General features: G+C 44.6%; 1 protein-coding gene across 1 annotated transcript; it reads left to right on the forward strand.

The window, feature by feature from the left end:
• The first annotated feature begins 5937 nt into the window (after positions 1 to 5937).
• On the forward strand, positions 5938 to 54567 carry LOC149452250 (SH2 domain-containing adapter protein D-like). The gene is made up of 7 exons (XM_089689560.1): positions 5938 to 6103; positions 31016 to 31320; positions 31564 to 31684; positions 44477 to 44659; positions 49169 to 49370; positions 50776 to 50889; positions 53515 to 54567. The coding sequence occupies exons 2-7, from the start codon at positions 31027 to 31029 to the stop codon at positions 53699 to 53701; spliced, it is 1101 nt and encodes a 366-aa protein (XP_089545686.1). The 5' UTR covers positions 5938 to 6103; positions 31016 to 31026; the 3' UTR covers positions 53702 to 54567.
• The last annotated feature ends 17522 nt before the right edge of the window (positions 54568 to 72089 follow it).

Consider the following 72089-nt stretch of genomic DNA (forward strand, 5'->3'; position numbering starts at 1 on the left):
TCGAAAAGGACGTTACCTCCAACTACATCTAGGACCATGGACACAATTGTCCAACTTCTGAGAGTGGTGATGGCTCCAGGGCAGAGACCTCACTGTTCATGATGGTGCTGAGGTTCAGGCTGCCCTGGACCTAGAAACATTCTGATTGCTGGGCACCAACAGCAGAGAAAAGGACCCTAGGATGGGACAAGTGACAACCACATTGAAAAGATCCACCAAAGAGTAATACTTTGCTTCTCCTCTGGTAGGTGAGTCACCCACTGATCTCAATGAGTTCACATAGTAGTTAGAAGAGAGAGCACCTAGTACCAGTATGAATCAAGATTTTAAAAAATTAGACATTTAGATTTTTTTTAATCAATCTGGTTGGCAATAATGAAAAACAAGAACATTGTTTCAGCCAATCAAAGTTGGTGACTTTCCCTATACTCACCGGCCGCTTTATTAGGTATGTCTTGCTAGTACCAGGTTGGACACCCGTTTGCTTTCAGAACTGCCTTGATTCTTTGTGACATAGATTCCACAAGGTGTTGAAAACATTCCTCTAAGATTTTGGTCCATATTCACATGAGTTACTGATGCCTTTCTATCATCTTGAACCAGTCTACCCATTCTCCTCTAACACCAACAAGGCATTTTTGTCCACACAACTGCCACTCAGTGGATATTTTCTCTTTTTTGGACCATTCTCCATAACCCTAGCGATGGTCGTGCGCAGGGGCGGACTGACAACTCATGGGGCCCCCGGGCAATAGGGGATCATGGGGCCCCTGTGTCCTCAACCACACTCAAACCACACCCAAAAAAGCCAATGAAAGGTACTAGGGGCATCTCATGGGGCCCCCTACTGACCCTGGGCGCTCGGGCATTGCCCGAGTGCCCAAATGGTCAGTCCGCCCCTGGTCGTGCGTAAAAATCCCAGCAGATCAGCAGTTTTTGAAATGCTCAGACCAGCCCATTTGGCTCCAACAATCATGCCCTGTTCAAAGTCATTTAAATCCTCTTTCTTCCCCATTCTGATCCTTGGTTTGAACTTCAGCAAGTTGTCTTCTCCACATTTAGATGCCAAAATGCATTGAGTTGCTGCCATGTGATTGGCTGATTAGCAATTTGTGGTAACAAGCAATCAGGTATACCTAATAAAGTGGCTGGTGAGTGTATATCAATATCTACACAAAATTACAGAGACTGTTTCCAGCATACTAGTACTCCCGAACACAATCCGGGGACTTATGGATCCCCCTTAGATCACCACTGATGGTTTAATACAAAAAATATGGCAATGTATTTCCCAGCATACCACAGCCAGCCACTGGATATCTAGAAAAGGTATTCTGTAGTGTTTTGGCTACTTCTCTGCTCTAAATCAACCAAGTGCTCAACCCTCAGGCCACCTTATGGTGGGACTTATGGTTCCACTATTGCTCTTCAAAAGGCTGCTTTATTTTAGAAATCTGGCCTATATAAGTATGCTGGGACTTATGGTTCCACTACTTCTCAGTCACAGACCAGATCCCCATACAGTCTGTGTTATGTACATAGTTCTACTACTGCTCTTCAGTAGATGATGGTATATAAGAAAGCTGGGATTTTCCTTCCCAACAAACCACAGCTGGCAACAGGCTACCCCGCTGAGACTTATGGTCTTCTTTACAGCTGAGCTTAGATGGCTTTACATAAGAAAGCTGAGACTTTGGTTCTCAGGAAAACAGAGCTGGCAGCTAACTGCTCTACAGTATTATGCTGGGACTTATGGTTCATCTGGTTCTCTGCCACAGACCAGGCTGCCATATTATGTGGTTTTATTTCTGTTCTCCCATGGACTGCTTTATATAAGAAATCTGGAACTTCTGTTCCTATCAGGTGAGAACAAGACCATGGTTTCCCTGGGACTTATGGTTCAACAGCTTCTGTGGTACAGACCAGAGCTCAGCCACCAGTTGCCTTATATATCCATACTGTGACTTGTGGTTCACCGCTGCTTTCCCATAGATTGCTTTCTATCCGTAAGCTGTGACTTTACTTCCCACAGCAGATGCCCTACTAATATGCTGAGACTTATGGTTCCACTTCTTGTATGCCACACAGCTCACCCACTGGCTGCCTTATAGAAGCATGCTGGGAGTTATGGTTCACTATTGCTATCCTACTGATTGCTTTATATAAGACAGCTGAAACTTTAGACTGGCCATACATTGTACAATTTCCTTTATATTAACCAAAACTATGTAATGCACAGTCACACCTAAACATTCCATTCAATTTGTATGAAATCAGGCAGAACCTTATACTGCATACAGTAGATGATAGTAGATCTCAAAGAGGTTGTACAATTAGATTGTATAATGTACAGTGAGCCTTAGATCCCGCCAGACCATTGATCACCTTCTGGTTTCCATATATAAAGTATGCTGGGATCTATGGTTCCACTAGATTTCTTCCAGAGACCAGAGTTTACCCACTACCTTTCTATATATGTAAGCTGGGACTTATGGTTCCACTGCTTCTATACCACAGACCAGAGCTCAACCAATGCCTTCCGATAGAAGTATGCTGGGACTTATGGTTATGCTACTTTTTTTAACCACAGACCAGAGCTCATGCACTGTCTTCCTATAGAAGTATGCTGGGACTTATGGTTCCACTGCTTCTATACCACAGACCAGCGCTTATGCACTGTCTTCCTATAGAAGTATGCTGGGACTTATGGTTCCACTGCTTCTATACGACAAACCAGAGCTCACCCAATGCCTTCCTATCAAAGTATGCTGGGACTTATGGTTCCTCTGCTTCTATACCACAGACCGGAACTCACCCAGTACCTTCCTATATAAGTATGCTGGGACTTATGGTTCCACTGCTTCTATACCACAGACCAGAGCACACCCACTGTCTTCCTATATAAGTATGCTGGGACATATGGATCCACTGCTTCTATACCACAGACCAGAGTACACCCAATGCCTTCCTATACAAGTATGCTGGGACTTATGGTTCTACTACTTTTGTACCACAGACCAGAGCTCATGCCCTGTCTTCCTATAGAAGTATGCTGGGACTTATGGTTCCACTGCTTCTATACCACAGACCAGCGCTTATGCACTGTCTTCCTATAGAAGTATGCTGGGACTTATGGTTCCACTGCTTCTATACGACAAACCGGAGCTCACCCAATGCCTTCCTATAGAAGTATGCTGGGACTTATGGTTCTACTACTTTTGTACCACAGACCAGAACTCATGCACTGTCTTCCTATAGAAGTATGCTGGGACTTATTGTTCTACTACTTTTGTACCACAGACCAGATCTCCCTATATACTGTAGGCACATTGGAACGTATGCTTCTACTACTCCTGTACAAGAGACCATAGCTCATCCACTACCTTCCCATATAAGTAAGCTGAGACTTCTGGCTCAATTGCTTTTATCCTACAGATCAGAGCCCACCACTACCTTCCTATATAAATATACTGGGACTTATAGTTCCACTACTTGTATACCATAGACCAGAGATCACTTACTGCTTTTATATATAAGATGCTGGTACTTACTCGACTTATGGTTCTAACCAGGGCATTTTTTCAGCAGAAACGTGGGGAACACAGTTCCCTCACCTCCAGCACTGAGTATGTAATAACAAGGGGTGATGGGGTGTGCTGAAGAGTCTATTGATGGGGGCTGCTGGAGGATCTATTGTAGTTGGAGGGGATCTGTATTTGTGTGGGGTCTATTATTGCTGGTGGGGAAATCTATAGTTACTGGGGTGAAGAGATCTTATGTTGCTTGGGGTTAATTGTTGCTGGGAGGGATCTACTGTTGAGGGAGAGGTCTGTTAATGCTGGCTGCTGGGAGATCTGCGGTTGCTGCTGGGGGGTCTGTTGTTGCAGGGGTGGTATTTTGATTATCTAAATGAGATTGTACAATCAGATTGTTTAATGTATAGTGAGCCTTATATCGCACCCGACCATTGATCAGCTACTGCCTTCCTTAGATAAAGTATGCTGGGATTTGTGGTTCCACTTCGTCCATGCAGCAGATCAATCTTCACCCACTACCTTCCTTACATAAGTATGCTGGGACTTATGGTTCTACTTCTTTGTACCAAAAACAAGACCTCACCCACTGCCCTCCTTATATAACTATGCTGGGATTTGTGGTTCCACTTCATCCATGCAGCAGACCAGACCACAGCCACTGAGTACCTTATATAAGTATATTGGGACTTATGGTTCTACTTCTTTGTACCACCGGTCAGATCATACCCACCTCCTTCCTTATCTATGTATGCTGGGACTTTTGGTTCCACTGCTTCTGTGCAACAGACCATATCACACCCACTGCCCTCCTTATATAAGCATGCTGGGATTTGTGGTGCCACTGCTTCTGCGCAGCAGATCAGAGCTCACCCACTGAGTACCTTATATAAGTATTCTGGGACTTTTGGTTCCACTGCTTCTCTGCAACAGACCAGATCTCACCCAATGCCTTCCTTATCTAAGTATTCTGGGGTTTATGGTACCACTTCTTTTGTACCACAGACCAGAATTTGTCTGCTCCCTTCCTGTATAAGTATGCTGGGATTTGTGGTTCTACAGCTTCTGTGCAGCAGATCAGAGCTCACTCATTGCCTTCCTTATCTAAGCATGCTGGGAATTATAGTTCTACGGCTTCTGTGCAGCAGATTATAGCTCAGCCACTGCCTTCCTTATATAAGCATGCTGGGATTTGTGGTTCCACTTTGTCCATGCAGCAGATCAGAACTCACCCACTGCCTTCCTTTTATAAGTATTCTTGGACTTATGCTTCTGCTTATTTGTATCACAAACCAGATCTCACCCACGGACTTCATCATTAAGTATGCTGGGACTTTTGGTTCTACTGCTTCTGAGCAGATCAGATCTCACCCACTGCCTTCCTTATCTAGATATGCTGGGACTTTGGTACCACTACTTCTGTACCACAGACTAGAACTCATCTACTCCCTTCCTGTATAAGTATGCTGGGACTTTGGTACCGCTTCTTCTGTACCACAGACCAGAACTCATCAGTTCCCTTTCTGTATAAGCATGCTGGGATATGTGGTCTGTGCGGCAGACCAGAGCTCACCCATTGCTTTCCTTATCTAAGCATGCTGGGAATTATAGTGCTGCTGCTTCTGCACAGCAGACCAGATCACACCCACTGCCCTCCTTTTATAAGCATGCTGGGATTTGTGGTTCCACTACTTCTGTGCAGCAGATCAGAGCTCACCCATTGGCTTCTATATCTAAGCATGCTGGGAATTATAGTGCTACTGCTTCTGTGCAGCAGATCAAAGCTCACCCACTGTGGTTCCACTGCTGCTCTGCCCCTGTTTATTCAGACTTGTGGATCCGCCACCTAGAAGGACCCATCATTGATGTAGAAGCTGATAAAGACCTCAGTCCCCCAGCCTCCCCTGATGGTGCATTGTCCTCTCCAGCCTCTATACAATTGTTCCCTTACTCCCCCCATGGAAGAGCCCCACAGCTCCTTCAATCAGTGAGTTGAGTCTCTCCCCCCCCTGGGCGAGTTTCGCAGGACAGCCCCTCCTATCCTCATCTGCCCCCTCCTCCTCCATCCTCTCCCAGCCACAATAATAGCCCACTTTCCTTGGCTGGCTGTGCTGCTCGCGGAGCCCGGGGTGGTCAGGTCAGTGTGCTGGGCATGGTTGGGGTTTGGCTTGGCTTAGATCTGGTGGCTGGTGATGGCTGGCCAAGTTTTCCAGAGTTCCCCTAGCCCATGGTGTCCATTGGAGGTAGTCTCCCCCTCCACTCCCTTCATCCTTTGTGTGATGCCTACAATGCTGGTCTACTCCTACTTCTCATCTTACAGCCTCTCCGCTCTGACCTGTAGCTCTCCATCAGTTGACGAACTACAACCCCCAGCCTGCCCAGCCCTTCCTTGCGTCCCTCACTGAAAATCGCAGTTCCAAAACTACTTTTGTCTGAATGAGGACTTTCATCTTTATTATTTTTTTTTGTTTATTCAACAGACCGGTACTCTTCTTCATGCTGCTTTGAGCTAGACGTGAACAAAAAAAAAAAGAGATCGGAAGTACAGAGTAAGCGTCAGAGGTTGCACGGTAAGTTTTGTGTGATTTTCTTTTACAAGAGTTTTTTTTCTAATACTTTATAAAGCTGATCTCCAGGCAAACTGCTATCTCTGTAGATGAAAAAAATGACAAGGGATCTGTTTTTAGGATATGTGTTTGTGTCCATCCAGTCCTGAGATTTATACAGCTCTGCCACACAGATCTGCTTTTTGTCTGCTGCAGTTAAAGAGGAACTTCTCTCCCTGTGTTATATTTTATTTCTTTCCTTTATACCTGGTTTGCTTGGTTATTTTCAAATTTTATACTTGTATGTTCAGCAAATCCAGCATGATCCTGATCACCATAATCTGGCAAAGGTACCACATCACCATGCTTCCTACCTGAAGCCTCCCACGTTATGCATCATAGGGGCTATGTACAACACACTGCGCATGCGCAGAGGTACGTCATCATGGGGCAAGCTGCGAGAACACAGAAGAAAAGCTGGCTACTGCTGTAATCTGGTGAAGGTACAATCCTATCATCCTTCCCACCTCAAGCCTCCCACATCTCAATTCACAGGGACTTCAGGACTATGTCGAACACACTGCGCATGCGCAGAGGCACGTTATCAGGGGGCCAATTGGGAGAACCCAGAAGAAAGAGCTGGCTCCTGCTGTAATCTGGTGAAGGTACAACCCTATCATATTCCCCACCTGAAGCCTTCCACGTCTCGAATCACAGGGACTTAAGGACTATGTACAACACACTGCGCATGCGCGGTGGGACATCATCATGGGGCAAGCTGCGAGAACCCAGAAGAAAAAGCTGGCTCCTGCTGTAATCTGGTGAAGGTACAACCCTATCATATTCCCCACCTTAAACCTTCCCCGTCTCGAATCACAGGGACTTAAGGACTATGTACAATATACTGCGCATGTGTGAAGGCACGTCATCAGGGGGCAAGCTGCGAGAACACAGAAGAAAAAGAAGGCTCCTGCTGTAATCTGGCGATGGTACATCCCTGTCATATTCCCCACTTGAAGACTCCCAGTTCTCGATTCACAGGGACTTCAGGACTATGTACAACACACTGCGCATGCGCGGAGGCACATCATCATGGGGCAAGCTGCGAGAACACAGAAGAAAAAGCTGGCTCCTGCTGTAATCTGATGAACGTTCTACACCATATCTTTCCCCACCCGAAGCCTTCCACGTTAAGTACCACAGGGACTTCAGGACTATGTAGAGCACACTGCGCATGCACGGAGGCGCGTTAATAGGTCCTAAAGAGACAGCTGGTTCCTGGTGATGTCAGCAAAGAGCATGTAATTTGAATATTGCAAGTATGTAATTTGAAGATAACCCAGCAAACCAGGTAAAAGAAAGCACAGTTCCGTTAAACTGCAGCAGAAAAAAAAACAAGTCTTCTGCCATGCCAGACAGCTGTGTGGCAGAGCTGAATAAATATTGGAACTGCATGGACACAAACCCTTTGGCAGGTAAAAAGATCCCTTTATATATAGTTCATCTGTGTACACGGGCGGACTGACCATTCGAGCACTCAGGCACTGCCCGAGGGCCCGGGGTTAGTAGGGGGCCCCATGAAATGCCCCTTTTTTTGAGTGTGGGCAAGGACGCAGGGGCCCCACGATCCCCTATTGCCCAGGGGCCCCATGAGTTGTCAGTCCGCCCCTGTCTGTGCAGTTAGCTGATGTGATTGGAAATGAGCTGTCTCTTTTGGGTCCTAGCAATCCTACAATGTTCTACATAGCCTCTATATCAGTGCCGGGACGAGGTCATCTAGCACCCGTGGCGAACATGCCAAATTGCACCCCCCCTTCAAGATGTGTGAGCATTACATGTCAGCAAAAATCCCCTCCCCCCACAAAAAAAAAATCAAGCATTAATCTGCATGCCTTTAAAACAAATTCCTCCCCCTCCCACCACAAATCGTTGCCCCCCATCCCCTCCCCAGCTCAAATCCTCTCTCTCCCTATATGCCCCAGCCCCCCCAAAAAAATTCTTCCTTTTAGCATAAATCCTCTACCCCTCAAACTTCCCTTCCAAGCACAAATCCTCACCTCCCACTCTAAATCTCCCACCTCCTCCCCTTTCAGCACAAATTCCCCTCCCCCAATCCCCTATCCTAGCACAAGTCCCCCCCCCCCACAAATTTCCCCCAGTCCTTGCACAAATACCCCCCAATCATCGCTACTAGCACAAATTCCCTCCCTCCCACCATATTATGTTTATAGCACAACCCCCCAAATCTCCGTTTCTAGCACAGATCCTCTTACTCCATCCCCCCAGCTAACACAAATCCCCCCCCAAATCACCATTCTTAGCACATCTCCCTAAATTTCCCCTCCTAGAACAATTCTTACCCCCTGCTGCCCCCCAAACTCCCCTCTCTTGAATCTGATTGTGTTGCCCCCCACCTCACATGATACCACGGTGCCCAGTGCAGCCGCCCCTCCTGCCCACCCCGTCCTGGTCCCTGTGATACATGATGCGGAGACTTGGGGTGGGAAGTTGGGGGAAGAATGTCATCCTTGCCCAGGCTGCACTCCCCAGAAAAGGTATTTCCCCCTAAAAAAAATTGGCCTTTCCTACTGCATCTAAATCTCACCAAAGAAGTCCATGACCCTTTTAAAATCACACTGTTCCAAAATACATGGTACTTTGTTGTGACGCATTTTGGCAGGGTGCATTGGGGTGCAAAGAGTGTGAATGGAGTGTAAAGTAGAAAATGGGAGCAAAGTTCCACTTTAAGTAACACCTATGGGCCTTGTCCCTCCCTTCCCCCTGTGACCAGGGAGTGAATGGAGGAGCAGCAGACTGATAAGCTCATCTGTCACTCTGCTCTCTCCTCCTGTCAGCATGGTTCTAGTTAGCATTGTGATACAGCCTACTGGGGATTGAAAAACGGACATGTAGAAATGTCTGTATTGCCTGTAAACCATCTGATCTGCCTCAGATCGCTTTTCAGAGGACAATAAAGTCTAAGGGTCACCGTACATATTACGTAGTTTTGGTAAATCTAAAATTGATTGTAAGGAGATTGTATCAGCAAATTGTATTACAAGGATCTACCCAATCAATTGTTATCCAATCAGGCAGGTTCTTGCACTACGTAGTTGTTGATGGATCTAAAGTAGATTGTACAATCAGATTGTAATGTGTGTGGTGAGGACTACATGAACCCTCTGTGTAGTTGGTGTCCCTAGTGGGACTTGAACTGGGAAGCAAGGCAAGAGTTCTAAGCCTCACCTGAGTTCTAAATCCTGGATCACTAATTCTCATCGTATCCTACATTGGAAAATGTCATTAACCACTTCCTGACCGCCCTATAGCAGAACTACTGCTACAGGACGGCAGAGCTGAGCAAAATCTCGTGTATATATACTGTACAGGATTTGCATTTCTGTGGGAGACCAGATATAGTGAATGCAGGGTCCGGGAGACGGGATATAGTGAATGCAGGGTCCGGGGAGACCAGATATAGTGAATGCAGGGTCCGGGAAGACCAGATATAGTGAATGCAGGGTCTGAGGGGAGACCGGATATAGTGAATGCAGGGTCCGGGGAGACCAGATATAGGGAATGCAGGGTCTGAGGGGAGACCAGATATAGGGAATGCAGGGTCTGAGGGGAGACCGGATATAGTGAATGCAGGGTCCGGGGAGACCAGATATAGGGAATGCAGGGTCCGGGGAGACCAGATATAGTGAATGCAGGGTCCGGGAAGACCAGATATAGTGAATGCAGGGTCCGGGGAGACCAGATATAGTGAATGCAGGGTCCGGGGAGACCAGATATAGTGAATGCAGGGTCCAGGGAGAGCGAACATAGTGAATGCAGGGTCTGGGGAAACCAGATAGTGAATGTAGGGTCCGGGGAGACCAGATATAGTGAATGCAAGGTCCGGGGAGACCAGATATAGTGAATTTAGGGTCCGGGGAGACCAGATATAGTGAATGCAGGGCCCGGGGAGACCAGATATAGTGAATGCAGGGTCCGGGGAGACCAGATATAGTGAATGCAGGGTCCAGGGAGAGCGAACATAGTGAATGCAGGGTCCGGGGAAACCAGATAGTGAATGTAGGGTCCGGGGAGACCAGATATAGTGAATGCAAGGTCCGGGGAGACCAGATATAGTGAATTTAGGGTCCGGGGAGACCAGATATAGTGAATGCAGGGCCCGGGGAGACCAGATATAGTGAATGCAGGGTCCGGGGAGAGCAAATATAGTGAATGCAGGGTCCTGGGAGACCAGATATAGTGAATGCAGGGTCAGGGGAAACCAGATAGTGAATGTAGGGTCCGGGGAGACCAGATATAGTGAATGCAGGGTCCGGGGAGACCGGATATAGTGAATTTAGGGTCCGGGGAGACCAGATATAGTGAATGCAAGGGTCCGGGGAGACCAGATATAGTGACTGCAGGATCCGGGAAGACCAGATATAGTGAATGCAGGGACCGGGAAGACCAGATATAGTGAATGCAGGGACCGGGGAGACCAGATATAGTGAATTTAGGGTCCGGGGAGACCAGATATAGTGAATGCAGGGTCCGGGGAGACCGGATATAGTGAATTTAGGGTCCGGGGAGACCAGATATAGTGACTGCAGGATCCAGGAAGACCAGATATAGTGAATGCAGGGACCGGGGAGACCAGATATAGTGAATGCAGGGTCCGGGGAGACCAGATATAGTGAATGCAGGGACCGGGGAGACCAGATATAGTGAATGCAGGGTCCGGGGAGACCAGATATAGTGAATGCAGGGTCCGGGGAGACCAGATATAGTGAATGCAGGGTCCGGAGAGACCGGATATAGTGAATGCAGGGTCCGGGGAGACCGGATATAGTGACTGCAGGATCCGGGAAGACCAGATATAGTGAATGCAGGGACCGGGGAGACCAGATATAGTGAATGCAGGGTCAGGGGAGACCAGATATAGTGAATGCAAGGTCTGGGGAGACCGGATATAGTGAATGCAGGGTCTGGGGAGAGCAGATATAGTGAATGCAGGTTCCGGGGAGACCAGATATAGTGAGTGCAGGGTCCAGGGAGACCAGATATAGTGAATGCAGGGTCCGGGGAGACCAGATATAGTGAATGCAGGGTCCGGGGAGACCAGATATAGTGAATGCAGGGTCCGGGGAGACCAGATATAGTGAATGCAGGGTCCGGGGAGACCAGATATAGTGAATGCAGGGTCTGGGGAGAGCGGATATAGTGAATGCAGGGTCCGGAGTTTAGTAACACGTTAACCCTAGGTTCACACCTATGCGTTTTCTGCAGCATTTTGCGGAAACACAGTACAGTCCATTTAACATGATTACCGATGGGACAGGTTCACATCTGTGCGTTTTCACCCGGTGCAATTTTTGGAAATGGTCAGGGACTTTTTTTAACGCAAAACGTTGCATTTTTGGTTCTATAGACTTCAATGGTAATGCCTAGCAACAAGAAAAATTATAAAAAATTAATATTGTGAAGCAAAGCATCATGGCTGCAGCATGTGTTCACTTCTGTCCAGCTTCCTTTGCAGTTTACAGAGGAAGGTGGTCGGGGGGGGGGGGGGAATGTGGCTCTACCACCTATTCCTACTGCCCCCCAACTGCAAGTGTGAACTAAGCCTAATCTCTTTTGGAACATTTTGTAAATACCAGACGATCCTGCCAGTAGAACCATTGCTTCAAAGGGTGACAACGCTCTTCCTACTGCAGTATAAGTAATGCAGCGTTGTCACCCTTGCTGCTGCTGTAGTTGCCTAGATTGTGGTGACTTTGGCTCTAGCAGTGAATAGGAATACCTGGTTCTGCCCACAGCTCTTTAGATAGACAGCAGAATGCTCTGCCTGTGGGAGCTTAGAGAAAGGCTGTCCAAGATGTGCTCAGTTGCTCCTATTCTCTCCAGCACTCTGTAGCTTCCCAGCTACATTTTCAGTAAAATAGATAAATCCATTTCTTTTTAGGCATTTATTATAGGACTTTGTATAATGCTGGTTTCTTCCTCAGTGGACCAAACTAGCCTTTAGGTGAAAATAATGCGAATATCCGCAACTCCACCTTCCAGCGATGTGGCGGTTACATCCTTCGCCAGCAGCTGTCATCTTCCCAGGTACCAGGTTTTTGAACTTTCGATTGGCTGGCAGGAGATGACATCATCCTGTGCATGCGCAACTCAGTGTACATTTAAAATTTGAGGACAAGGGGGCACTCTTTACGTCTGGAGGAAAAGAAATGTAATCTCCAAACACGGAAAGGTTTCTTCACAGTGAGAGCTGTGAAAATGTGGAATAGACTCCCTCAAGAGTTGGTTCTGGCCAGCTCAGTGGATTGCGTTAAAAAAAGCCTGGATTCCTTCCTAGATACACAGAATATAACTGGATACTAACATTTATAGGTAAAGCTGATCCAGGGAATATCTGATTGACTCTCAGGGGGGTCAGGAAGGAATTGTTTTCCCTGCAGGAGCAAATTGGATCATGCTTTGCTGGTTTTTTGCCTTCCTCTGGATCAACTGTGGGTATAGGATTATACATTTTTAATAGTTGAACTGGATGGACTTTTATCTTATTTCAGCCAGACTAACTATGTAAGAATAGAAAACTGCAAGCAGGCAGATAAAACAACTAGCCAGGCATGGTATGTCTCTTCTGCAATAAAGAGCTGCCTGCTGACCGACTTCTGTAGAATGTACACTGAGCTGTGCATGCGCAGCTCGATTTCCATTCTGGCACATTGCCTGTATGTCAGGATGACTGAACTACTGCACATGCGTTGGCCAATCAAGATGGGAAGAAGGTGATGAAAAGATGCCAGCACCATTGAGGGAGTTTGTGGGCACTGGACTGTTGGAGAAGTATTGCAGACTTTAGTTCCATTTTATCCTTTAACCTCTTCATGCCAGCACCTCCCGTACCCTTAAGGGCTTTCAGACGCCAGGTTTTAGGGTCAAGTGACTGCGGTGATTTGCTGTCACGGCGGTCACATGATCAGAAAAGGTCCCGATCGCAAGGGGAGATCAGGACCTTTCTGTGAGATACCGTCATATGTGCTGGGAGCGTGCAGGGAGCGCTCTCAGCACATATGTGTTTTTAAATGGTATGCAAATATGCGGCCGCTCGGCGTCAAGGCCCAGCCGCCGTGAGGCCGCATATTTGCGTACGGTCGGTGTCAAGGGGTTAAGTTGCCAGCCCAGTGTAGATCATGAGTTTGGCATTACAGAGGTGTTCTGGTGCTAGAATTATTTCTCTCACTCCGGCATGCGCGGCAATATGTAACCTGTGTATTACAATCAATGTTTTCATGTGTAGGCACCCCCAACGTGTACTTTTACATTCATACAAGCATATATATATGTAAAGCGCTGCGTAAATTGGCAGCGCTATAGAAGTACATGAAATGAAATGTGGGGGTCTCAAACATTTTTGGGGGCTGATTTTATGTGCTTGGGTGTAATTTTATTTTTTTACCCTTCAGAGGATTTACCCCCCTTCCTGACCAGGCCATTCTTTGCAATATGGCACTGCATTACTCTGACAATTGCGCAGTCATGCAACTCTGCACCCAAATGAAATTTACGTCCTCTTTTCCCCACAAATGGAGCTTTCTTTTGGTGGTATTTGATCACCTCTGCGTTTTTTATTTTTTGCGCTATAACCAAAAAAAGACAGATGATTTTGAAAGAAAAACAACATATTTGACTTTTTGCTAATAAACATTTTCAGTAAAAAATGTCAAATCAAATTTCGGCAAAAATGTACGGCCTTTTTTTGCCACAAATTTTGCTTTCTTTCAGTGGTATTTGATTGCCTGTGCGTTTTTTTTTTTTTTTGCGCTATAAACAAAAAAAGACAGACGTTTTTGAAACAAAAAAAAATATTTTTGACTTTTTGCTATAAAACATTCCGTAAAAAAAAAAAAAAATTAAATTTCGTCATAAATATAGGTCAAAATGTATTCTGCTCCATGTCTTTGCTAAAGAAAAATCCCAATACGTGTAAAGTAATTGGTTTACGTGAAAGTTATAGCAATTAAAAATGGCGGTATATATACTGGAATTTTTTTTTTTTATACTAGTAATGACAGCGATCAGCGATTTATCAGGGACTGCAGCGGGCACTCTGACACTGGGGGGGATACTGACTTGGTGTCACTAACATCCCCAGTGACACCAATACAGTGATCAGTGCTAATAAAAAGCACTGACACTGTACTAATGGCACTGGGCAGGAAGGGGTTAACATCTGGGGTGAGCAAAGGGTTAACTGAGTGCTGTGTTTTACTATGTAAGCATGCTGCTTTCTATTGATCTTTGCAGAGCCACACAAAGCAGCGTGCTGGTACTGACAGGGAAGAGATCTGTATTGATTACATACAGACAGGGGCGGACTGAAAACTCATGGGGCCCCCGGGCAATAGGGGATCATGGGGCACCTGTGTCCTTGCCCAAACTCAAAAAAGCCTATGAAAAAGGTACCGTGGACATCTCATGGGGCCCCCTACTGACCCCGGGCTCTCAGGCAGTGCCCGAGTTTCCAAATGGTCAGTCCGCCCCTGCATACAGACATCTCCCCTGTCACAGTTCTTCAGCGATCGTTGGGTGGCTGCAGGGAATCTCCGGCCAAGATCCGGGGTGATCAACAGCTGTAGCCACCAATGGGGGTACAGGTAGGACGCATGCTCCCCCTACCCAGAAATACAAAATCACACACATATATATATATATATATATATATATATATATATATATATATATATAGTAGTTCTGCTATAGGGCGGTCGGGAAGCGGTTAAAACTTTTTTCATTTTTATGTAAAGGATAGGTTCACCCATTTATAGACTAGCTTCACACCTAAGCGTTTTGCAGAAACGCAGTACGGTTCATTTAACATGATTTCCTATGGGACAGGGTCAGATCTCCACGTTTTCACTGGGTGCGTTTTTTGGAAAGGGTCAGGGCCTTTTTTAATTATTGTAAAATTTTGTTAATGGAAAATGACAATTATAATGGTACAGATAAACGACAACAACATGGGTATGGATGTTGTATGTAACATAGACAACTTATAAAACAATAGAAAATTGACAGACAGCATGATAAGACTGTGTATATTAACCCCTTGACGCCGACGCCAACCCCTTGACATAACACAAATATGCAGCCTCACAGAACTGGACTTTTTTCCGTGGGGCTGCATATTTGCGTACCTGTCTTTCTGCTGGGAGCACGACGCACTGCGCGCTCCCAGTACAAAGACCGCAGTGTCACTGAGAGCCCCAGGTCCCGTTCTAACGATCGCGACCCAGGACTCCTGATTCCGGGTCACATGATCGCTGTGATAGCCTCTGATTGGCTATCACAGCGATCAGTCACTGTATAGCCCGGCCTTTTTGTTTTTTTGGGGTTTTTTTCTCTCTATGAATGCAGGGGAGAGAGATACATTGTATCTCTCTAACTCCTGGCATAGAGGGGTGAAAAAAATGTTTGTTTAAAAAAACAAAAAAAACAAAAAAAAAAACTAAATATTAAAAAATAAAATAACAAATAAATAAAAAAATACTTAGATCAAGGTTTTATCTAGTTCAGTGCCAGGGTAAGTGTTTGGGTCAATTGGTATTAGTGTCAGTTAGTGTCAGTGTGTTTTAGGTAAACAAAAAATAAAATGCGCACTATTGTTCCTGGGCTGTACTACAGGTACAAACAACAAATAACATACACATTTATGGTATCGCTGCGATCGTCAAGAGCTGGAAAATTTATTTTGGGTTGTTCTTTGGATGGTAGTAACAAGAAACACACAGCTAAATTAAAAAAAAAGTTTTTTTTTTTTTACTATTTTGGGCCAGTTTTCCTTTGATAATAAAAAAAAAAAAAATCAGGAGATATCCATTACCATTTATGACCAAATGAAAGCCCAATGTGTCCTGAACAAAACGCGGTATAATTCACCTGGATGTAGTTGTGAAGATATGTTCGGTTTTACTAACAGTTCAACGTTGCAAAATTGTGCTTAGGCATTTAGATTTGTTTTACCCTTAGGCGTGAAGGGGTTAACAACATAGGATAACACAGCCCTGCAGAGGGGATATGTGTAGAACGGATTAGTGATTTATGATATGTCAGGGGTAAATGGGGAGGTATTTCCAAAATGAGACTGATCCCATATTTCCCAAGTGGCAGTAAAATGGCCTTGGTAGTCGCCAGTTAAAGCTGTAAGGTATTCCATATCTCTACTTTCAGAGATCAGTTGCAATAGCTGGCTTAGCGTAGGGATATCCACTGATCTAGGTATCAATCTTCTGATGGCAGTCAGTATATGAACCCCTAGTTTTTTAGAGTGTTTAGAAATTATTAGGGAATTTTTTAAATGCAAAACGTTACATTTTTGGTTCTATAAACTTCAATGGAGACACTGCAGAACAGCATATTGTGCAGTTTTGACACGTTTTGAGTTTTAATCTGCCCAGCAACAAGTTGGAAGAAAAAACAAACACAAAATGCATCAAAAACATGGCAAAAACGCATGTGCAAAGACGCAAAAAGCACTGCAGAAACGGATCAAATGCAAACTGCATAGGTTTGAACCTAGCCTTACCCCTGGTTCATATCTGTGCGGATGGTGCCGCTGCGGGACCCGCACATATACCTGCAGCTGCACCACCCACACAGAGGAATGTGGGACCCATGGGTGGGTGACATTAGTTCTAATGGCACGCTGCACGCACTGGAAATCGCAAACGTACTGGAAACCTCAGTTCCCGTGCGGGCTGCAATTTCCAAAGTAGTGCAGGGACTTTTTCCCTGCGTGTTCCGGGGGACCTGGAGTGCATTCAAATGAAGGGGTTCTTGTGCCCGCGCAAATCACGGACCGCACAGATGTGAACCAGGGCTTAGGGTGGAACATGTAACCTGTTCCCATAGTCGCAGTCCCCTCCTCCCACTGACAGATTGTAAGGGGAGAAGTTCCCCCATACTATCTGTCAGATTTGAAAACAGCGCGCCGTGCGGGGTTGTGCCCACATGGCCACGTCATTCATTCACGGACTTCCGTGAATTAATGAATGAAATGCAAGTCCCAACAGCCTTAGTGGCTGTCGGCTTGTAGTTTTCAATGAACTACCATAGCACTGTGGAGCTCATTGAAGCTTCCTGTCAGTATATCTGCTTGGCTGTACATCCTGTACGGCAAGCAGATAATCTGACAGGTCTGCAGTAGACCTGCATAGCATCAGTAATATACTGATCGCTGGTGCAATGCTTTCCAGGCTCCTGTAGTCAAAAATATTAAATGCACATTTTTTACCTACAAAACTTATCCTTTTAACACATAGGGAACAAAAAGCCCCCTATATGATGATTGTTAAAAGACCCCGGATGTCTCCCCTGAGTTCCACTGAATGTAATGCAGTGCATTTCGCACTGCATTGGATTCTTTCTCGGCTGTACTGGCTGGGAACACTGACATGGGGGACCTGGATGAGACATTATTAGACACCAATTCTGGGTCACCAACAAGAAGGGGAGGAGAGCGGATGTTTATCCACTCTGCTCTCTCCAGCAGTACCTGCTATGCCAGTCCCGGACCCGCAGATGGGCATGGAGAGCCTGGGATAATTGGCGGAGGCATGCCAGTATTGGGGGTGTGTGCAAGCAATCATGCAGGCCGCCAGAATGACAGGCAGGGACGGACTGACAACACATGGGGCCCCGGGCAATAGGGGATCATGGGGCCCGTGTCCTTGGCCAAACTCAAAAAAGCCTATGAAAAAGGTACCAGGGGCATCTCATGGGGCCCCCTACTGACCCTGGGCCCTCGGGCAGCGCCCGAGTTTCCAAATGGTCAGTCTGCCCCTGGGCAGGAGTCTGCTTGTCAAAAGTACACACAATCCCGGGGGCTGCAGCCATCGGAAGTGTATAAAACACCCCCCGCCCGCCCACCTTGTCAGGTCTGTGGCAGCAAAAGGGTTAAAGGTGAATTAAATCCATCAATTTAAAAGAGACGTTTGGGATTTAAAAAAAAAATAAAAATTTAATTCCCCTAGGTGGATACAGGATCGGTTCAATGCTGCATCTGACCCTTGCCACCCATAAGACCGAGAACTGAGCAGCCAAAGACCACTGATCACTCAGTTCTCAGCCTTCAGTCTGCAGAGAGCCAGTGGCTGTCAGTCCCCAGCTCTCCTCTCTGCCCCTCCAACGTTCACTGGAGTGCCGGACTGTGGTGGGGCGGGAGCGGCTGGCTCAGGCTCTCAGCTGCATGCTAAGAGGCTGATCCAGCAGCCGGTCAGACATCTGGGCAGATCCCAACAATATGGGTCAGGATCCTTGCAGAGCTGTTGGCTGAAAACAGGTAGCAGTTGTGCAGAACGAAGTGCATTCCTGTGACCCACAGGAGAAGTAGGGCCAAAAGAGCTTTGAATCTACTTTGTCCCTTAAAGCCTAGTATACACTAGAATTGTTTTTTTTTTCATTCAACCCAAGTGGGACATTCTTGTTACTTGAGTGCCATAGAGCCTAAAAGTCGCATGAAAGTCACACTGCAAAGTTGCACCGTAAATTGTGAAAAAAATGTGAACCGAGCCATAACTGCCTCTCAAAACAGTTGAATTTAGGCATGTCATGAATGATAATGGTCACAGCTGCTTGTGCTCTCAACTGAACTGTCAAGTCATCAAATGGCTGGTGTTATAACTGATCACATGTGCAACACCATTGCAACTACAGATCAAACAGAGGCCAAGATAGCAGCTTTCCTGGTTGTAGAGGTTAGGAGCAGGGGCGTCCCTAGGGTTGGTGCCAGCCGGTGCAGGAACACTTGGTGACACCCCCTCTCTCTGCCCTCTTTCTCTCCCCCCTCTCCCTCTCTGCCCTCTTTCTCTCCCCCCTCTCTCTGCCCTCTTTCTCTCCCCCCTCTCTCTGTCCTCTTTCTCACCCCCCCTTCTCTCCCTGCCCTCTTTCTCTCCCCCCCTTCTCTCCCTGCCCTCTTTCTCTCCCCCCCTTCTCTACCTGCCCTCTTTCTCTCCCCCCCTTCCCTCCCTGCCCTCTTTCTCTCCCCCCCCTTCTCTCCCCCCCTTTTCTCCCTGCCCTCTTTCTCTCCCCCCCTTCTCTCCCTGCCCTCTCTCTCCCCCTCTTCTCTCCCTGCCCTCTCTCTCCCCCCCTCTCTGCCCTCTCTCTCTCTCTGCCCTCTCTCTCTCTCTGCCCTCTCTCTCTCTGCCCTCTCTCTCTCTGCCCCCTCTCTCTCTGCCCTCTCTCTCTCCCCCCTCTCTCTCTGCCCTCTCTCTCTCCCACCCCCCTCTCTCTGTGCTCTCTCCTCCCTCTCTCTCTCTGCCCTCTCTCTCTCCCCCCTCTCTCTCTGCCCTCTCTCTCTCCCACCCCCCTCTCTCTGTGCTCTCTCCTCCCTCTCTCTCTGTTCTCTCTGCTCTCTCTCTCCCCCCTCTCTCTCTATGCCCTCTCCCCCCCTCTCTGCCCTCTCTCCCCCCCCTCTCTCTCTGCGCTCTCTCCCCCCTCTCTCTGCTCTCTCCCCCCCCCCTCTCTCTCTGCCCTCTCCCCCCTCTCGCTCTGCCCTCTCTCCCCCCCGCTCTCTCTCTGCCCTCTCCCCCCTCTCTCTCTGCCCTCTCTCCCCCCCGCTCTCTCTCTGCCCTCCCCCCCTCCTCTCTCTCTGCCCTCTCTCTCCCCCCTCTCTCCCCCCCTACTACATGAAGCAGTGCTGTCACCAGGGTCGGGGGATTACATACTTACCTGCTGCATACTCTGCCCGCCCCTCCAGCTCTCCGACTTCAGCACCCGTGGCAGGGATGTGGACCCGCCCCTCTGCTGAAACTCCGAGGAGGAGAGGTGTCCGAAGTGCCTACCTCACTGTCCGTCCCCTCAATGCCTGATTCTTCCATCCATGCTAAACAGCGCAGATGGACAAATCTCCCACATTGCCCATTGTATTACGACAGCCAGCGGCAGCAGTTTTATTTTATTTTTATTTATTTCAGGTACTTATATAGCGCCGTCAATTTACGCAGCACTTTACATATATATTGTATATTCACATCAGTCCCTAACCCTCAAGGGGTGTACAATCTAAGGTCCCTAACTCACATTCATACATATATAGTACATACTAGGGACAATTTAGATAGGAGCCAATTAACCTACCAGCATGTCTTTGAAGTGTGGGAGGAAACCCACGCAGGCACAGGGAGAACATGCAAACTCCAGGCAGGTGGTGCCGTGGTTGGGATTCGAACTGACGACCCAAGTACTGCCAGGCGGAAGTGCTAACCATTTAGCCACTGTGCTGCCCAGTGCCTGCACATTTGATTGGATGCCAGAGTTTTTCAAACAATAATTTACAAAAATCCTCAGTACATATGACAAAATGTTGTTCAAAAGTACTTCAACATTTTATTTGCTTTTTACATTTGATTTTGGAATGAATTAAAGTGTTACTAAACCCACAACAATAAAATCAGTCTGTATATGCAGTAAAGCATGCTTGTTATACTCACTGTGGAACCTAAGGGGTTAATCTTCTGCATTGTGTAAAAAGGATGTTTGATCCTGACTTCTCTGATCCTCCCCTTCTTCCACATTCCCCATTTAATCTCCTGATAGAACACAGCCTAGAGGACACTCTGCACATGCTCAGTTTGGTGTGTTTTGCTAAAGAGTTTTTTTTTTTACTAGGGAGAGTGCATGTGATCAGCACAGGGCCAATCAGCAATGCCCAGACAGAGGTCAGAGGTTCTGCTTCCTTCTACACCAGAAAGAAAACTCCTTGAAAAAACACTGATAGAAGTCACAAGACTTCTCTAACTACTGATAAGAAAAGCTATTTAGCAGTTTACTAATTTACTAAAATAATTGTATTTCCATGTTGTGTGTACTGTGGGAGACCAGATATAGTGAATGCAGGGTACGGGGTTTAGTAACACTAACATTTTAAAAACCACCATCACTGTTAGAAATTTGTTTGTTCAAGAAAAATTTTCCATCCTGCTCCTTTGAATTTTCTCGCAGGCAAAAATGAACAATAATTGGACTCCACTAACGATTTAAAAATCGAACCAACATTCTTAAAACAATTTCACACAAAATTCAACTAATGTATGGCCAGCTTTAGATTTTTGCAATGAAAGGCTATTGGGCTGGGGAGGCAACAAATGAGCGAATTTCAGTTGGGTTATCACCAATTTGGGAAACTGGACAAAATGTGCTCCATGTACAGCCAGCTTGAGTAGATTCTGCCAAAGTAATTCTGTACAAGCATTGATAGCACTTGTTCCTCATTTGATATGACCCAACACTATAGCAAGGGTGAGTCTTACGCCTTTTATGCATTTTTTTTTCATGTTATATTATCCACTTGCCGATTGTGCATTGTAGCTTTACTGCTACAGTGCGGAGCAGCTGTGCAAAGTCACGTATACAGGGGCAGACTGACAACTCATGGGGCCCCCGGGCAATAGGGGATCATGGGGCCCCTGTGTCCTTGCCAAAACTCAAAAAAGCCTATGAAAAAGGTACCAGGGGCATCTCATGGGGCCCCCTACTGACCCCGGGCCCTCGGGCAGTGCCCGAGTTTCCAAATGGCCCCTTCACATATACTGTATATATACGTGATTTACCTTTTCCGGGTAGGGATATGTACCTGCCTACCCATGCTGTCATTGGCTCCCTGACATGCCGATCAGCAGGTCTTGGCCAATGATTCACAGCCAGGACCTGCCAATCATTGGAGCTACTGACAGGAGAGAGACCTGTGTTGGTATCCAACACAGATCTCTCTACTGACAGCAAGGATGTGCCGATTTTTGACTCCCTGCAAAGCATAGAAACAAAAACTTTCACATCCCCTAATAAAACAGCACAAAGTACACACATCACATATAGTTAGGCACACAGTAAACCCTTTGATTTCCGCAGATATTAACTCCTTCTTGCCCAGTGTCATTGATACAGTGTCAGTGAATTTTATTAGCACTGATATTAATGGTCATGTCAGTGTGAGTTAGCCAATGTCAGAACGCCCACCGTACTGTTGCAGTCCCGCTATAAATTGCTAATCGCCACCATTACTGGTTTATAAAAAAATTTGTATATGTTATAATTTTCACACAAACCAATCCATGAACACTTATTGGGATTTTTTTTACCAAAGACATGTAGCAGAATACATTTCTTTTGTTGTTGTATGGGATATGTTTTACAGCAAAAAGTAAACAATATTGTGTTTTTTTTTTCTCAAACTTATCTGTTTTGTGTTTATAGCGCAAAACATTTAGAAAAATACCAATTGATTGGTAATAAAAAAAAAATTGATCAAATACCACCAAAAGAAAATTCTATTTGTGTGAAAAATGATATAAATTTTATTTGTGTACAGCGTTGCATGACCACAAAATTGTCAGTTAAAGTAGTAGCAAAAAAAATGGTCTAATCATGAAGGGGGGTAAATCTTCTGGAGGGCAAGTGGTTAATGTATATGCATTTTATCGTTGTATATATTGTATGTGTTATTCTATATTTCAATAAAAATGTATAATCAATTTTATAAAGAATGTTTTGATGCTTTGGGAAAATGTGACAAAAGTGATTTTTGTAGAAATCCCAGGTCTGGATTGGCATGTGTCAGTGATTAAACGGTCCTGAATCGCTCTATTATGAACCTATAACCCCTGACTGGTAATAGGAATTCATGTAATGGTTGACATATGTGAACCCAGCTTTGCACCTTCCGCTTAGAGTGGCCTGATCCGCCATGATTAGCAGACCAAATTGCGCATCTCTAGAATAAAGACTTCTTCTATCTGAAGGATCTCTTGATCATGCCACTGTGTGACCAAGAATTCCCTGTCCCATCATTTCATTATCCCAGCTTCTGTAACTAAGAAATGTGGCTGGGATTTCCAAACAAAACTAATCGAGGTCTGATTTTAGGGCTAGATACAAGCATCTGTTAGGAATATAGTTGTCTCTCTTTTGTATTATTAATAAATAAATCTAGGGTTCGACTCCCAGCCTTGGTAGCTTAGACCACATGGTTTCCTACTGGCAATCATTAGGCCTCATTCAGATGAGTAAATGAGGGCAGTTAGATTGCTGCAGCGGCACACTGATTAGCTGACCCTTGAAAAGCCATCCTTGGACGTAAGGTGTCTATGTCCAGGACACGTCAGAGACTCTATTCCCATGTAACTGCTCAAATTAGCATTTTTTTCTCAAGTGTATAGGCTGCCTTTATGCAACGCACAAAAATTCGCCAGGATCTGAAAGGGGCCTTACACATTGTCAAAGTACTCAAAGACAAAATTGGGGCCATAACACAAGAAAATATTCTTTGTAAAAAAGTGAACCAGTTGTGGGCGGGGCCTTCTTATCCTGTACATGGGGCCTCCTCTCTCCCTCCAGTAAGACAGCACCTTGTAATAGAAGGGAGCCGGACACTCGTTGCAACTATACCACAACTTAAGGCCCATGATACGTACAGCTTTATGAATGTGGCATTGCGAAGGGAACACCACTGAGTTTGCATTCTGTTCCACCAATGCAGCTTTCCTATCACCTCCATCCCAGTCATGGTGTATGGTTCTGCCATATGCCTGTGTGAAACCTTTCTGTACCCACAACTTGACTTGGTTAACTTTTTCCGTACCTGCAGCTGGGTCCCTAGGGTCTCCACCATGCGGATTCAGTTCTGGCTGAATCAGGCACCGACTACTAGGTAGGGAAACAGCAAACACCTCCCCTCACTATGCAGAGAACCCATCATACTTGCCATTAACATCATTCCACTGTCTGGCTGCCATATCATTCTATTGCGCTTGTTAAACTTAGCAACAACATGTTCTCCTCTTCACCCCGTGTGTGTGTGTAACAGGCCCAGTTCTTTGCTACAGTATATGTCATGTACCACCGTGCACCACTTTGTAGTGACTTCAGACCAGGCCATGAATGGTTAAAGAAACTTTAGTGAATGTATTCAACAGTACAGTCCAAAAGTGCAACAACAGTCTTTTCCCTAACTAACTAGTTATAGGCTGCCCAGTTCATACCTTCCCGAGGTAGTTGTTAAAAGCATGGAAGAAACCTGGCCCAGGTGGATTTCACTAAAAGGTGCTTCATTCATTGCTGGTGGCTACATCTTCATGCTATGCATCTTGTCTTCTTCCCATTCAGGCTATGGCAGAGCGAACCTGAGCAGAGCCTTCCCCCCTTTTATTTGCAGCACACGGTGGGGAGCAGAGCCCAGAAAAGCATGGGAAACAGCAGAACCTTGGTTTAGAGGCAGGGCAGTTGCTCTCAACCCCTGGTGTTGGGGGCAATTGTGGAAGATATGGACTCTGGAAGGGGGTGGAGGTCTCTCCAGTAGACTGGGGGATTTCCAGGGGCACGATTGGAGTGCACTACAGGGACTGGGGGGCACCTTCGGACACTCTTGGAGGCTGGGGGCACTATGAGAGTCTGGAGGATCTGCAGAAAGCTAGGAGTCATTTCAGGGCACTGGGGGCACTGTGGGGGCAATGAGCTCTAAGGGGGCCTTGGGGCACTGTAAGCCACTATGGGAACTAGGAGGCACTATGGGAGTTTATGGGATCATCAGCTGGCTAGAGGCCTAGGAGGATGAAGGCTAAAAACCATTGGCTCAGGGCACCAAATGCTGTGTGCCTACAGGCTCTGGAGATGGAACCCTATCCTACTAACCAGTGAAATGTTCTGGAACCATCATGACTCCAATTTTGGTGTTACTTCAACCCCTTATCTGCGACAGAGTGTACATATGTACTACTATGGCCAGTGCTTCTTACTATCTTTTTCTGCTGAGCAACCAGCCATTATCACTGGTTGCTTACATATCCCCCTTGCTCTGCATTATAACCAAAAGGGGAAAAGTCAGAGCAGCTGTCAAGTAAGTATTACAAGGATGATAGATAGGCATATTAGATCAGACAGAGGAGAGGGATGAAAATAGGTTAGGTTGTATATTCAGTATGGATCTGCTTTAATGAGCTAAATCTGTTTTATTCCAGAGTCCTGGGAAAATACTTAATTAGATTTGCAGCGTCTTATTGTTGTACCTTATTTGTCTCTGACATGTTCTGATACAGCAGGCAGCTCCCAAGACAGTGACTGTCTTCTGTTCAGGGATATTTTAGCATAATAGTTGGCCCAGGGTAAATATTTCATAATTAAGGCCCCATAATCCTTTGCAAACTCAAGCAGCTATTTTGTCAATGCTATGTCAAGCAATTTTTTTGTTTACTTTTCACCTCCTTTACATCCTTTTTATGGCATTTTAAAAATGTTTAGTACAATTTTTTTTTTGCTTCCTCCAAGTTGAAGTGTGAAAGAGGAGACTCTACACTCAACAAGTGATCTATTGTCTTTTCCGGTCTTCAGGGGGGCCCTCTGCTTTCCAGGCTTCCTTACTGGGAAGTATAATGATTCTCATTGTCTCAGTGGGCTTAGGTGTATTTACCTTTTTGGGATTATATAGACGGGAACTTCCTTCTTGGATATCTCAGAGTTATGTTCTGTAATTACAGTATGTTTGGATAGTCGAAGCAGGTTATGCAGGACTTTTTTACGTTGCCTATAGCAGCAAATCGCATTCTTCTTATTCAAACTTGCTCTGGAAACTTTAGTTGGAATGTGGTTGCTGTAGTAAAATAAAATCAATTTATCAAAATACTTAAAATTAAAGTGTATCTAAAGCCAAAACCTTTTCTTTCATAAGCCAGTCATAGGTGGTTTGAGTCTCGGACGGTTCAGCAGGAAACAGCCGAGATTCAAACCATCTATGGCCTGTCTGATTTATCATGCAACTATTGCCAGTGGCTTTCTCCCCTCAGCAGGGACAAACCTCTCCCCCACCAGGAGAACACAAAAGCTCTGCAGGAGAGATTCCACTGACTGTGTTGATGAGGGAATCGAGAGATTTTCTTTCCTGCAACCCCTGGCTACAGGAAAGAAAATTGCATCTTCTATGGCTGGCTTTAAGCCAGGTACACACTATAAGAAGATAGGAAGAAAAATTGTTTATGAGTAATGATCGTTCGATTTTCATATACTGTGCCCACAACTTTCCACATCCAATTTAAACTTTTCAAATGAAAATTTCCAAACTCCAAAATTTTTCTTGTGCATGAACTAACAATTTTTGTTTAATGTTTACTGTTTTCATACAAGAAAAATCTGATATAAAAGACATGTGCATGATCAGAAATAATAAGCAAAAAAAAATCTACGTGTAGCAATACCCTCAGAAAGGCCACTGCGTCTGGTCTGGGTCCCCCTAAGCTCTGCATGGCCAGGCAACACTCATTTTCTACTTTTGTACCTTTAGAGATAGTAAAACAGTCCTTGAGCTGGTTTTTATTTGTTTTTTATTGAGGAGTTAACAACTTGGATGAGGTCAAGGGGTATAGGGGATGCCAAAGGAACTGTAGAACTTGAGGAACAACTTCTTAGCAACTATGTACAAAAAGTGTGGACTGGCAAAAATAAAAGCACTGTCCCGTTTTTCAGTGTACCTTCTCAGACCCCAGATGAATCCTTCTCTTCACCCAACTGTGCTGGGTATCTTTGAGCAAGGGGGTCCCAAGAGCTTGCAGTTAAGCAGTCCCAGGTGAACACTAGTTGGGTATTGCTCCTGACCTCCCTGTCCCCATATCCAGCCCAGGGGGTGTAGAAGTGCTCTCACTGTCCCGTCCTCTTAGTGTGGTGGATTGGTAGCTGCTTTCAAGCCTTTTGCTAGGCTGGCTCTTTCCCTGCTGCTCAGGATGTCTTCCCCAGGAAACTTTAGGCAGTGGAGATCCTCCCATCCAGTAACCAATCTGTAGGTAGGATCCCCTCCATGGGGGCCTCCTCCAAGGCTCCACACTTCAGCCTTCTCACAATCCATCTTCCACCCGACTCCCCTCTCTCCCAGGCTCTGTCATATTTGAGGGTTGCCCTGGTCACCATGCCCTGGGGAATGGCCAGGGTCCCTCAAACATGCAGATCTTGGCTTTCATCTTTCCTCCTCCCCTCTTTCAGAAAGTTCTCAACTTTCTTGAAAGGTGGGAGGACTCCAGAAGCCCTTACCTGTAGAACCACTCAGCCTGTCCTGAGGTGAACTCCTGCCTCTCTCCCAGGCTGCTACTCAGCCTCTATCTAAAAAAACAACAAACTCTAGTTAATCTAAAGGGTGTTATATACGCTATAACACTTTATGTCAAAACAAAAAAAAAGCCTTTGTTAGAGAATTTCCATACAATTAGTACAGTCCTCAGGTTTGACTTGCTGTGAAACATTGAGGAACACCGGACAATCGTTCACCCAAATTTCTTAGTGTATATGCAGCTTAATTTTGCATAGAGCGTCAAAGTGTTGAAATTTTTTTTCTCCCCCTAGGAAGATTTAGCCTCTCCCTACCATTGTTACCAGGACAAAGGGATTATGGAAATCACAACTTTTCCAGTTGTTTCCAGAGAATGAGGAAAGGAGAAATCTTCTGATAAGGATACCTGTTCTGGTAACAACTGTCTTAAGCTAGCCATACACCAGTAAAATTTTGTTAAAAAATTTTAGTTTTTGGAACATTCAATTTTCTAATGGTTAGTAGGGTAAAATCGGCACTTGTTTTTGATCAGAGTGATAAAGAATTTCGAAGGAGAAACTCTTTTCTTGTTTCTTATCTGAACAAGCAAACTTCTAATTATGCATTTGGTTTATATTTAGAAAAATAGTACATATTGTTATGCACATATCCTAGGTATAAAAGAAATCTGTTTAATACATTTGGGATTCCATTGAATGAAATTTTAAGGACTTTAGAACAAAATATGTTGACTCAATGATGGGAACATCAAATGCTCTGTTGAATTATTTTTTCAGAATTCCAAACAAATTTGAAGGAAATTCTAATTCTGTATGGCCATCTTAAAGTGATTGTAAAACTTCTTTTAAAAAATTAAAATAATAAGCCTGTTATACTTATCTGCTTTATGCAATGGTTTTGCACACATCAGCCCCGATTCCCTTCTTCCCCGATCCCCCAGCGGTGCTCCTGGTTCTTCTTTTTTATCTAGTGTCCGTATAGGAAGCCACTTGCTCTGAGGGTACTCATGAAAGCTCGACTCCATCCACTCTGCCTGTGTCCATGGACACAGACAATGGGGCATGGCCAGCCCCCCCCCCCCGCCCCCTTGTAATAGAGTCTGTTTGATTGACAGCAGCGGGAGCCATTATCATCCTTCCCTATGAGGAAGAACAGAGCCAAGAGAGCTTCAGCTGCTGGATCTTGAGGGGGCTCAGTAAGTACAAGGGAGGGTGGTGGGGCCATATAGGGTTTTTTACTGTATTGCATACAATGCATTAAAGTTAAAAGAAAAAAAAACCTTAAGGCTTTACAGCCACTTTAAGTGGGGATGTCTTTAAATGGATGCCGACAGCAAAAAAAACCCAAAACTGACAGAGGTTGTCAACGCACTCTAATCAAAAAAATTCAAAACTAAACAAAATACTGTACGTTCGAGATATACCTTTGAGTGGCATCACTATGGATTATGTTCTAAAAATTTGTGACTTTTCTCCTGATAAACTGATCTTTCACTTGTTGTTGATACTGGGTAGCTGAATTGTTCATTGTGTTCTACAATGTAAATTATTTCAAGAAATTCTTTGTGATCTCTGTGATTAAAAGTCCCTACAATCTTGGCATGAATTCTCAGTCCTCCTGCTAAAACAAAAGGATTTCTACCTCTGTGAAATTTTTTAACATAAAACAAAAGTCACTCTTCCTGTTATATGTTTTAAATTCTCTTTTAGACTCTATTCACACTTCTACAACTGTTCATGCGACTTTGGACACTAAAATCACACCCATGTTTTTCAATGACAACTGTTCGAACATGTACATCTTTAAAAAGATTCCTGCACTACTTTTGTCCAACTTTCATGTGACTTGAGTGCCACTGCATTGAAAACCCTCAAAGGTCATGTGATAGTTGCACCTGAATGTTATACATGCGACAGTTGTGCAACAGTTGTCCATTATCATTGGACAAAGCCAAAGTCACATCCAAGTCTCACCCATCCAAAGTTGCACTCCAGATCACGCTACTTTGAAGTTGCACTAATGTGAACTGAGCCCTAAAAGGTCAGAAATCTTACCTTTTAGTTTTCCTCAGATGAAGCTGGTAGCTGATATAACCTGCCAGCTTCTACCAAGAAGTCGGTTGGTGATACAACCTGCCAACCTTACTTTTTTTAAAATGTAATTATTACAGGTACTTACACAGCACTTTACACATATTTATTACTCCTTCACATCTGTCCCCACCCTCAAGAGGAGTTTACAATCTAAGGTCTCTAACTCACATTCATCCATACTAAGGCCAATTTAGTCAGGAGTTAATTAACCTGAACCCCACGCAGGCACAAAGAGAACATGCAAACTCCATGCAGGTAGTGTTGTGGTTGGGAATTGAACCGACGAACCACTTGCTGCTAGGCAGGAGTGCTAACCATTTAGCCATAACCTTACCCAAAATCTAGACGTTGGTAGGTGATGCAACCTGCCAACCCTATCCAAAATCCAGAAGTTGGTAGGTGATGCAACCTGCCAACCCTACCCAAAATCCAGAAGTTGGTAGGTGATACAACCTGCCAACCCTACCCAAAATCCAGAAAGTGGTAGATGCTACAAGCTGCCAACCCTACAAAAAATCCAGAAGTTGGTAGGTGATACAACCTGCCAACCCTACCCAAAATCAAGAAAGTGGTGGATGGTACTACCTGCCAACCTTACCAAAATTACAGAAGTTGGTATAGTAAGTGATGCTACCTGCCAACCTTGCTCAAAATCCTTAAGTTGGCAGATGATATGCCGTGCTAGCTTTTATCCAGAATACCAGTGTTGGGTGGAATGATCATTTAAAGATCTCTAGTAGTTAGCAGTAATAAAGTGCTGTAATAGAGATAATTAACCTCTGCAAGGCTCAGTGACTCTAACCTTAAAACAGATGGTGGTAGAGGCTAATTACTACCTTTCATTGTAGCTTCCAAATAAAAAAAAAAAAGATTTAGTGACAAAAGCCCTAATCTATGGTGCCTTAGAGGACGTAGAATGATGGTTCCAACTGCCTGGGGTCAAGCCATCTGTCATTCAATAGAATGTTTAAAAGGGCGACCAAACAAAATATAAAAGGTAGCAGATAGTGATGTTTCTGATGTGGATACAGTGTATGGTTCCAGGAACACCAAATATTGTTGAGTCTAATGAAGAAAATTCTTATATCTTGACTATTACTTTTTCTTCTTCTTTTGATACAGTCATTGGTGGATAACACAGTTGCGTGGGAATGCTCCAAATAACAGCTGTTCTCTTCATATTTCAGACTTTATTTCACTGAAATTAACCCTAAAATGTATATGCAGCTATTAACCAAATGTACCCCCTACCCCACATACCTTCATCTTTTTTAGCACTATTGTTTTCTCTTACCTCTTGTTCCTGTAGCAAGAAACACCTTTTTTTTTTATCTCTTGTGACATTATCACCAGACTTGCTGGGATGTCAGTTACTTAACATAGCCCTCCCCCTACAATTCGTAAAAAGCCCTTTGCCTTCACAGTATGTGGCCAGGTTCTTTAGAGTTAAGGCAGCAGTATTGTTTCCCTAGGACTGACTTTAATATATGCATGTGGAGTAGGGCAAGCTTAGGTGGAGGACAGGTGGTGTTCTATAGTCCAGCAGGCAAGCCTAACTAGTTGGGATTTCAGTCCAGCAAAGACACTGTGTTGTCATCCCTATCAAGAAATCAGGAGCCCCCCTGTATTTCTGGCAGATCAATGGGTCTTCTGTACTTGCAGAATTTCTGTAGGGATAAACGTGTGGATATGAGCATGTATTGAAGAGATGTACCTAATGTACCCAAGATGTACCTTTTATCTCTTCTTTTTGTCTAGACCAAGTCTCAATGGCAAGGTGGCTGAAGGATTACTTACATTTTGGGAGCAAGAAGTCTCCACCACAGCCTCCAAAGCCTGATTACACTGAGAGTGAAATACTTCGTGCCTACAGAGCTCAGAAAAACCTGGATTTTGAGGATCCATATGAGGAGAAGAACAATGACAAGGGACAATTGGGTTCTCCATCAAGGATTGATGATTTGCAACTCATTGTATCTCCTAGACACCGTCTTATCAAGGTGGAGCCATCAGAATATAAGAGGAAGCCTCATCTAGGTTCAGAAGAAGAGCCTGGAGGAAAGGTCAGGTGCTGATTAGAACGGGTTGGTTAACAGTTGTTTCAAACGGCAAAAATGTTTCATAAAAATTTGGGTACAGATAGGATAGCCAAGAAAAATAGTACTTACTGCTTCCTTACTGATGGATATGGTTAAGCTCAAAACAACATGTATATAGTTAAATATATATATTTAGTATTTTTTTTTCATAAATAATGTATTTACAAGAACAACTAACTTCATCAGTTTTTCTTGTTCATATCATAGGTCAGTGAAGTCAGTGACTACTCAAATCCATTTGATATGAAGAACAAATGTATTTTTGATCATGATGAAATGGAAGATACAAGTTACATGGAACCGTACGATGATCAGAGACCTCTGGGAGGTAAAATATTTACTGTTCATCCATTCACTTCAAAACTTTTAATGACTTCTGCTGCGACTTGCTATGACCTGCGACTTAGAAAGTTGCAAGAAAATTAAGAGCACATTAATTTCAATGGACGCGGTCCTAATTGCTGCAAATCAAGTAACAGCAACAACAAAAAATAGTTCCTGCACTATTTTTTTTTTGGTGCGACATGAGTGCCATACACTGCAATGATAAAATCACAAACATCGTAAGGTAATCATATCTTTGCAGATCTGACTGCAACTTCAAGGGTTTCTTTAAACCAAAGTCTCAAAATATGAAAGTTGCATCAAATCTCAATGCAAACTCACACTGGAAGTTGCATCACTTTATGGTCACAGCAGTGTGAACCATGCCTACATCTGCCGTTTAATTAATATTTGGTCATCCTGCCATGAAGTTCCTTGTTCAGGCACTTCCTTTTATACAGTAAAAACACTCTGTCCTTGCCTCCCTATTAGTGATGGGCAGACACCCCCCGTTCGGTTTCACGGTCGAACATTCGAACCTACAGAATGTTCAACCGCAAAGTTCAAACACAAACAATTTACTGAGCAGCATCTTACTGCATCTGAGTATGCCATAAGATACCACTCAGTTACCAAAATACTGCACGAGTTATATTATTAAGTTATGTAGTATTTTAGTAGTGAAACATCCATTATTGTTTCAGCTTTCAGTTTGATTCCCCACTGACAGCTGAATGTAAAAAGAATGGTCGGCATTGCCCAAGAAATAATTTTTTTTTAAAAAAATGTGAGGATCCCCCCTCCCATCCATACCCAGCCATTCGGGTCTGGAATGGATTTGGAGGGGAACCCCCATGCCAAAATTAAAAAAAAAAAAAAAAAAGAAGAAGTGGGGCTTTCTCCGAAATCCATACCAGACCCTTATCTGAGCATGCATCCCAGCAGATCAGGAAAGGGGGGGGGACAAGCGAACACTTGAACCATACCAGGCCACATGCCCTCAACATAGGGAGGGGTGCTTTGGGGCGGGGGGCTCCCCCCCAAAGCACCTTGTGCATGAATAAGGGGTACATGGTACCGCTACCCATTAACAAAAAAAAAGTGTAGTGTAAAAACACAGGAGACCGTTTTTGACAAGTCCTTTATTGAAAATAAAAATTAAGAAAATGTCCCCCGAAGTAGATCCAACGTCAATCACCATGCACACCGCTACCCCAAAAAAGATAAAAAAAAAAAAAAACCTGCTTAGGTTCGACTCGAACATTCAGCCCAACACTACTCCCTATTATTCCCCGGCTTTCTCACCTGTCACACACTCTCCCAATAGGGATTACAAGCAGCCATCCTGATGGACGTTGCACAGGCTTGATCTACTGTTGTTGCCATTGTGAAACTTTCACTGCAGGGTGCATATAGACAGGAGATGGCTGAAAGGAGGTTGTGGGCTCCAATGGATGTCACCGGAATCGGACGTGAAGACAAGGCTGTCCAGTAGGCGCTTTCAGAGCATATGTGCTCCTCAGGCCGTGATGCGGCCATGTTTGTTATGGACTCCCCTATATACCTCTCAGGAACGGACTACACAGCTCAGCGAATGGCAGTGCAATAATACATATGAAAATTAAAAAAAAATGTCTCTGTCAGACTTCTAGTAGAAAACTGCGGCAGTCTGTGCAGGTTCTGGGAGGAAAGAGCATATGTCATTCTTGCCTAGGTGAGCCACAATAGATGTAGCAGTGTCCTACTTAAAGCAGGCTGCTGGGCCACATTTAGTTTTAGCTCCACTATAATCAGAGGAGTAGGGGTTGATTGATTAGCACTTCTCAGGGCTTCACAGACTGCTGCTCTGCTACTTTCCCCTGTCTTCTAGAGAGTTCTGGAACATAGTGGGAAGGCAGATGCTGCAGCCTGAATATTTATGGAACTTCAGCCAAAACCTGGGAAAGTGCAACCAGAAGGTGGGAAAGAACCCATATATATTCTCAGGCCTGAGCAGCAAGGGGGAGATTGCAGTATGTGTGTGTTCCCGAGTGCAGCCTGCAGGAGGAGACCCCTGTTGAGGGGCCTTGCCCTCCTGGGCAGGAGTCTGGGGCGGAAGCCAGCCTGAAGACACCAAGGTCCCAGCTAGGCTTAGCTAAGGGGCCTTTTTACAAAACCCACCCAAAAATCCAGAGGGTTAGGAGAAAACTTATGGGATAGAGTGGCAGAGAGCCCAAGTTGTCCAGAGGTGGTATGAGTCTACATCTCCATCACTAGGAAGAGCCGGGAGGAATATCAGAAAGAGCAAACCAATAATCCTGGTGGCTGAGTGAGTACAAGGCCCCAGTGCTGCATGGGTGACAGTGATGTACTAGGGACCAGGGGCGTATTTACCACGAGGCAAACAAGGCGTTTGTCTTCGGTGGCAATTTTCAGGGGTGCCTGTCCGCAGGCAAAAGGGACACACGTGGCAGGTGAAAGAGGAGGGAGAAGCAGGTGAGGCACAGCAGGAGGCTCTGAGGATGGTATAAAGGAGATGAGTCATCTCCGGAGATACCTTCTCACATAGGAGCCATCATGTTTGCAGCAGTCTCCAGTGGGATCCATGAGAACCTGTAGGCTGCTGGATGGTGTCAGACTATCTCTTCTGATCCTGATCGTGGCTTCGGCAGTGCCCGGCAGATGTCATTCTGTGAGCTGTGCCGGTGGCGGATGTCATTCTGTGAGCTGTGCCGGTGGCGGATGTCATTCGGTGAGCTGTGGCGTTTGCGTATGTCATTCGGTGAGCTGTGGCGTTTGCGGATGTCATTCGGTGAGCTGTGGCGTTTGCGGATGTCATTCGGTGAGCTGTGGCGTTTGCGGATGTCATTTGGTGAGCTGTGGCGTTTGCGGATGTCATTCGGTGAGCTGTGTCGGTGGCGGATGTCATTCGGTGAGCTGTGCCGTTTGCGAATGTCATTCGGTGAGCTGTGTCGGTGGCGGATGTCATTCGGTGAGCTGTGCCATTTGCGAATGTCATTCGGTGAGCTGTGTCGGTGGCGGGTGTCATTCGGTGAGCTGTGCCGGATGTCATTCGGTGAGCTGTGCCGGTGGCGGATGTCATTCGGTGAGCTGTGCCGGTGGCGGATGTCATTCGGTGAGCTGTCCTGGTGACGGATGTCATTCGGTGAGCTGTCCTGGTGACGGATGTCATTCGGTGAGCTGTGCTGGTGAGAGCTATAACAACTCCCTCTCTCTTCCACCGCCCCCCCCCCCATCCATCACTATGCCATTACTGGTTCCGATTTGGTGGGGGGGCACCACATTTTACTCTTGCACGAAACCAAAATACACTGCTGCTTGGGACTGTAAGTGAAGTACAGGTCACAGGCAGCTGGGGATTCTATGGAACTGGTGCAGCCAGAAGTTGTACAATACAGCCGGGATTTGTACATGTCTGCAAGTTGTGCCAGGCCTTCAAGAGTTGTGCTGAGCAGCAAGATATTTAGCAGTCCTGAAGTTGATCAAGTTTTTCACAATTCTGGGGTATCCCATGCTCCCTATCCCCATCCAAGTTCATCATTATGCAGTAAAACCCAAAATAAGAAATCCTTAGACTGAGTCTTAAGCCAGAGGAGGAATGCTGAAAATGTTGTGTGCCTGGCTGTATGTGCTCTAGGGAAGAAATAAGCCCAAATTCACCAGTGGCTCTTTAAAGGGTGCGCTACATAAGAAAGGAAAACAAAAAGTATTTGAGCTTAACAAAAACATTTTTTCAGCAATTTTGTTAAGTAAGTGGGTGGGTGAGGGTGGGGCAAAACAAAATTAAAATCCGCTTAAAGATATGTTCTCATTAGAAATACATGATCCTTTTCCTTTAACCTGATCTATAGTGGGGGTGGATGTTTCAGATAACTATTATCTATAGTATGTTAAGTCATTCTATATTTGCAGCCCCTCTGTTACAGAAGAACCCTTTCTATAAATAGTAATGCCAGGGCTATTTATATCCCTAATTATACTCTATGGGGTTCCTGAAATTTATCTATGGTTTCTGAAGTTGAGAGAGCTTCCAATGTACATATTATTTCCTAACGGGCACTGAATCATTTGTCTTTTACCGATCTACTTTGAGGTTGGTGGGGAGAGGAGCATGCTGTGTCATTGCTGACTTTGACATTGCTGACCATTGTATCATCATGACTAATACATGAAGTAAAGAAAAGGAACGTTTTTATTGATTTACTAGCGAAAATACTTGTCCTTGATTCAGGGATGACATTCTGAAGAGCAGGGGCTCTATTCATCAGTGGAATTTTGTTTGAAAATTTAAATTTTCAGAACATCCATTCGATTTTTTAATAGTTAATGGGGTCAGATTGGTATTCTTTTATGACAATGCATTTTTTGGAAAGGGTCATGAACATTTTTAAATGGAGGCTGAAGAAAAGCATGTAGTGTGCTTAAAAAAAAAAAAAAAAAAGCCTCAAAATGCATCAAAAACGCGTCAAACGCACAGAAAAAGCACTGCAGAAACGGTTCTGCAGTGCTTTTTGCTGTGCGTTTTTGATGCATTTTGCGGCTTTTTTTTTTGCGGATCAAACGCAAACTGCATAGGTGTGAACCTAGCGTAATACATCTGGAATTCCTTTCAAATAGCGGATCTGGATGAAATTTTAAGGGGTTTTGGACAAAATTAGTTGATTTCATGATGGCAAGAAAGAATGTTTTGACAAACAATTTCCCTACAAACATTCAAAAGAAAATCTAATCATGTATGGCCACCTTAAAAGCACATGGGCAACCTTAAAGCTGCATTCACATTACACAGCTATGAAAACGCGGGCAGAATTTTCAGAAACACAGCAAAATTTGCAACGTGCTTGCGGTGTCAATAATTCTTAATTATGCCAGGTTTGTCATGTGGCCAAATGCACCTGGCTCAATGCCTAAATTTAACACATGAGCTTTTTTGGTGTGCTTGTTGCACATAGAGTAGCCTTTTCAAGTGAATATACTCCCCTATGCATGACGCACGTAAACGTGTGAAAAACTTGCAAAAACAACATGAGCAGGGGGCACACAATCCCAGTACACAAAGTGTGAATGAAGCCTTAGTAGTGTGATCTCATTACTAAAATCACCAGACATTTTTCACTAGTAGTAGCCATCAATAGCTTCACATTTGAAACCATTGGCGCCCTTTGGGGAGAAGCACACAATTAGTAAGCAGTAGTGATTAATCACACATGTGCTACTTGTGTGTTTCACTTCCTAGGGAGCGGTTTGTTTCAAATGTATTGCAGATGTTCCCCACTACTAGCAATTAATGTGCAGTGGTCTTGCTACTACAAATTGCCCGTATGTTTTCCAGCCTTGGGTTAGCCACACATGGATAATTTGCTGTTGTTCAGCCCGAAGACCAGGGCCGGATGTAGCCTATCTAATCTGGGGGTGCAGTAAAAAAAAACCGTCAGGGGCATAATGTCAACACTCTGTGTGAGTCTCTGACAGTCTGTCATAGAGAGTCATGACCTGGGAAACACTACTATGTATTGGGCAGGGGTGGACTGACCATTTGGAAACTCGGGCACTGCCCAAGGGCCCGGGGTCAGTAGGGGGCCCCATGAGATGCCCTTGGTACCTTTTTCATAGGCTTTTTTTTAGTTTGGGCAAGGACACAGGGGCCCCATGATCCCCTATTGCCCGGGGGCCCCATAAATTGTCAGTCCGCCCCTGGTATTGGGTATCATGTTTCCTCATCAAAGTCCCACTTGACATCAGGGTCTCCATCAGAGTCCCCACTTACATCAAGTTTCCCACCAAAGTACCCCTTATATCAGGGTCTCCGTCAGAGTGCCCCCTTACATCAGGTATCTCCATCACAGTGCTCCCTTAAATGGGTTGTCCCCATCAGGTATCTCCATCACAGTGCCCCTTAAATAGGTTGTTCCTATCAGAGTACCTACCTTACATCAGGTATTTCCATCACAGTGCCTCCTTAAAATAGGTTGTCTCCATCAGAGTACCCCCTTGCATCAGGTATCTCCATCACAGTGCCCCTTAAATGGGTTGTCCCCATCACAGTACCCCCTTACATCAGGTATCTCCATCACAGTGCCCCTTAAATGGGTTGTCCCAGAGTACCCCCTTATATGAACTGTCTGCAGTACAGCAGAGTGCTCCTTTACATCAATTGCCCCCAAAAAGACTGGATTATGGATGCATCCTCAGAGACGGGGGACACAGCCCACTCCAGCACCCCCCCCCCCCCCCCCAGATTCGGCCCTGCCTAAGGATGAGCATAAGAAGTCTAATAGACTTCACCTAGATTGTAAACTCGAAAGAGCAGGGCCCTCGAACCCCTCGTGTATTGTATTGTTACCGTCTTGTCTCGTGTTCTGTCCCCCTTGCTACTGTACAGCACTGAGCAAACCCTTTGGCGCTATATAAATACTGTATAATAAATATTGTATAATAATAATTATCCAAAAAACAGTGTGAACGGAGGAATTTCTGTGTATGGCACCCCTCCCTGCTTGAATACCCAATAGTTACTGCATCTGCATGGAATGAGTCACTGTTCAGCCATCACATTTCCACCCAGCACCTTTCATTTTTCTTCAAAAGTTTGTCAACTTTATCAACCAATGGGTTCCACCAAGGCCACCCACTGCTTGAATTTCGGCCAGTTCCTGCTGAACTAGAGCTATATATGGCCAGCTTTACTCTAACATGTGAATAGCTGCTAGATCCCTTGACTTGTAGAGCTGGTTTTTTTTTGTTTTTTTTTTTATTTAGGCAATTTAGATGCAAATGTAATTTGAGGAAGTTCCATAAACCTGATTGATGTGCAGGCATCCTGAGAGACTTTCATATGCATTTCAACACCTTACTGAGCCCTGATCCTCATCAGCATATCAATGGAGCTTCTGCTGGGGTTGTGCAAATAATCTTACTGCCCACTGAAAATGCAGCCACAACCTACTAGTGCACTCTCTGCTCCATTTTGTTGCTTTTTTGTCGTCTTATTTTGATTAGGATTTTCTTTAGGATATTTAGTAGGGATCAGCCGATACCAAGTATTTTGATGAATACTCCTGATATCTGAAACTGATACTTTATGGTGCGATTTGTGCCTGTACAAAATTGTATGGATGCAAATTGCACAGCAAAGAATAGCGTACAATTTGAACAGGAATGCAGTGTGATTCCTGTCCAAATCACATGAGGTTTCCCCACTGTTCCTGTGTAAACACAGACTTGTTACAGCCTAAGTTAACACAGGAGCAGTGCAGGAAATCTCCCTGCACCGATCCAATGCTGTCACAGAAGGAAAACCTGGGGATTTGAAATCCCTGTGGCTCTCTCTCCTCTCAGTGCTCCTCTCTCCTCTCAGGGATGACAGTACGGGCTAGATGGCTTTTGATTGGCCAGCACCATCATGGTGCTGACCAGTCAGAAGCCATTTAGTCCATAACCTCATCCCTGCAAGACAGGAGACAAAGCCAAGGGAATTTTAAGTCCCCTGACCTGTGAAGCGGCTTTCTCTCCTCTCCTTGCAGGGATGATAGTACAGGCTAGACATCTTCTGATTGGTCAGCACCATGATGGCGCTGACCAATCAAAAGCCATCTAGCCCATACTGGTCATCCCTGCTGCACTGAGAGGAGAGAAAGCCGCAGGGATTTCAAATCCCCAGGTTTTCCTTCTATGACAGCATGGGTCTGGTGCAGGGAGGTTGCCTGCACCGCTCCCGTGTTAGGCTATGACCAGCCTGGGTTGACACAGGAGCGATGGGGAAACCGCATTCGATGTGGACAGGTATTGCACCGCATTCCTGTTCAAATCGCATGCTGTTCTTTGCAGAGCAATTTGCGTCCATACATTTTGTATAGACGCAAGTCGCACTGCAAAGTATCAGTACTTGGTATTGGTGAATACTGGGCCGAAAGTATCGGTGCATCCCTAATATTTAGGATTGGGTTTTTTGTAAAAGAGATGGCCAAAACGTGTTTGGTCATACTTCTCATGTGTATCATAGGGATACAATTACTTTTATCCTGCTGATAGTGGGATATTGCGTGCTTCATCACCCCTGATGAAGTCACGTAGTGTGTGACGATACGCGTTGGGAGGAGCTAGGTGACATTAGAGCCAGAACACCGTCAGCACAGTAGTAGACACAGCTTGGTGTATTGTTACAGCTTTACCACTACTATTATACTGGGGCTTCTATTACTGCTACCATGTGAGTGTATTTTAATAAACTTCAATGGGTTTTAACAAATGTGCTGCACTATGGTCGCTTTATATGGCTGTTGAGGTCCACTCACAGAGCCAGCCATACAGCTAAAAGGTTGTTTTGGAAAATACAGTGCCCATATATGAGAGAAGGATTATCCATAGAAGAGAGATATTTATTTCACCCTCACTAGGAGGGGAGATGCCTGGTTGGCCTGTTTTCTTATACGGGTCCATACAGGAAGGTGAGGGTCCACCTATATTATATGTTCACCGTGGTGGTGTATGCCATTTTAAAGATTCACAGCACTGGGATTGCGGGCTCACTCTCCAGTAGAAACATGGCTTTTTTCATCAGGATTTCCTGAAGAGTTTTTCTCCTTCATTTTCAATTTTTTTTCTCCAGGTAAATATGAAATATGAGTTTTGTTTAAATGTTTAGCCAGTAGGTGAAGGTCTAGTCTGCCCTTCATATGTTTTTCTATATGTTATTGCTCCTCTGCTTAAAGAAGCTTGTTGTATGCCGAGCTCACTAACTAAAATGAGACAGAGCCAGATGCCTCTGACTGAATTCCTGCCAGACAAAATTGAGCTTTGCGTCCTTTATCATGTATTGAATTTTTAAAATACATAGCAAAAAAAAAAACAAAACATAATCCAGCCTAATTTTAAAAATCTAAATAAAATTAAAATAATATTGGCCCAAACCCAGGGCTGCTGTTAGAAACCATGGGGCCCCATACAGCCAACCTGACAGGGGCCACCTCTTAAGAAAAAAAATACGGAATTTACTATGCTTCAGTTAAGAATTAATACAGTGAGTGATTGGTACATATCATTAACTGTGTTAATTCAGGAAAGGAAAGGGCTGATAAATGTGACATATTTCTCCGGACCCTTCCTCTACTCTCCATCATGAAGGATCCTATTGTGTGCTTGCAGCTGTTGGTGAGGAGAGGAGGGAAGCCAGCAGCACAGAAGGAGAGGAGGAAAGCCGGTAGCACTGCGAGGGTGGGGCACACAGGGGGGCCTGGGCAGCAGGGGGGAAATGTATGGCACACAGGGAGGGTGATTGTGGGGGGGGGGGGATTCAATTACTGGAACCGATCCCCTGTATGGCTCTCTCTGCATCAGCTGAAAGCCAGTGGGAGAGAGAGGAGAAGAAGCTGGCTTTCAGCTGCTGCAGAGAGAGCCATACAGGGGATTAGTTCCAGTAATTTCCCCCCAGCTGTGTCAAACATCCTCCCTGCACACATCTGATTCAGCCAGCTACCTGGGCCCCGTACAGGAAGACTGGTGGTACCCCCTTATCCACGGCCCTGCCCAAACCCATTATAGTTTCTCTTTGGTAAGCTGTTGCACAATAAAAGGTAATGTACAGTATATGAATGTACAGTAAATTAAATGGGAAGTAACAAGACAATGTTTGGTATACAGGAAATGCCCAGGGACAGGGACTGTTCAGTAAATGGTAATGTACATTAAATGAAAGAGGCACAGAAAAGGTTTTAATGTGCAGTGAAAAGGGATTGCATAGCAAACGGCTTTTGTACAGTGAATGGAAAAGGCACAATAAACAGTCAGAGCCCATTCACACTATAGTGATCCATTGCCGTGTGCTACAACACACTCATTAACGTGCAATAATTCATGTTAATGTGAGTTACATTAAGGCAACATGTTACCTAGTATAGTTGTGCGATGGGGTGCTATTCTAAATTAGCCACATTACAACACATCACAAAAAGATTGGTCACTGTACTGCATAGGTGTGAAGCCAAATAACCATAGACATAGAGGTTTAAAATGTAATTGGTATCGCTTGAAGTACAGAGTTTGCCCAATAACCAAAAAAAAGCCTATAACAAAAGAATTGTGAATCAAGAATTCACTAGAAAAAGCAGTTACATAAAAGAAAACTGCGATATTCATATAGTTATAAATATATGCTTTACTAGCAAAATTGCACATGACCAGGGGCGGACTGACTATTTGGAAACTCAGGCACTGCCCGAGGGCCCGGGGTCAGTAGGGGGCCCCATGAGATGCCCCTGGTACCTTTTTCATAGGCTTTTTTGAATTTGGGCAAGGACACAGGGGCCCCATGATCCCCTATTGCCCGGGGGCCCCATGAGTTGTCAGTCCGCCCCTGCACATGACAATTGAGTCAAGACTGAAAGTAGCCATCACTTCAGTTTAAGACAATACACTGAACAACCTTAAAACCAAAAAAGAAAAAGACATCATGGCAGGCCATAAGTCATATTATGCTGTAAGAGCAGCGACTTACAGGTCTTTTGCATCAACAGCAAACACACATCAGGGTGCACCACCGTGGTGGGGATATACATGTAGTTGAAAAATAGCAATCTGGCTATACATCAATTATGAGCAATATACATATGAAACTCCAATAGAATTGGAAATAGGAGCCCAATCTGGAAATATATCTAGCACGGAATATCAAATCAGTGGGTAACCATAACAGCATAAATATATATCTGGTAATGGTAAACAATAGACCACATATTATTGCTAGAAGACACAATCCTCAGATAAAGATAACAATGTTGAATGGTAAGCTTTCATAAGGCCGTAAGTATAACATGGTAATCCTTGAAGATATATGAACCAGCAGCCAGTGACAGATGGTAATTAGTAGTCAGCTGAATAAATAGTGAGTATACTCTACTAAGAGGTCCATGAGGCAACCACCGTCTGGAACATACATGACAGAGCCCTGCCTTTGTGAATATCCAGCTATCCATCAAACCTAGGCCAGAATGTGACTCACTACTCCTAAAGCAGGTGGAGAAGATATAATGTTCCTTAGTAGACTGTGTAAACAAGGTGCTAAGCACCAGCTGTAGAATAGACCATAATGTCCCCGTCCTGTAGGAGTGACAAGAAGAGAGTCAGTCAGGCTGCTGCCATGAGATACTTCTAACAACAGAGGCGAAACAGCCCTATATCCAGTTAGGTGAGAGAGAGGTATCACTCACCACCTGTTCAGTCAAGTAGTGACAGCATGGTGTTCCTCAAACTAATAAGTTCCATTCCAGGAGTCTCGGAGGCTACCGCCAGCTTCGGGAACCCTGATGGTCTGGCTCTGCTTCCTAAGGAGTAAATGTGATGATTGGTGAGTGCCTGAAGTGAGAGCGTAGTGCTCCGTGTTCCCACCAGGACTAGGTGCGTGGCGTTGATGCGCCGGCCAGCCATGATGTCAACGCGTTTCGCCAATGTGTGCTGTTGATGCAAAAGACCTGTGAGTCACTGCTCTTACAACAATTTTGCTAATAAAGCATATTTTCATAATTACAGTATATGAGTATCATATTTGTCCTGTATGTAACTTCTTTTTCTTGTGAATTCTTGATTCATGATTCTTTTGTTATAGGTGTGAAGCCAACCTTAAAGCCCACACTTGGGAAAACAAAAATGCTCCCTATACAGTAGGGCTGCCCCTGCTTTACAAGGGTTAAACAGTAATTTAGATTTAGGGGGGCACACAAAGATGTTTTACTTTTTGTGCTGCTCTTCTGGCAGCAGGTGGTCTCCTCTACTTCCCTACGCTGCGGCAATGGACTTTCCCTTTGCATCCTCATGCCCAGTTCAGGGCTTATAGGCTCTATATTGGACTTGCTGACATCAGAGGACCTGGGACTACCGGAGCACAGGAGAATCTGTGGAGCCCGGTCTTACAGTCAGGAGAATTGGGCAGGTAAAACTACATTTTTTCCTGGTCCCCTAGACCTAAACAAGCATAAAACATTTGCAGTGTGCGGGCAGCCCCACAGCAAGAGAGGATTTTAATCTCCCTGAAGTTTGGATTTTGTTAGAGCATCTCCTAACCAAGCCCCTCTTCCCAATCTTTCCCTAGCCTTATATCCATAGATTTCTTTTGTTCAGCTTTCGTGTTTAAAGAAAAAAGTATAACAGATGTCTCCATCCACACTACACAGCATGCTGTCTGCTCTCAGAATACCTGCATCTGATTGGTGATTTAAAATTGAAGCTCCACAATGCAAAAAGTATCCAAAGTGTTTTGAGGGTCCAAGCTTAAACAAAATTGTTAATGGACCTCTTAGTGGTGTGAAGCTTCAATTTCAATTCTCATTACATTACACTACAAGCCAAGAAGACTGTGGAGATCCTCTGGGGTGTAGAAGTCGCCTGCCAAGGAAACAGATCATTTACATCAACATTTGGCCAACAAGTTTTTAATTGAAGGATGTCAGATGAAGAGGTGCCGACAGGGCCACCCAGTGATCAAACTGTGGCTTGTTCATAACAAATCTAAAAAAAATTGCCATCTTTAAACCCATTGTCCTCAAACCAGCAATATATAACTCACTAGATCAATAGGACTTCTCAGTCAGGATCACATAATCCCATCCATTCTTATAGACGTCCGAATAGAAGCTTATTGTCAGATGTCTATAGGAATGAATGGAATTGCAGATGGCCAGAAAGATCTAATCTGGCCAATCTAATCAGCAATATCTCATGTTAAATATTGGTCAATATTTACAGAGAAATTATTTCCTATACAGAGATTTCATAATAACTAAATTTTTTTTTTCGGCCTCCACAGATCAACAGGAATGTAGGGAGAAAGTGACAGAAAAGGTCTTACAACTTTATGATTCTCCTTACCATGAGCGATACAAGTCTCTCCCGCATGAAAGCTGCCAGCCATCTGTGGATGAAAGACCAGCGGATGAATATGACCAACCCTGGGAGTGGAAGAAGGATGACATCAGCCGAGCATTTGCAGGTAGAAAAGACTGGAAAAGTAATACAGCACAAGGAGCTCTACCATACAGTAATCCAGAGCAGTCAGTCTACCAACTGGATTTCCACTTTTTGCAGTTCATTGTACATACAACTATTTCCCTAATGGGCTAAAGGAAATCTACTGTATATTCTAATCAAAGCAACCATGTTAGGTAAAACTGGAACTGAAAGGTCCCTGCAAAAGCAGAAGTAGTATACTTACCTCTCCATCCCCTAGCACTGCACCAAAGTTCTGGACCTGACCCTCTCCTCCAGCCTCTATGACACTGTTGACCTTAGACATTTTCAGTCCTTTGTAGTGCATTACTACATGCACATTAATGTGATTTATACATGTGTAGAGGGACCCCCTTAATGGAACCTGCTGAAAAGATGATGATGATGATTTGGGTTCTCTATTTGTACAGAGGCTTCCAGCACACCAAAACACATGCCTAAGCACACTGACACAAGAAAACGGTTTGGGGAATGTCTTTTTATGGTTTATTGCTAGTGTAACACTACCCCCTTAAGAGTTGCTGAGTTTTGGGTCCCCCTATAGTCCTGCACAGCCAGGCAACATGCATTTTCTTCCACACTTGCACACTGGAGACAGTAAACAATCCTTGAGCTTGTTTTTGTGATTTTATTAAGGGATCAACAACTTGGATGGGGTTGAGGGATGACAAGGGAACTGTGAGGACAACTTCTTAGCAACTATGTCCATTAGACAAAAAGCCTATTCTTGAAGAGCTCTCTAGCCCTCCAGGTGTATCACCTCAGACCACAGATGAATCCTCCTCTTCACCCAGCTGCTTTGGAGAATCCCTGGGCAATGGGACCCAGAAACTGCCACTATAGCAAAGCAGCCCAAGATGAGGATTAAGTTAGGTTCTCCACCTGACGGCCTTCTCCACTTATCCAGCCCCAGGGATGTAGGGTTACTCACTCTGCCTCTGCTGTAAGCTTTCTGGGTGGATGGCTGCCTTCAGACCTTATGCTAGGCTGGCTCCTTCCCTGCTTCCCAGGCTGTTCTCTCTCAAGGGACGGTTGAGGTAGAGAGATCCTCCTGTCCAGCACCTGATTGTAGGTAGGTGGCTCCCTGGGCCCCCTCCCAGGCTCCACACTCCATCTTCCTGATCAGCCTCTCTCATACTTAAGGGATGTCCTGACCCTATGCCAAGTCTCTTGCAGATCAGCCCCTCAGCCCCTCACCCCCACCCACTGCCTTCTAGAAACTTATCAAGCTTCTAAAGCAGGGAGAGGTATCAGGGAACTGACCTGCAGAGCCCTCAGCCCTGACCTAAAGCTAACCAGGCTGATTCATCCCAGGCTGCTATCCAGCCTCTAACTAAAAAACCTAGATAGCTCACCCTGGATAACTAGAGAGGTACTACGCTAGTACTTGAACAATGGGAGAGGATTCAGGGATTGGGACTGTATATTTCAATAAGAGGGCACTCTCTTCTGTACTACACTCCTCAATAATAGATCTCCTGCTAAACGTCAGAATACAGTTCCCCTTGAGAGACTAAGGGAAGGCCAGAGGTAGAGACCCTATGAAAGAAGAAACACTTGGCTCAGATATCCCAATAGTACACAGTCACCGGGATCTCATAGGACATTCAGTACTCATAAGGCCAGAGAGCAGCTGTGTCCCAGATGCCTTCTCACGATGCTTTGCCCTCGTGATGCCCTTTTGTTTCACCCCCCGTACTGTGCCCTTTTTGTTGACTAGCCTAAAGCCGGTCATACAGGGATTGAATTCCGAAAGATCTTTTCTAAGAATTTTCGTTTGAATTTCGCACCATAAGTGGGTCACAAAACGGCCGATTTTCCTGTTACCATTGAATCTGAATGATCGGGCATGTTGAAAATTATTTGAAAAACAAATGAATTTTGAATCAATGATGTAGGAATCGTGCGAGAAATATAAAACGAAAAAGAAATGAGCATGACCTGGTAAGAAAAGAAAATTCTTGGTCACGAAAATTCTTTTCTTTGGCAACATGACGTGAAATTGAAGGCTTGATTGGTTGAATTTCGAAATCAATGGTGGCGCCATCGGATTCCAAAAAGCACTAAAATGTCCGATTTTCTAAAGAAAATTTGTTAGGAATTCGACCCATGTATGGCCTGCATTTGAGTTATAGTATATTTTCCTATTGTTTAAAATTGATTTTATTAACAGTACTAATAAATATATGTTCAATTCGATCAACTATTTATACTGTAATTCTTGAGAGTAGGCGCGTAAATTGGGGCAGGGTGGTAGGGGCCCCAGTATATTACATTGCCCAGGGGCCCATGATGCTATTAAGACAGCCCTGCTCATCATCTCCCGCTAGTACACCGCAAATAGTCCAATCATTAGAAATTATGTTTGAAATCGGAGGAATCAGGCTATTTATTGCAATTTTAGTTAAAGGGTAACTACATTTTTGTGGGGAAAAAAAGATAGCGAATAAAAAATTAATAATATAGCAAACTAAATATGGACCTCAAATCATATTGTAAATTACTTTTGAAAAGGAAAGGTAATTTTTTAATAATCTGCAGCGCTGTAATTTTCCGTAAAAATGCAATATGGCAACTTGGAGGAGTTCTGTGCACAGATGGTGTACAGAACGCCCCCTGAAAATGTCATTTCCTGCTTGTGTGATTGGCTCACTGATTTTCCCAGACGTCTGCACTAAAGCCAGCCATACACAAGTTGAATTCTGAAAGGAATTTTCTTTGGAAAATCTTTTCTAAGAATTTTCGATCAAATTTCGCACCATTAGTGGGCCACAGCAATGGCTGATTTTCGAGCGACCATCAAATTTGAGTGACTGGGCATGTTGGAAATTTTTTGAAAAACTAACAAATATCTAAAAAATGATGGGAGAATCGTGTGATAAATGTAATCAAAAAATAAAATGAGCTGTGAGCTGGGACCTGGAAAGAAAAGAAAATTTTTGCCCACTAAAATTCTTTTCTGGAGCAACATGATGTGAAATGAAAGGCTTGGTTGCTCAAATTTCGAAATCAATTGTGTGACCATCAGATTACAAAATGCATGAAATTTCCAAAGAAATTTCTAAAGAAAATTTGTTCAGAATTCAACCCATGTATGACCTGCATAAGATACAAGTCAGACTTTTGGCATCCCCTGCAACAAAAATATAATTTTTTTGAGATACTCCCAAATGGAAATCACGTCCTAAAGGGATGCAGATCCTGCAATTTTCCTCATTGGAGCCCTGCAGGTTCAGCAGCTGATTGATCATTATAAAACCACTCCAATACAGATTCACTCTGCACATGGACACAGAGAAACAAACGGCCATGTTTTCAGAACAACAAAAGGTAGGAATCTTCAACAATGTTTGAAAAAATCCTTGCAATGTAGCTGGATCATCCAGAGGGGAATGTTTTTTCTTAACAAAAGTAGAGTTACACTTTAACAACCCATCTATTGAGATTTAAAGGGTTAGTTCCTTTCTACCAAAAAAGCCTATGAAGATAAAGGGTGTCTGTAGATAAAACAAGCTGTGCAATGCTGACTAAATTTAAATAATGTCCTTGCTACAGGCCGTTTCCATACCTCATGAAGCCTGACTGGAATACTCCCAGGGTGTTGCTAGGATGTTGCTAAGTGAGGCAGTCATTACTGCTCACCTCCACCATCACAGGAGTGAGCTCTCAAACAGCGAGCTCAGAGTTACTTCATGAGGAGAGAAAAATAGCATGGGGGGTGGGGGGAAATCAGAGAAAACGCTCACTACTGTGATGGTGGCGGTGAGCGGTAACAACTAGGCCTCACTTAGTAACATCCTAGCAACATCCTGGAAGTATTGCCTACACCTATAAGAGGGGCATTATTCAAACGGTAGTCAGAGCTGCAGTTTGCTTTTATTTATGGACAACCCTTATCTGCTTAGTAAAGATGAACTAACCCTTTAAGGGGTTTTTTTTTGCACTTTTACTGCCACTAGGTCTTTAAAAGACCAGCTTAATTTGTCCCACGTCCTCTGAGCCCAGGTCATTCTGAACACACCCCAGTCTGGTACTGGACAGTGAAAGGAGAAGCAGCGGTCAGCTGTCATTTCTGAACCAATGAGCTGGGGATGGAGGTTGCTCCCCATGTGGCCATATAAGGTCAATGATGTCATAAGCATCCCTGCCCCTTTGTGTTCCCAGCTGCAGAGCAGGGAACTGTCTTCTCACCCTATCAGCATGTGAACGGATTGTGCGGTTTCCTTCTCTCACACTATAGCCATGCTGTACATGGACTGCAAGAGGTTAATGCCAGATCAAAATCAGCAACTTACACTGCGTGCATTTAAAAAATACATTTACTGATGTCATAATGATTACAGAACTGAATTACATCTGTGCCTTATATGTCTGCCTAGAGGTCATCTATAAAAAATTGCCAGCTGGTTTAACTATTCAGTGTTTCCAAAATCCGATACATTCACCTTGGATGAAGCGACTCTTCAAGTTTTACTCTGTCATTTGCTTTTAGTGCAGTTTGAGGGCTCTGGATGGCAATGCGGATCTCCCCATATGAGGGCGCGCCTTCTACAGTCCACGCCAAGGAGCCCCGTGAATCTGCGGCCGTCTAGTCCTGACCTTACAGCAAACCAAAGGGAGCATGGCTCACCGCCCAAAGAACTCGATTGTTCAAGAGTGAGGAAGCCCATTTGTGCCGATCTGCAAAGACATGAGTGAGTGTTCCACCTGGATTCCACCTGTATTTGTGCATAATGACAGGTTCATGATTACTGTAATAACTCCTAAAGTGTATCTGAACCCCAAAAAGAAAAGTGTTATATATTGCAGCGTAGCAGTCCTTAGAGTAGTGACTGCGGTCATTTTCTTTTTATAAGCATTTTTCCCTTTACTGGCAGTTTTGCCAGTGACATATTTCCTGTCCTAAGGTGATAACGCTCACTCACTGTACTGCGTCTATGGAGGGCAGTGTTGTCACTTTAAGACAGAATATGGCCGGATCTGGGGGGGTGGGGTGCTGGGGAGAGCGTTGCCCCCCCCCAAATTTTAGTTGTGCCCCCCCCAAAAAAAAAATAAACCTTAATCTGCCACTATAATGCCCCAACTTGACATAATACCACCCTACTTTACCGCCTTAGTTTGACATTATACTGCCCTAGCCTGACACTGATCTCAGTTATACATTGTTTGGGGAGGTGGAACTCTGCTGCTTGTGCCAAGGCTGTGTGCAGTGCAGAGATGAGGGAAGGCGCTGTGCCCCTATCCTGTGACCTGCCAACAGTGACCCTTGTCCTCTGCCGTGCCAGCAGTGACCCCTGTTTTCCGCTCTGCCATGCCAACAGTGACCCCTGTCCTCTGCCCTGCCAGCAGTGACCCCTGTCTTCTGCCCTGCCAGCAGTGACCCCTGTCTTCTGCCCTGCCAGCAGTGACCCCTGTCTTCTGCCCTGCCAGCAGTGACCCCTGTCTTCTGCCCTGCCAGCAGTGACCCCTGTCTTCTGCCCTGCCAGCAGTGACCCCTGTCTTCTGCCCTGCCAGCAGTGACCCCTGTCTTCTGCCCTGCCAGCAGTGACCCCTGTCCTCTGCCCTGCCAGCAGTGACCCCTGTCCTCTGCCCTGCCAGCAGTGACCCCTGTCCTCTGCCCTGCCAGCAGTGACCCCTGTCCTCTGCCCTGCCAGCAGTGACCCCTGTCTTCTGCCCTGCCAGCAGTGACCCCTGTCTTCTGCCCTGGCAGCAGTGACCCCTGTCTTCTGCCCTGCCAGCAGTCACCCCTGCCTTCTGACATGCCAGCAGTCACCCCTGTCCTCTGCCCTGCTGACCTCCCATCCTTGGCCCCCCCCCCTGACATTTTTTTACTGTACCCCAACACCAGACACAACACTTTACCCTCTTCTCATCATTACATAGGAGAAGGCGTACTGTAGTGTATAAATTCATACTAGCAGCCTGTTGGTTTCTTCTGGGTGTTGCTTGTCACTGAACACAGGGGGTCGATTACGTTGCACCTCCACCATTCAGAGAACCTCTTGTACTTTTTTTATGAATTGTCTTATGTTGTAAGTGGTGATGTGGTAAGATAAAAGATTGTGTGATTGATGTCTCCAACTCTTATCTTGTTTCCAGGTGGTTTCATGGACCTCTGAGCTGCACCGATGCGGAGAAACGGTTACATAAAAGTGAGCCTGGAAGCTTCTTGTTGCGCACAGAGGCTGAAAGCATGTTTTTCCTTTCTGTTAGGTAAATGTCAAGTTTTTGTTAAATGCTGGAGAGTTAATTTATTAATTTATATGTCTATAGCACTTTTTCTGCTGTTGGGGATGCTTTCGAGGCAGTCATCTTGAGCACGCTGGATCCAATTAACCAACTAGTATGTCTTTGGAGTGTGAGAGGAAACCCACACATGCACAGGGAGAACATGTAAACTTCATGCAGATAACATCCTTATCGAGACCCAACCTGAGGACCCGAGTGCTGAATGGTAGACTTGCTAACCACTAAGTCATTGTTCCGCCCACGTGAAAATTGTTTGTATGCATGCTGATGAGGTCTCTTTGCCAAGTTCCCGAATTTGCACACCTGTTGAGGCCATTATATTGGGGTTCCCACTCTGTCAGAGCTTTTATTTTCTTTATGCCAGAGAAAATGTAACAGGAGGAGCTGGAACACACAAAGGGAACACCCAAAACTTCCAAGTAGAAAGAGACAGAGTTAGGAAAAGTTGAAAAGTAAAACTTGAAATGCACTCAACCTACATGCTTAGGGTTCTGTTTTTCATTCAGATATTTCCTGTAGAGAACCAGTCCATGCCTATCCATTTTGTTGGTAATCTGGTTACCTGAGAACCCCTTCTGCTTACTTATTTGTAGTGAAGGAAAATCATTTCTAAACACACCTATAGCAAACTCCTTGCTGCCTCTCATATGCAGACAGCGTGATCTATCAAAGATTGAGACATATAGTGAGTCTGTTGATATAGGAAGATACATAGCAAATGCATACCTGTAAAAAAGGAAAGTAAATACAAATTTTTCCCACACATGTAGATCACAGCTATGCTTCTGGAGAACACCTGGGCAAATTGTGGCCCAGGGCCCCATGCTGGGTTTGGCTGGCCTTATCTGGCCCTCAATGCTTCCACTGTCAGAATGACTGGCTCTCTGAGCTCACAGAGGAACACTGACAGATGTCCATGTGGAGAGCTACAAGAACTGGAAGGAGAGAACCTTAGGAGTTGATCGGTCCAGCTAGGAAGCTTGGTTCTGGTGGAAGTGCATTGCCTAGCAGACATCCTGATGCTCTTCCGCCACTCTGCTACCTGGTCAAGTTCTTCTTGTGTTGGTGCCTGCATGCTGCAAACCCTTTTGCTTTTCAGAGGGCATTTGAGATGCAGTGAGGAAGTGTTATGTTTCCTCCACACCGCCTGATTTAACCCTATAATGCCTCACTACCATGCACCATTGCACGCAGTTGCAGCACAGCCCTATTAAACTCAATAGGTAAGTTTGACAAGGTGTGCTGCTGCCAAAGATAAAAATGCCACAACTGCAGCATGTGAACAGCCCTGACTGGCTGAAATTTTACAGTGTGGGTGGGCAGCCGGAGGTGGTAAAACCGCAGCTCAGTCGTCTGACCACCCAACTGAAAGAGACCTATTTTATCAGCAGTTGTACCTATTATTTCTAGTGCCAGGTGTTTTTTTTTCCTATGTTTATTTACTTCCAGGCTTTTCCTTTCCAGGTCCAAATTTAATCTTGATCAGAATTAAGTCAATAGTTCCAGTTTCTCTTGTGGCCCCCTTGGGAAAATTAAATACCCACCCTTGTCCTAGAGTGTCGATCTCTGTGGTCCCCTTCAGATCTCAATAGTTTTTACATCTCACCTCATGTCACTGCAGGAAAGAATGGTCAGAGGGAGAAACCAGTGAGAAGTGCGGGGGACCATAAAGAAAAATAATATTCCCTATCAACTTTGGGTGATGATTTCTTAGGTACAGAAAGGAGATTGCCGGTATGGGTAGTGGGAAAATGTATTAACTGTCTTTTCTTACAGATATGCCTTTGTTGAGCATGTTCTGCATAGCCACAGGGCTGTATTAGGCAGTTATTTAGAGCCACCAGTTAACTTCAACTGGTCTTAGAAGGTTAAATGTGATGGTGTTCCAATGAGCAGAGAAAGAGGTAAAACAACATGCCCCAACTTCACATGCGAAGAGCTCTCAGGAATCGACCAGCCATGGATTATAATGTTTCTTGGAGAGCATTCATTAATTCAGTGATTGGGTTTATTTGTTGCCTGGATTTCAAGACACCTTGGCCATAGATGAACACTTGTGCCCTTGAGCATGACAGATGGAGAGGTGCTTGCCTGTCCTCAAACATGTTGCCATCTGCCAATATGTTTTCTGTGACTCAGCTGTTGGCCAAAGGCCTCCTTTATTCTACTTGGTTGTAGAGAGACTTTTCAACAGGCCAGTTGGAGGCACTCATTATCTTCCCCAAGTGTACCCATTCGCAGTTCACATCAGGCTGTTGAATCGGGGACAGGTTTGGGTGACTTGGTACGAAATATTTTGCCTGTAATCTGGTGATAACCAATAAATGGGATAACGTTTAGACATTCCCAAACAGATTGTTTTTGCTTGTCTAATTATTATGGCCAGTCTTAACCTATAATTTTCTTACAACACCCATTTAGCAAGGATGCTGTTTGCACTGACTTACAGATAGCCACCAAAAACAGCACTTTAAAATCTGTATATGAAACATCTTTATAAAAGAATGGCACAGAAAGTGTTCAACTTGTAAAAGTTATGTGTAATCCCTGCCAGATATTACACCCTCATTTATTCTTTTATCTCCACAGAGGCCGGAGTAGCATCTTGCACGTTAAAGTGATTGTCATGCCAGATGGCCGTTTTATGCTTGGCGATAGTGGACCAACCTTCCCCTGTATCCCAGACATGGTACAGCATTATATCCAATCTCCACTGTTGTTCCCAGGGGAGGGACAAGTGTGTCTTCAGCATCCAGTGTCTGCAGTATTACAGTGATGTGTTTTAACCCAACGGTGAATCCGACTGCATTGGCTAAATAAAAAGCACAGGCCTTAAAGTCTACATCGATGGAAGAAGCATAAATGGACCAAAATGGGATCATCTATGGCAAACTTGATATTTTAGTGGACCTTTAAAATGCTTTGTACCAAAGCAACAACTTGTTCTTCATCTGCACGTGATGTTTGGTAACAGTTGAGCCATTTTATTACATTGGTGACTGTACCTCCAGCTTGGAATGGTGAATAGAAAGATCTTGATCAATCAGTAGCCCAAGGGTTGGCTGCGTCCTTCAGAATTATTATGGCTTTCCATTTGTGATAGTTCTTGGATCTGCAGGTTACATTCATGGTATCGAGCACCATTATTATGCAATGATTTTGAAAGCACTGGTCTAAGTATTTTTCTCCTAGCTTTAGCAGATAGGGTGAGTTGCTTTACAACTGCAGAGCCTCCTGCTGGTGAAATCTGGTACTGAAGTGTGACTTTAAAATACTATTGTTTGCTGTGATAACTATCCTGTCTTAATGGCCTGATTTCGGTCTACCAAATATGATAAACAATAGTGGGACAAGAGCTTCACCGTTAATATCAAGGAGGTGAAAATTCTTCTGTGTTCCTGCATAACAGGGTTCCAATTTCCTTAATGGTTTCCTATTTTCCCTGGAATTTTCTTTTACAAGCTCACTATGCATTGCACAATTCTGAGACTTCTCCTAAGCTTTTTTCTAATCTTTTATATTTGTCCATCAGTTTGGTATAAAAGGCTTGGAAAAGCAGGGAGTGGCCATCTTGCTCCACTAATAATCACTAATCAGAATGTGTATAGGTTTATTAAAGGGATTTTCTCATCATATATTTTAGTTACCTTTGTTGTTGGTAGTCTTGATTAAAACAGTCACCCTATTCAAAGTGCTGGCATACTCGGTCTGAACCATTCAAAAAGGGACCTATAAGCTATTTATTATTATTATTATTATACAGTATTTATATAGCGCCAAAGGGTTTGCTCAGCGCTGTACAATAGCAAGGGGGACAGAACATGAGACAAGACATTAACAATACAATACACAAGGGGATTCGAGGGCCCTGCTCTTTCGAGCTTACAGTCTAGGTGGGAGGGGAAAGTGGTACAGGAGGAAATGGCTGTGGGGGATGGAGTGATGGGAGGAGTGGAGGAGGTCAGTTGTTAGGTGAGGGTGGGGTAGGCTTCCCTGAAGAGGTGGGTTTTCAGGGTGTGCCTGAAGGTGAGGAGGGTAGGTGACAGTCTGATGGATAGGGGTAGGGAGTTCCAGAGGATGGGGGAAGTCCTGGAGAAGTCCTGCAATTGGGCGTGGGAGGAGGAGACCAGGGAGCTAGAGAGTAGGAAGTCCTGTTAGGAGCGAAGGGCACGGGTAGGGTGGTATTTGGGTATCAGGTTGGTTAGGTAGTTTGGGGCGGCGTTGTGAATGGCTTTGTTGGTCAGGGTTAGCAGTTTGAATTTGATGCGCTGGGCAATCGGGAGCCAGTGAAGGGATTGGCAGAGGGGGGTGGTGGATGTGGAGCGGTTGCTGAGGTGGATGAGTCTCGCCGCTGAGTTCAGGATCGACTAGAGTGGGGATAGTGTTTGTTTGGGTAGGCCAGTGAGAAGGGAGTTGCAGTAGGCCAGGCGTGAGATGATGAGGGAGTGTATGAGTTGTTTAGTAGTGTCTGGGGTAAGGAATGTAGGTATCTTGGAGATGTTGTGGAGGTGGAGCCTGCATGACCTTGATAGTAATTGGACGTGAGGTTGGAAGGAAAGGTTTGGAGTCCAGGGTGACACCCAGGACTTTGGCATGTGGGGTGGGAGTGATGGTGGCGTTGTTAGTAGTGATGGAGGGGAAGACCAGGAGCTCAGTTTTGGACAGGTTTAATTTGAGGAAATGGAGCGACATCCAGTCTGATATGTCGTTCAGGAGGTGGGCGATGCGGGCAGAGAGTGAGGGGGTGAGGTGGGGGGTGGAGAGGTAAATTTGTGTGTCGTCAGCTTAGAGGTGGTAATTGAAGCCATGGGAGTGTATTAGTTTGCCAAGGGAGGAGAAGAGGAGGGGTCCGAGGACAGAGCCTTGGGGGACACCGACAGAGAGGGGGAGAGAGGGGGAGGTGGCAGTGTTGAAGGTGATGCTGAAGGAGCATTGGGATAGGTAGGAGGAGAACCAGGAGAGAGCAGCGTCCTTGATGCCGAGGGAGTGCAGTTTAGTAAGGAGAAGAGGGTGGTCGACTGTGTCGAAGGCCGCGGAGAGGTCAAGGAGCAGGAGGACAGAGTAATGGCCATTAGCTTTGGCGGTTAGCAGGTCATTAGTGATTTTGAGTAGGGCGGTTTCAGTGGAGTGTAGGGGACGGAAGCCAAACTGTAGTGGATTAAGGTGGTTGTTATCAGTGAGGTGGGCGCTTAGGCGATTGTAGGCCAGGCGCTCAAGGAGCTTGGAGGTGAATGGTAGCAGGGAGACGGGTCTAAGGTTATTTAGGTCAGTGGGGTCAAGGGAGGGTTTTTTGAGTATGGGGGTGATGTGCGCGTGCTTTAGAAGGGAGGGGAAAGTGCCAGTGGAGAGGGAGAGACTGAAGATGTGGGTGAGGGAGCAAATGACGGAGGGGGGGGGGGGTGACTGGCGGAGCTGTGAGGTTATAGACTCCAGGGGGCAGGTGGTGAGGCGGGCTTCAGTGAAGACCTTACACTTCTGAAATGAACTACCTTGCCTTTCTAGTTCCTTTATTAGTCAGAAGAACCTCTTTGATGTCTTCTCTAAATTAGTTTGATTTTGTTTCTCTGCCCTAGTTTACGGAACTGCTACTTATCCAATAAGACTAATTCAGGGCCAGCAAGGGCATTCTTACTGGACAGCGAGATAGCAGTCGGCCAGCCATAGGGGTGTGTTCATAAAGCATCAAATTCGCATTACCATGACCATACTGGCACTTTAAAAAATAAAACAGGCTCCCCACATTTATAAATGCACAGATGTGTTCCTTACAAATGTACGTAGAGAGATATGGTGCAGAAGTGTATGTGGCCAACGCACTGGAGGGAAATGGCTTTGGGGGGGGTCTGGGTGAGGTTGTGGAGTGATTCCAAAACACTGTAGTGCAGCACCTCTCAAAATATTGAAGATTCTCTTCAATCTCTTGAGAGGTGTAGAAGACAAGGACAGCAAAGGGTACATTTGAGTGTAGCAGTGTAAAAACTCATTTATTCCCGTGACAATTGGCAACTTATAAGACAATGAAGTGATATCAGGCACATACATGTAGCAACGTCATTCAATGCCAGCTTCTGGGGAAGGACCTTCACAGAACAGGATGAGCTTCCTTGGGAAGGATTGCAGCCCCTATGACTGCTTTGAAAAGGAGACTCCATTGGGGACAGCTGACTAAATGTAGTAATAGGTGAATGAAAAGCAAGCTATGTAAATAGCAACTCACTCCTTTATAAAGCCATCCCGCCAGGGAGTCTTCCTATTGGTTTGAGAAAGTGGCAGCCCTGTCTTGAAATGCATAACTACACGTGACAACACTTGCTGAGCCATCATCGGCCATCTTGTGGTCTTCCAGTGCTCTCCAGGGTTCCCATCCAAATCTATATGCTCCAGTGACAACTAGACCCCACTCAGCTCTCCTACATCTAGACAATTAATGGACAATTGGACTCAAATGAAGCGGAAGACCCACATGTTAAAAGGTTCTTAACCCTTTATTTCCTTGAGTTGCTATTTACATAGCTCACTTTAACAAAGTGAAAATAGATTACAGAGCAAAAAAAGCAACAGGCAGAAGAGGATGTCTGGTTAATAAGCAGGAATTTTGTGGTACCTACTTTCAGGCAGGAATTTTTATTGGTAAGCATTTAGAATGCTTGAGAGGTTCACACTGAGCGTGCATTATATTAATGGCGTATACAAATACCGTGGTAAATCCATTAAATAATAATAAATCCTGTATAATAATAAAATCTGTACTGATAAAAAACACATGAAGGTAGATATTGTTAAAAATCTGGAAATGCCAGTTGCCTAGCATACTAATATAATGCACTCTGTGTTTTCTGGGTAACTGGCTTGGATCAAGTATGCAGGTCTATAACTAAAGTGTACGTATATGTATAGCCAAAATTCTATTTAGTTTTGGATACAGCAGAAAATGTTTAGTATCCCTGTCAATTTTTTTCTTGTGGTCTTTGTCCTAGCTGTGGAGATGAATTCTCTCTATTTGTCCTTGTGACCATTGTCAAAACTTTAGGAGTTGTCACCAGAACAAGAGGTAATAGTAAATATTCCAATGGGGAAACCGGTTTCAGTGGCAAATGTCCACTGAATGCAAATGCAAGGGAAGTGAAGGGAAATTTAAATCTCCCGAATGGGACAAAGACAGCAATAAATAAAGTGTGTGTGTGTATATATATACATTTTTGCTTATTCATACACTTTAAAACCATTAGATGGTAGCCAGACAACTCACATTTTCATAAAAAGAGATAGGCATTGACAGTCTTTGTATTTCTCCCAGCACATGTTTAATTGAGGTAATAATCATCTTCTAAAAAAGGTACATGGCATCTGTTACCAAGTCCTGTCCTCCCTTTTTATTGAAGGAGAATATGAAGTCAAAACATTTTCTAAATTTAAAGTATAATGCTGGGCCAGTCTTTATTTTTTTGCATTGTACAGAATGGGGAAGAGTATGTCAGATCGAACATGGTTGAAGACTGAGAGGGTTTCTCCAACATCTTTAGTTCAGGCACCCCTGTGGAGCTCCCAGTGGAGCACAGGGACAGGGGACAGATTAACATGGATGCCAAGAGTACAGTCTATGGAAACTCCTTTCTGGGTGCAGGCTTGGCTTTGAGGTGCTCGTGCAGACCAACAGGAAGGTCACCCAAGAAGAGGCAGACTGAAAGCAAGATCTGGGTAGGGTAGTTATCTGTGGCTGAGGAGACAGACAGCAGGCAGGATTGTGGTCAGGAGGCCAACCGAGGCCATACCAGAATATCAGCGGAGATAAGTCTTAATCAGGAAAGGTCAGATCTGGAATCAGCAGAGCCAAGCCAAGGTCAGAACCAGCCAAGATCAAACCAGGAATCAGCAGAGCCAAGTCAAGGTCAGGAACAAGCGAAGATCAAACCAGGAATCAGCAGACCCAAGTCAAGGTCAGAAACCAGCCAAGATCAAACCAGGAATCAGCAGAGCCAAGTCAAGGTCAGGTACCAGCTAAGACCAAACCAGGAATCAGCAGAGCCAAACAAAAGTCATAAACCAGCCAAGATGAAACCAGGAAACAGCAGAGCCAAGCCAAGGTCAGGAACCAGCCAAGGTCAAATCAGAAATCTGCAAAGACAAACAAGGTCAAGAGCAGTATGGCCGAGTGAAGACAGGTCTAAGAGCAGGCCAGGTCAGCAGTGGGAAAGCAGATCTTAGGAACAGCTTTAGGTTGCAGGGCAACAGTAGCAGGCCAGTCAGCAAATTCCTGACTCGGCTCTCTTCCTTAAATAGGCCATCTGGTGCCAAGACTGGGTTTAGTTGTTCGTGCACATTCAACCGGCTGGAGATGACCATTGTTCTGTGCATTGGCACACTTGCATGTCATCTTCTGAAGCCGTCCTAACAAATATCTGTCGAGTTGTTGTGTCCCCTACAGACAGCGGTAGTGCTGTAATTAGAATAAACTTGTTGAATGTATAGCAGCAGCTAAGAGGTTTGCATGTAACAACAAGGGGCCCATTTATATACATATTTTTAGATTCATTCGTTCATCATTTTCACACTGTTTTAAATTAGATTCCATTAGAAATATATGAATAATTGATGAAAACATTTATAAATAGACCCTTGTCTGAGCAGTTCACCAACATGAACGATAATCAGGTGTACGCTTTCACATAAATGCTGAAATTTGTGTTTAGTGGAATTATTCTTTCATTTACAGTACATTTTGGTGTAATTGTTACAACTTTGTTATTTTTATCGGTTTATTTTCATTTTGAAGATTCAAACATATACAAAGCATGTCAAAGATTTTTTTTTTAACTACTCAAGGTGCATGACTTTGAATTTCAGTCATATAGTCAGTGCATAATGCCAGCTGGGTTTGTACAGTCATCATGCAAGGGCTACCCACAGGACCATTGAGAGTGATCAATAAAAAATGGATCAAAGAAAAAATAGACATATCATCCAGCAAAACTGTTATGCATTGCCCCTTAATTTACACTTGGAAAGCCAAACTTCATTTTTGATTGTTCGCAATGGGCAGGGCGTTCCTTTTTTTTCCTCCATTCTGTATGCCTAAGCCCCCATCCCACTTGTCTCAAAGGGGTTTTCAGTATCAAAAACAAGTGGAAAAGTGACTCGACGCCCACAAATCCCTAAACTTAACCCATGCTTACACTGATCACTACACCTTGATGCCAGGCCATTTGTTTCAACCAAAAAATAAAACCTTTGAGACTGTTGCTGTGCACTGCCATCTTTACTGTAATGTCTGCAGCCCCAGCAGAATCAGAGCTGTCCATCAAGTGGCACTCTATAGTATTCCCTTCACTCCTCTCCTGGCAGCTACATACTCTAACAGGTGGACCTTCTGTGACCCCCTGGAGGTACTATACAGCAGGGCAACTATTCAACATGGGACCCAAGACAGCAACGATCATTAGTGGTGGCTACTACAGGGATTATCTGCTTCCACAGGGATTAGCCAAGCATGGAAAAGGTTTACTGACACTGGTCCAAGCTGGACCAATGTAACTTTGCAAAAATATCTACACCTGGAATTTAGCTTCAACAACAGCAAAAAGGTCGCTTCAACACCTGACCCCATAATGTTACACATTTGATTCCTTCATTCTTAACTCTAACCTGGTAATGGTATCTTAATTGCAAGTTGTCCTGTAATGACCCCCCACACTTGAGTGCAACCCACCTTGTTACATACTTATCATCCTCTCCTTCCAGCAATCTTCCCTGCCCACAGCGGTTTTCTCCAAAAATGTTCCTGCTGGATTCTCTTTGTGCCCCATTCATTACTAGGAGAGAGTCGTGCTTCTTTGGACCACTGAAGGCCACTATGAGTACAGCTCTGATAGGAATGATTGCAGCTGTGACATGCACGCCTAATAGAAAGGTACAGTTGTCCTTTATTTCTTAACTCCTTATCCCTGACCTTGACCTTAACCCTAACCTGCTCCACGAAAAAGTGCTGGGTGTTTCTATGCCAGTACCAAAGATGAAAGCACCCATTCCCTGCACCCAAACATATCACCAGCAGAGGGGCATCAGGTAACTAATCAGGATGCTGGAACTCAAAATGTCATTTTTCTTCTGCTCATTAATGGTAGGTAAATGGAGCATGGTCCAACGTGGGGAAGCCTGAGATGATGCACACACCCAATTATAAACTGGCTGTAGCGTCCTTCTTAGTTTGAAATAAAGAAAGTTGGTTTTGCATAGGTAAAGCTATACCTCCAATTTTATATTTGATTGTATATTCACCCAAAACATATATATTTGTAAATGTTTATTTGCTCTTTTATAAAACACAATGTTTTATTTTGGGTTTATTTCTGTTGTATTATTGCTTCAGTGTTTTTTTTCTAATTGTAGTTCAAATGTGTATTTTGCTAATTTTTTAGATTTCATTCAGTTTTACAGATAGGAGCAATTATCCTGTAAGGGATGATAATGCAGTTGGATGATAAGTGGTTCACTCCTAAACTGCATATGTGGTTCCTTACTGTTAGAGTGGTAAGGATGTCCAACTTCCTTCCACAGGAAATCAGCAGCGGCTGCAGTGGTGGGAACATGTTCCACCTAAAAATGGGTTGAACATGTAAATTGTTCCCAAAGGTGGACTTATCATCCAACTGCATTATCATTCTGTATAGGATAAGTGGTTCACTCCTAAGCTGGTAAGGGGTTCTTTACTGTTAGAGCGGTAAGGATGTGCAACTTCCTTCCACAGTTGGTGGTATCAGCAGGGAGTGTAGAAATATATATATATATATATATATATATATATATATATAAACCTCTTAGATGTGTTTCTTAGCGAAGGCAAATGCACAGTTATATTGAAAATGGTAGTGACAAACACACACATACTCAGGTTGAACTGGAGGAATCAGTGTCTTTACCGACTATGTAACTGTTTAAAAAGGAATTTATTTAAAAGGAACCTTTACTATACAAAACATGGAAGTTGTCATGGCTGACCTCTCTACAAACACTAAGGGGTTTATTTACTAAAGCTGGAGAGTCCAAAATCAGCTTCTAACCTCAGCTTGTTCAATGAAGCTTTGGCAATGAAACCTGGAAGCTGATTGGTTTCTATGCAGAAGTGAGTCTGATTTTGGACTCTCCAGCTTTAGTAAATAAACCCCTAATTGTCTGTATGTCATGTTGAGTCACTAACCCAGAACAGTACAATATGACCTTCAGCTATCTGATCTTCCTGACCTGCAAAGACAAAAGAATCAACAAAACAGGCAGATCGCTAACAGAAGGAAGGAGGTCATTAATCGGAGATCCAGAATTTTTATGAAAAATCTGCATGAACAATTTCAGAACATCAGTTCCCTAAAAAGCCCAGAAGATGGCACACAAATTCATTTATTTCAGTGTATGTACACCCTAAGGACTCTGGCATAGGCTGGCTGAGCCTTTTTAGCAGAACTGCAACCGTATTCCCTGCACTCAGACAGCCCAGGTGCAGCAAACAGCCTGTCATTGGTATGAATGGCAGGGGGTTGCTGAATATAAAAAAAATAAAGTGCTAGCGAAAATGGGGGATTTTTATTGTGCCAATATTATCACATGAATTAATCAGAAAATGTATACTTTTTCTTAAAATATTACATTTTTATTATAACCATATTATAAATAATTACTAAAAAACAATCAGAAGTTACATGTTATAACATCCATATATAGTCATGTGTCTTTCCCCCTACTATATACATTATATTGCCAAAAGTATTGGGACACTTGCCCTTACACGCACATGAACTTTAATGGCATCCCAGTCTTATTCCGTAGGGTTCAATATTGAGTTGGCCCACCCTTTGCAGCTATAACAGCTTCAACTCTTCTGGGAAGGCTGTCCACAAGGTTTAGCAGTGTGTCTATGGGAAGGTTGGACCATTCTTCCAGAAGTACATTTGTGAGGTCAGGCACTGATGTGGGACGAGAAGGCCTGGCTTGCAGTCTCCACTCTAATTCATCCTAAAGGTGTTCTATCGGGTTGAGGTCAGGACTCTGTGCAGGCCAGTCAAGTTCCTCCATCCAAAACTCGCTCATCCATGTCTTTATTGACCTTGCTTTGTGCACTGGTGTGCAGTCATGTTGGAACAGGAAGGGACGATCCCCAAACTGTTCCCACAAAGTTGAAAGCATGAAATTGTCCAAAATGTCTTGGTATGCTGATGCCATAGGGCGACGTTCACACTAGCTATGTCAGCAAGCGTCAGACAGGCATTTTTGAAGCGTTTTTAACGTTTTCCAAAACACCTATGAAAATTCTGGACATGGCAGCACACAGTCCTGTTCACACTGAAGCGTTAGCGTCACATTGTGGCAAAACTGACGCCTCATGTCCAGTCAGGAGGAGTTGAAGCCTCCTATTTAAGTCGATGACTCTCCTGAAACGCCTGGCAGGCATTTGCAGGGCAGTTGCGAGGCGTTTGATGAGCATTATTACCATTAAACTTCATTATAGATGTTTTTGGTGCGGTTTGTAGTGTGGTGCAAAGTGGCATCCGACGCTTTGCATTGCACTTGACGATATAAGACTTGGATGCAGCTGCTTGGCCATGGAAATCCATTCAATGAAGCTCTCTGTGCACTGTTGTGCTAATCTGAAGGCCACGCCAAGTTTGGAGGTCTTTAGCTATTGACTCTGCAGACAATTGGCGACTTCTGCGTACTTCAGCATGTGCTGACCCCGCTCTGTCATGTGACGTGGCCTACCACTTGGTGGCTGAGTTGCTGTTGTTCCCAGTTGCTTCCACTTTGTTATAATCCCACTAACAGTTGACTGTGGAATATTTAGTAAATGTCACGGATGGACTTATTGCACAGGTGGCAACTTATCACGGGACCACGCTTGGAGTCAATGAGCTCCTGAGAGCGACCCATTCTTTTAGGGCCGTTTCACACTATAGAAACAGTCCAGATGTGTTCCTGTCTGCGTGTTTTTTACGTGTTTTTGGTGTGTTCCTGTGCATTTTTGTTAGGATTTTGACACGTTCTGGTGTGTTTTTGATGTGTTTCAGTTCATTTTTCCCCCTTTTTCTTCAGTTTAAATAGGGACATGGCATTCCAGTGAGTTTCTGGTGCATACTGGGAGTTTTACGGCATTCAAGTACAGTTCTCTGCTGGAAAAATGCAGTCTGTTCTACTTTATATTTTCTGCACCTGGAACACACTGGAACTGCAAGCACTGATGTGAACTATGACATTGACAACCATGTAACTAATGCAGGCCATACATGGTTCGCATTCCGAACGATTTTTCGTCTGAAAATTGGAAACGTTCGCTCGGTAATCTGATGGTGCCATCATTGATTTTGAAAATTGACCGACCAAGTCATAAAGATCACCCGATATAACATGCAAAACTTCTGTTCTTTCCAGGACACGGCTCATGTGCATATTCTTTGCAGAAAAACGATCGTACGATTTGACCATCATTGAGTCGAAAATCAGTAGTTATTCATGAATTTTCCAACATGCCCGATCACCGAAAAGGGGAGGAACCACGAAAATTGGCCGGTGCCATTGACCCACTAACAGAGCGAAAATCAGCCGATTATTCTTAGGTCCGATTTTCGGACAAAAAATTGGTCAGAATTTTGACCCATGTATGGCCGGGATAAGATCCTGGTCGCAATTACAGCGGTCATATTGGGGCGATTCTGACTTGGTCGGAGCAGCACCAATTTATAAAGTAGTGCACTCACTACTTTAGGCTAGTTTCACACCTATGCAGGTTGCATTTGAGCCGTTTCTGCATTGCGTTTTGCATTTTTGCACTTGCGTTTGAAACATTTTCCGTTTTTCTTTTCTTTTTTTTTTAAATTTTCTTGTTGCTAGGCAGATTTAAAATGCAAAAAACGCAATATATGCTTGTCTGCAGCATTTCTATTGAATAGAACCAAAAACGCAACTTGCGCTTTGGTCCCTGACCCTTTCCAAAAAACGCACCGGGGGAAAATGCACAGGTGTGAACATGTCCCTTAAGAAATCATGGTAAATGGCAGTACTGCGTTTCTGCAAAACGCTGCAGAAAACGCTTAGGTCAGGTGCAACTTGCATAGACATCTGTGTCTTGTAAGCTGCATCTCAAGTCAGAATACCATCCGACTAGGAAACCGTGCGACTTCACTGGAAGTCACATCGGTGTGACTGGGGTGTTACCCCTGGTCCACATAACCGCGTTCCTGCGGGCCGTGTTTTGCGCAGGCACGAAAGCCCATTCATTTGAATGAACTCCCGTGTCCCAGGACACTCAGGGAACAAGTCCCTGCACTTCTTTGGGAAATGCAATCTCGGTTCCCAGTGCGGTTGCGATTTCCAGTGCGGATGGCCTGCGATTAGAAATAAAAGGCACCCGCCCGCGGGTCCGTATTCCTGTGCGGGTAGAGAGGCTGCACGGATTTTTGTGCGGATCCGCAGCGGCACCACCCGCACAGATGTGAACCTAGCCTTAAAGAATAAGTTCCCCTTTTGTAACATGTTATACCATATTCAGGGTGTAACATATAACATGTTGCGAATGGATCAGCCCCTGCACCCCCCAATCGCCTACCCCCATTCTTACATCTAGCGGGGATCTTCTCCCCCCCCCCCGCGCTAGCTGTAAAATGTAAAAGAAATATGTCATGTGGGGCTCTGCCCACCTGGTTGCATCACTCACTCACAGTATTCTGTGAATAAGAACACTACAAGTTCCGACGGCCTTTGCTGCTGTCAGCTTGTAGCCCTCAATGAACTACCATAGCACAGTGGAGCATCGTGACAGTTCATTGATTCTACCTGTCAGTATATCTGCTTGCCCATACGGGATGTACAGCCACCAGTGGCGGACTGACAACTCAGGGGGCCCCCGGGCAATAGGGGATCATGGGACCCCTGTGTCCTTGCCCAAACTCAAAAAAGCCTATGAAAAAGGTACCAGGGGCATCTCATGGGGCCCCCTACTGACCCCGGGCAGTGCCCGAGTTTCCAAATGGTCAGTCCGCCCCTGACAGCCACTCAGATATATGGACGGGTCTGCAGGAGACCTGTATGACATCAGTGATCTATACTAAAAAAAGGCCTGGATTCTTTCTTGGATACACAGAATATAACTGGATATAACATTTATAGGTAACGTTGGTCCAGGGAATATCCGATTGCCTCTCGAAGGATCAGGAAGGAATTTTTTTCCTGGAGCAATTTGAATCATGCTTTGCTGGGTTTGTTTTGCCTTCCTCTGGGTCAACTGTGGGTATTTTTTGTATGGTTGAACTGGATGGACTTTTGTCTTTTTTCAGCCAGACTAACTATGTAATGCTTCATAGGCTCCTACTACAAAAAGTAATAAATGCACTTTTCTTTTTTTACCTATAAAAGAATGTGCGTTTATTAATTTTTGGTAAAAGGTGACCTTATCCTTTAATCTACCCACTGTGCAAAGGGAATTTGCTCCAGAAATTAGGGAATTCTTTGCAAAGAATTCCCAATCACATGCAAGGAAAAAAAAAAAAAATCCAGCAATTTTGCTTGCACATGATGGAAGTCAGCAGTTCCCCTTCATTTACAAGGCTTTTACAGGATGTCTTCAGCTTACAAGCCGACCTCAATGCACTGTTTAATTGGGCAACTATGTGGCAAATGAGGTTTAATGTTGATAAATGTAAGGTTATGCACTTGGGGGCTAAGAATATGCATGTATCATACATACTAGGGGGGGGTACAACTGGGGGAATCAATGGTGGAGAAGGATCTGGGAGTTCTGGTAGATCACAAGCTTAATAATGGCATGCAATGCCAAGCTGCGGCTTCTAAAGTGAGCAAAATCCTCTCTTGTATTAAAAGAGGTATAGACTCCAGAGAGAGAGATATCATATCACCCCGGTACAAATCATTAGTAAGACCTCATCTGGAATATGCAGTTCAGTTTTGGGCAACATTGGGGAACTGGAAAAACTACAGAGAAGGGCAACTAAACTGATAAGAGGCATGGAGGAGCTCAGCTATGAGGAAAGATTAGAGGAACTGAATTAATGCTCTCTTGAGAAGAGATTAAGGGGGGATATGATCTCCATGTATAATACATAAGGGGGGATACGATCACCATGTATAATACATAAGGGGGGATACGATCACCATGTATAATACATAAGGGGGGATACGATCACCATGCATAATACATAAGGGGGGATATGATCTCCATGTATAATACATAAGGGGGATACGATCGCCACGTATAATACATAAGGGGGATACGATCACCACGTATAATACATAAGGGGGATACGATCACCACGTATAATACATAAGGGGGGATACGATCACCACGTATAATACATAAGGGGGATACGATCACCACGTATAATACATAAGGGGGATACGATCACCACGTATAATACATAAGGGGGGATACGATCACCATGTATAATACATAAGGGGGGATATGATCTCCACGTATAATACATAAGGGGGGATATGATCTCCACGTATAATACATAAGGGGGATATGATCTCCACGTATAATGCATAAGGGGGGATATGATCTCCACGTATAATACATAAGGGGGATATGATCTCCATGTATAATACATAAGGGGGATATGATCACCATGTATAATACATAAGGGGGGATATGATCACCATGTATAATACATAGGGGGGATATGATCTCCATGTATAATACATAAGGGGGGATATGATCACCATGTATAATACATAAGGGGGGATATGATCTCCATGTATAATACATAAGGGGGAATATGATCTCCATGTATAATACATAAGGGGGAATATGATCTCCATGTATAATACATAAGGGGGGATACGATCTCCATGTATAATACATAAGGGGGGATATGATCAACATGTATAATACATAAGGGGGGATATGATCTCCATGTATATATACATCAGTGGTTCATATAGTGAACTCGGTGTAGTTATTCCCCCTGAGGTCATCACAGAGGACAAGGGGGCAATCTTTACTTCTGGAGGAAAAGAAATGTAATCTCCAAACACGGAAAGGTTTCTTCACAGTGAGAGCTGTGAAAATGTGGAATAGATTTGGTTCTGACCAGCTTAGTGGATTGCTTTAAAAAAGTCCTGGATTCTTTCTTGGATACACAAAATATAACTGGATACTAACATTTATAGGTAACGTTGATCCAGGGAATATCTGATTGCCTCTCGGGGAATCAGGAAGGATTTCTTTCCCCTGCAGGAGCAAATTGGATCATGCTTAGCTGGGTTTTTTTGCCTTCCTCTGGATCAACTGTGGGTATAGGATTATAACTTTTTTTCTTTATGGTTGAACTGGATGGACTTTTGTCTTTTGTCAGCCAGACTATGTAAAGTCTGCAGCAAATGGCGTTGTAAAGTGCACAATCTGATTAATTTAATAAATAAACCCCATTATATTCAGGCAGCTGTTTAAACCTTCAGCAAGAGTCTTCTGATACTTGCCGACGGCCGTGTGAACATAGATGACATTTTGTAGCCCATCGGCTGTTTGCTATTCCATTTAGATTGCTTTCACACTGAAGAGTTTTTCAAGCATTTTTGCGTTAAAAAAAGCACCTGAAAAGCTCAAGAAAACTGCTTCCCTGTGTATGTGAATGTCTATGTATGTTTTCACACTGGGCCATCGCGCTTGCAGAGTAAAACCCCTGCTTGCAGCATCTTTGAGGCATGTTTGGGGAGTTAAAAACGTCCAAAAAATGCATCTTCCCATTGAAATCAATGGAAAGCACCTGAAAAGCGGCTGAAAAGCACCTAAAAAAACACCCCTGGAAAGCATTTTTGGTGCATTTTAAGTTACATGTCCTTTAACAATACTCAAAAAGCACTACAAAAGCGCAGTAAAAACGCCTATGCATTTTTGTAGCAGATTAGTGTGAAAGTAGCCTTATGCAGGCCATACATAGGTCAAATTCCAAACAAATGTTATTTAGAAAATGGGAGATATTGTGCATTTTGTAACCCGATGGTGCCATCATTGATTTTAAAATTCGACCATGTTGCAACAGAAAAGAAATTACGTGGCCAAGAATTTTCTTTTCTTTCCATGTCGCAGCTCACTCTCATTTCTCTTTGTTACATTTCACGCACAATTTTCCCATGATTGATTAGAAATTCGTTCTTTTATCAAAAAATTTCCAACATGCCCAACATTCCAACACTCAAATTCAATGGTTGCACGAAAAGCAGCCGTTTCCGTGGCCCACTATTTTGGCAAAATTCGAACAAAAATTCTTTCAGAATTCAACCCATATATATGACTGGCTGTATTCAACACCCACTCCCTACTTGTTCCTAACACAGAATAAATCTCTCTCCTGCCCTTCCTGACTCAACTTTATCAATTCAGGTGACCCAGGGTGTGTCCATCCATTAACCCCCCCCCCCCGTCTGCTGCATCACAGCTAACCAACCAGCCCTATGGCTAGGTTCACACCTATGCAGTTTGCATTTCACTCATTTCTGCATTGCGTTTTTCATTTTTATTTTTTCTTGTTGTTAGGCAGATTTAAAATGCAAAACGCATCAAAAACGCACTACATGCTTTTCTGCAGTATTTCCGTTGAAGTCTATAGAACCAAAAATGCAACTTTTTGCATTCAAAAAAGTCCCCAACCCTTTCCAAAAAAATGCACCAGGTGAAAACGTGGAGATGTGAACATGTCCCATAGGAGATCATGTTAAATGGCCTGTAGTACGTTTGTGGAAAACGCTTAGGAACCAGCTAATAAAACATAAAGCTGACCATACACTATAATGGCTCTTCCACACAGGTAGCCGGGGGGCAGTAAAAATGGCCTGAATGCTTCTCAGCTGCTGCTATACCACCCTCTGAAAAGTGATCACAGATTGCTTTTCAGAGGGCAGTAAGCATTACCACAGATGTGAAAGAGATCAAATCTGACATACATCAGACCTGAGACACTCTTCTCTTGTACAACCCGATCACTGTCATCCCCTTTGCACTCCTCTCCTGTACATATGGACCGCTGTCATCCCCTCCGTGCTCCTCTCCTGTACATACCGACTGCTGTCACCCCCTCCACTCTCCTCCCCTGTACATACTGATTGCTGTCACCCCCTTCGCGCTCCTCTCCGGTACATACCAGTCACTGTCACCCCCTTCGCGCTCCTCTCCGGGACATCCCAGTCACTGTCACCCCCTCCAGGCTCCTCTCCTGTACATACCGACCGCTGTCACCCCCTCCGCGCTCCTCTCCTGTACATACCGACTGCTGTCACCCCCTCCGCGCTCCTTTCCTGTACATACCGACCGCTGTCACCCCCTCCACACTCCTCTCCTGTACATACCGACCGCTGTCACCCCCTCCACTCTCCTCTCCTGTACATACCGATCGCTGTCACCCCCTCCACTCTCCTCTCCTGTACATACTGATCAGTGTCCCTCTTCCCCTGTACATACCAATCGCTGTCACCCCCTCTGCGCTCCTCTCCTATACATATTGATCGCTGTCACCCCCTCCACGCTCCTCTCCTGTACATACCGATCACTGTCACCCCCTCCGCGCTCCTCTCCTGTACATACCGATCGCTGTCACCCCCTCCGCGCTCCTCTCCTGTACATACCGACCGCTTTCACCCCCTCCACGCTCCTCTCCTGTACATACCGACCGCTGTCACCCCCTCCGCGCTCCTCTTCTGTACATACCGACCGCTGTCAGCCCCTCCGCGCTCCTCTCCTGTACATACCGATCGCTGTCACCCCCTCCGCGCTCCTCTTCTGTACATACCGACCGCTGTCAGCCCCTCCGCGCTCCTCTCCTGTACATACCGACCGCTGTCACCCCCTCCGCGCTCCTCTTCTGTACATACCGACCGCTGTCAGCCCCTCCGCGCTCCTGTCCTGTACATACCGACCGCTGTCACCCCCTCCGCGCTCCTCTTCTGTACATACCGATCGCTGTCATCCCCTCCGCGCTCCTCTCTTGTACATACCGATCGCTGTCATCCCCTCCGCGCTCCTCTCTTGTACATACCGACTGCTGTCACCCCCTCCACGCTCCTCTCCTGTACATACCGATCGCTGTCACCCCCTCCGCGCTCCTCTTCTATACATACCGACCGCTGTCAGCCCCTCCGCGCTCCTGTCCTGTACATACTGCCCACAGCCCAGAGACAAGGCCAAGGCCTCCGTGGTGTAATACTCAGCCTTAAGGTGGGCCTCCATTCTTAGAGATAGAGGTACACTTGCACTATAGCTGTTGACTCTTGGGTCCCCATGTACATGTACATCTTCCCACTATAGACTTGCAATTAGGAAGGACAAGCTGAGTCTTGCACAGCGTATTCCCACTACAGTTCCCTGTAGCAGAATAAGCCCCATCATGCGCCTAGCACAGGCTCCACGCATGCACTTGACTTGAGCTTATGTACCACTATAAAGGCTGGGGACCACTGCGGTGCCGATCCACTCTTGTTGCTATGGGAGACAGACCACAGACAGAGTGCCGACAACATCTCCCTCACTGCTAGAGGTCGTTTCATCTATAACAGGTACAGTTGTGTTCAATATAATAGCAGTGTGTTGAAAAAGTGAATAAAGCTCAAAATCCTTCTAATAGCTTTTATTTCCATACACACAAATGCATTGGGAACACTACACATTCTATTCCAAATCAAAACATGAAGAAAAATATATCAAATTTGTGTTGTTCCTCTAAAAAAAATTGAAGAAAAGTGAATATTAGACTGTTCAAAAAATAGCAGTGTTTGTATTCTTCTTTACAAACTCAAACATTCACTATATAAACTGAAAAATGTTTGAAGATTTTGCTTTCCTTTGAATCACTTAATGAATATTTAGTTGTATAAGCACTGTTTCTGAGAACTGCTGTACATCTGTGTTGCATGGAGTCAACCAACTTCTGGCCCCTGTGATCAGGTATTCCAGCCCAGGATGATAGGACTACATTCCACAGTTCTTCTCTATTTCTTGGTTTTGCCTCAGAAACTGCATTTTTGATGTCACCCCACAAGTTTTCTATTGGATTAAGATCCGGGGATTGGGCTGGCCACTCCATAACGTCAATCTTGTTGGTCTGGAACCAAGATGTTGTACATTTACTGGTGTGTTTGGGGTCGTTGTCTTGTTGGAACACCCATTTCAAGGGCAT

This window comes from Staurois parvus, unplaced genomic scaffold (assembly GCF_062004578.1).
Source record: "Staurois parvus isolate SC_StPar_1 unplaced genomic scaffold, SC_StPar_1.0 ptg000486l, whole genome shotgun sequence".
Lineage (NCBI taxonomy): Eukaryota > Metazoa > Chordata > Amphibia > Anura > Ranidae > Staurois > Staurois parvus.

Excerpts from the sequence above, each read along its gene's own strand:
- LOC149452250 (XM_089689560.1), top strand. The coding sequence starts at position 31,027 with ATGGCAAGGTGGCTGAAGGATTACTTACATTTTGGGAGCAAGAAGTCT. Across the intron at positions 31,321-31,563 it reads AAGAAGAGCCTGGAGGAAAG|GTCAGTGAAGTCAGTGACTA; the intron begins GTCAGGTGCTGA and ends TTCATATCATAG. Across the intron at positions 49,371-50,775 it reads GCCGATCTGCAAAGACATGA|GTGGTTTCATGGACCTCTGA; the intron begins GTGAGTGTTCCA and ends TCTTGTTTCCAG.